Raw genomic sequence first — 71179 nt, forward strand, 5'->3', positions numbered from 1 at the left:
GAAGGAGATCTAGTTTGTTCTGAAGCTCAATGCAGAAAGAAAAATTGAAACTACCAAAAACTTTATGGTGACAAATTCTAAAACCGACTAAAAGTCCCTTTTTTCAACTGGGTATGTTGAGGAAAAAGAGACTTAAATAAAAGAGGAATGGAGCTCACAATATTCTAATATATCAAACTATCACGAAAGTATAGTGTATGGTTTATAGATACCTAAAGTGCAACTCCCGCACTTCATTGTAAACTGGATGCATGCATAGCACGGGCATGAACCCTAGCATCTTGGATAAACTTGGAGAAATTTCCGAGCCCTGGTGCGGAGAAGTGGTTAAAGGCCGTAAAACTTGGCGAAGTCTACCACACCACAAATTCTTCCGCAGAAAGCAGTATGCCAGTATTTAGTCAATCCCAACAAATAATATAGGGCCTCTAAAGACTGCATGAATCCTGCTGGCAATTCAAGAAATGGCATGTCCGGATACATTAATTTCCATAACGATAAGGCAAGTGACAGCTAATATAAATCGATATAGACGTTTGCGATTCATCAGAAGATATTCTACTTTAGTCATCTGTCATGGCACGTCAGCTATCCAAGCAAGTTAACTTCCAAAGCCTCTGTACATGCGCACCAGTGATGAATCTTGTATTGAAGATGATGACCTGGAGTCGTCGATGATGATATCAAACGTACTTTAAGAGAAGGTTTTCAACTGGACGCAGCAGTTCCACTCTAGAAATGAACAAATTGCCAGGGCATTAACTCAACTTCTAACCATTGCTTGAACTATATCTAGTTGAAATAAAATACAATAGAAAGTCCATAAAGGAAAATCTCCTTCTTGAAAGAAAAAATACTGTTAAAGGACGGGAATAGATGTCCACAGGGCATGGAAGATCAACTTCCTTTTACCTTCTCAACCTCAACATGACAGTAGAAGCATATGCAGCACTATCGCCAGAAAGTGATCTCGTCATACAAGAATTGCTGCATAGGTTCTTCATAATTCTGTATGACGTGCATTCCATGTAACTCCGATATCATTTGGAGTGACTTGCATCCAGAAATATCCACTTGCCAGAGTGAGTTTGGGAGGTCTCCAAGCCCAGCTAGTTTCTCGCAGTCTCTCACGACCAAACATTTCAAATTCTTGCACAATGACAAATCTGGTAGATACTCGATGGACTTGCATCTGGACGCATCTATAAATGCTAAACAGCTCATTTCTTTGAGCTCTGGAATCTCCAGAAGTACGTGACAATCTTTCACGACCAACTCTACCAAACCTTCAAATTTGGAAAGGTTTGGCAGTTTCACTATGGACTTGCATCCATCAATGTATAGCCATCGGCAGGATGGGAATTTCTCCAGGGTCTGAACATCACGTAGTTTCTCACAGTGGTTGATTTTCAGTGATATCAGGGTCTTGAAGCATGAAAGGTCAGGTAACATTTCAATGGATGTGCACCCAGAGATGTCCAACCCTTCCAAGTACTCCAAGAAATCAAGGCCTTGGACTTCAGATAAATTCTTGCATTTGGAAATGCATAAATATCGCAGATACTTCAATTTTGCAAGATCCAGTCCCTTAATGGACGTGCACTCAGAGATATCCAACCTTCCCAAGTATTCCAAGTTTTCAAGGCCACTAATTTTGACTAGATTCTTGCATTTCCTGACATTTGCTTTCCTTAAAAGCTTCAAAGTTGAAAGGTTCAGTCTTTCCATAGACATGCAATCAGTGAGATCCAAAACTTCCAAGAACATGAAGCTATTAAGAACTTGAATTTCAAATTGATTCTCGCAACTTGGAAGCACATTTAAATTACTCAGCTCCAAACGATCCACCAACCTCACCACCGTTCTGGACAAGGCTCCCATGATCCTTTGCGAGGAGGAGAGGAGTTCAAATCCATCAGCGCGACGTCGGGGTGGTGAGTCCTCCGCTAATGCCCCAGAGTTTGCCCGCCGGTTGTCGGCTTACGGGGTTCCTGGGTCATCAAAAAAAAAAAACGATCCACCCACCTCTCTAATGCTTCTGACGGACCTATGCGTAAGTACCTCAGAGAAACCAAACATTCGGCCTTATCAAGCCTAGGAAATTTTGGGCACTCCTGTACATCCAACATTGTTAGCAGTGCTAGTCCTTCCAGACCTTTGACTTCTCTCAATTCAGAGCAAGTCGCTAGCATCAATTTTGATAGATGCTTCAAGTTTGACAAATCTGGCAACTTTCTCAACATTTGGCATCGTGTAATGGAAAGCTTCAAAATTTCAGAGGGAAGCTGTGGGAGGCACTCAAGTGTTCTGCATTCTGAAATGGAAAGCATCAACAGTTCAGAGGGAAGCTCTGGGAGGCACTCAAGTGCACTGCATCCCGTGACACTGAGTTCCTTTAGGTTTATCAGGTTGGAAAGGATTGGCAATGTAGGACTCTGACAACTGAGACCTAGAGTTCTCAAGCCAGAGGGAAGGTTTGGCAGCAATTGAAGCTGGTCACACCCCAGTAAATCAAGGACTTGGAGACAAGAAAGCTCACCAATGCTTTCTGGCAAGCCATAAATACCAGTCACTGACAATTGGAGGGCCTTCAATGAGGACAATTCCCCAATATCGCTACAAACTTCTTTCAGGAATTTGCAACCTGTGGCAACTAATCTGGTGAGTTTCCCCAACATCCCAATAGCCCCAGGTAACCTTGTTACAGCTGACCTTGCCATTAGCAGAACTTCTAAATTATGCATGTCTCCAATGGAGTCAGGTAACTCTTTAAAACTGGTGTATGATATATCCAGCTCAGTTAACGATTCCAACTTGCCAATTGAGTCGGGGACCCCTCTCAATGATTGACACCGCCTTAATGATAAGCACCGCTGTTTCTGGAGGTACCCTATGGAGTCTGGAAGTTCAGCAAGCTTTACACATCCGGAAAAATCAAGGGTGGACAGAGACGCTAGATGGCCTAATGACCTGGGTATTCGAACCAATGATTCACAATCAGTGGCACTAAGAGTCCTGAGTTTCTTCATTGAACCCTAGATATGGGAATTTCTTCCATCCGAGTTCTATCTATAAAAAGCTCCTCCAATTCTTGTAGCTGATTCACTTCTATTGGTAGTTTTTTGAGTCTCCAACAGTCTCTCACATCCAAGGAAATTAGGGTGTGGATGTTTCCGATAGAAGGGTGCACTTCTGTCTGATTTTCACATCTTTGAAGAATTAAAATCTCTAGATGCTGAAAATCTGTTAGATCAGGAGATGTTTTCAAGTCCTGGCAATTAGAAATGTTGAGAACTTTCAGATTACTTGCCGTCTGTAACAAAGAAAATAGGGAGACATGAGGCCACTGAGAGTAGGCAATCAAAATAAGTAACAAAGAACGAACTTCTTCATCTTACACTGATTTGATTCCATCCTGCCCAATGCTCTGTGACTTTGCTCCTTGATAAGTCAAATATGACTAATTTCTCCACATGAAAATTGGTTGCCATAAAATTTGATGGCCAATTTTTCCAACAAAGCCATCGTAATTCAGAAAGAAGACACTTGAAATCTCCAGAGAGGATGAAATTATTCATCTCAAGGAACCTTAAACTTGGTAGCTTTTCAAATGGTTCCTTGCTGCACACCCAGCCTAAGCCACTTTCGTTAAGACGGAGGGCTTTTATTTTTGCAGTTCCCTGAAAGTAAGAATGCCAAGGATAAGAAACATAGCATCATGACAACTAAATTAAGGATAAGCGGTTTCGATTTAATTCCTACTCTGTCGCTTTGAACTAAAAACGTTTAAAACATGGTTGCTGCTACTACTACAATTAAGTTCATCATTCCTTATCTTGCCGCCTTTTCAATTTTTCAGGAATTGAACCCCATAAGTTAGCTGAGAACCTCTAATATCAAAAGAAGAGCACCCTTTAGGGATACTGCTAGGAATTCCCCACTTAAAGTAGGCTTCTTTCAACTGGGGCCGGACTAATCTAATGCACTAACTCCTTTTTCCTCATTTTGATAAATAAGAAAACATCAACCATGAGCACAACAGAAAATCAACGAAAACCCTCACCTTATTCTTCTCCAGGGCATGTAAGGATTCCTTGTGAATCCATAATCTACTGCGTTTCCAGGGCTCCTCGTAGCCTTCCTGCCGAACAATTTCCCTACCAAGATCTCTCAATTGGTCATGCATTAACAACCTATGGTCATTTCCCACTTTTATCAAGGACATCGAACGCAATTCGTCAATTCCCATCTGTGGGTAATATTCACAGTCATGCCGCATATAGGATGCGATTCTTTCATCAGTTCCAACAAAAAAACAGGCAATATCCAAAAATATTTGCTGTTGCTCATAATCTAGTGCATCATAACTTATTTTTAACTTCGCTTGCACTTCCTTCCTTGGTGTTTTTCTTAACTTCTTCAATGTTTCTTCCCATACTGCTATGCTTTTTCTGCACAAGAATGAACCTATGACTTCGAGTGTTAAAGGTAGCCCTCCTGTAGTGGAAACGATATTATGTGAGAGATCCACAAATTCAGGCAAAGGGAAGTCCCTTCTGAATGCATTCCTACTAAAAAGAAGCAACGAGTTGTCAGCATCCAATCCATTGAGTTCATATGAGTTGTCCACCCTAGCCTCATCAAGAACAGTCACTTTTCTTGTCGTTATAATGATCTTACTTCCTAAACCAAACCAGTCACGATTTCCGGCCAAGCAGTTCAACTGAGAAACATCGTCCACATCGTCAAGAAGAATGAGAACTTTCGCATGCCTAAATCTCTTTCTAATGATTCTAAGTCCTTCATCAACATTGAAGACATGCTTGTGTTTTTGTTTTAGAAAGTCAGAGATTAGCTGGTTCTGCAAATGGTGGGCACCCCACTTTTCTGATGTTTCTCGCACATCTGCCAAGAAGCTACAATGATTGAACTGATGGCAGAGTTTATTGAAGATGACCTTGGCTAAAGTTGTCTTTCCAACACCGCCCATTCCATGGATACCGACAAATCGAGTTTCACTGTCATTATTACTTAACATTCTCATAATCTCCTCTATATGATCACTAATCCCGACCAAGTTCTCTGTGACGTCCAACTGTAAATCTTCCTTTAACTCGGCCAAAACCTTCTTGACAATTATCTTAACCAACTCACCTTCATGTCTGAAATTACAGCAAAGTTCAATACGAGAAAAGAATCGTCAATATCTCCACGGAAGCACATCCACAAATAAACAGGAAGTGAAAATCAACCCAATTGATGAAAAGGCCGTCATTTTTTCTGCCGTAAAAACGAACATGGCATAAAAATCTCAAATTTTGATCTAACTAAGCAAGATCATGAGTGAAAAAGAAGTACCCGTTAGCAATTTTCTCTGATTCCCATCCCTTTAAGCTTCCTACTTCTTTGAGTGCTCGCACCCATTGTTGGACCTGCTCTACCTCATAGTGCTTCTTAATTGAATGGAAGGCATCCCCGAATCTCCCCGTCTGGTGTCGCACGTCCCCGGGCCCAACTTTGTAGAATATGGGCAAGACCATGTGCCCTTCATTTCTCTTGCACTCGATCATTTGGGCGAGCTCACGAAGACACCATTTGCTAGAAGCATAATCTGAAGAGAGAATCGGGATCGAGATCTTACTGTTCCTAATGGCTTGGAGAAGATCCGGACCGATCTCCTCGCCAATGGGGAGCTCGTCATCGTCCCTGAACACGGAGATCCCATCTCTTTTGAGGCTGGTGTAGAGGTAGTCGGTGAAGCTGGTGCGAGTGTCCCTGCCCCTGAAGCTCAAGAACACTTCATATTCGTTCTCAAAGGTCGATGAAGCAGATTCCTCGATGCTCGCATTTGCTATCTTCCTCTCCTTCTTCTTCAGGAAACGTGATGCAAGCACAGAGAGAAGAATTACTGCGATAGCGACCGCCAAAGGAATGCACAAGGCCTTATCAATTTCCATTCTGGCTAGGGTTCCTTCGACTCTAGGTTCTACAAAGCAATTGATGAGAGTCGGTTGGACAGTTTATACCTTTCGTGGGCGCCAATTCCTCCGTTCTTTTGATCTTTTGTGCCCCAGGAAAAAAAAATATCCGTTTAATAATGTAAATTAATTATTCTATTTTTATAATAGAAAAATAATCTTTGGATAAAAAGAGTGCGTTTGATAATATTTTCTGTTTAAAAATTATTTTATTAAAATAGAAATAAAAAACTATTTCTATTCGGAAAATAATTTTTTAACATAAGAATACGTTTGATAAACTTGTATAATTTTTTTGTTTTTTTTTTTTTTTTTTTTTAATTTTTTAATATTTTCTTTGGGTGAGGCTCGGCCTCGCCTCACCGGCTAACGTGAGGTCGGCCTCGCCTTAGCTAGGCGAGGTTGAGCTCACCTAGCCTCGCCTCGCCGGGCCACCACTAGGTCAACGTCCCGGCGATGGCTCGGTGAGGCCGACCTTGCGCTGGCTTGGCCTCGCCAGATCTGGGCCACGCTCTGGCAAGGTCGTCGGCCATGGCCAAGGCCAGTGACTAGCCAAAGAAAAAAGAAGAAGAAAAGAATAAGAAGGAAAAAATAGGAGAGAGAAAATTTGTTTCTCGGAAATGTTTTGGAAATAAAAACAAGTTTTTCTTGTTTCTTATTTATGTTCCAAATTTGTTCCTTGGAACAAAAACAAGTCCTAGGAACAAAAATATAAACAAACGTGTTTCTTTTTTTTTGTTCTGGAACAAAGAAACAAAAATTGTGTTCATAACAAGAAAAAAATAACACAAACAAACGCATTCTAAATTTGAAAAAAAAAAAAGTAAAAAAAGTAACTTTTTCTTCTCATGAACAATTTTTATAAATAAATCATTTCTTTCATTTATTTTTTTCTTTTCTCCTTCTTCCTCGCCACTACGTGTCGTTTGTTGTACTGGTCGCTGATGGCCAATCGTTGCCATTGCCGCCACCACTAGCTAGAGGAGCAACAAGAAGAAAAAGAGAAAAAAAAAAAAAAAAAAAAAAAAAAAATTAAAAGAAATCCTATATTATAAAAAAATTTGTAACCATACCGGATGCATTCTTGTTCTTTTCTATTTCAAGAATATAAATTTTGTATAGTTACTAAATACGTTCTTTTACTTATAAATTATTTTAGAGAATAGAAATAGAAAAAAGTTATTTTTGAAAAAAAAATATTTTCTAGAATAAAAATGTTATCAAACATATCCTTATTTACTTATTTGGACCTTCAACTTTGATCATTGGCGCTGGCCCAAATTGATGAATCATCCTTTTATGTGTTGGAATCTCGTGGAAAGTGATTGGCATTTGGTAACGTTTTTGTTAAAAAATTGTTCAGGAAATGTAAATAGAAAAACTATTTATATCTCGGGAACAATTTTTAAACGGAAGACCATGTTTGGTAAACTTGTATAATTTATGTTCTTAGAATAGAAAAAAAAAAAACAGAAACATGTTTGGTAAATTTGTATAATTTTTTTTTTTTTTTTAATTTTTAAATATTTTTATTTTATTTTTCATTTTTTCATTTTTCATTTTTTTTTCTTTTTTTCGAGCTCACCCAGCCATGGTGAGGCTCGGCCTCGCTAGGGACCAGTTGCCCTCGACGGCCGGTCGCCGACCATGGCCGAGGCCGAGGACCGGCCAAAGAAAAAAGAAGAATAAAAGAAAGAAAATAAAGAGAAAAAAATATGAGAGGGAAAAATTGTTTCTCGCAAGTGTTCCCAAGAATAATAAACAAGTTTTTTTTTGTTTTTATTTCTATTTCAAATCTATGCCCTAACGGAAAAAAAAATAAATTTTTTGTTTCGAGAAAAAAAGTATAAATAAAAGCGTTTCTATTCTTTTTTTGTTCTCACAAACAAACAAGCCCTTAGTCAAGGGTTTTCCACCAGTTCGTTTTAGTTGAGGGACCTCTGTCAAGAAACCCCTAGGCGGCATGAAAAGGATTTCTCCCCGTGTTAATGATATTTTTGTGCAGTATATGCATTTATCGACTCTCTGGGACATACCGACATTCAATGCGAGCATCAACTGTCATGAATCAAGATCGAATGAACCCAAATCGGAATTTGATGAAGGCAAAACGAAGAACCCGAGCAAGACATTCTGACAGGTGGTGAGGTCAGACATGCATGAAGCAGCAACAATAGTCTTTGCCTCGATTGCGAATCATCGCGTTTTTGTTACCTTCACTCGATTTCCATGTTTGGTTTGGTCGGGTATTGTTTCGAGATCCCGAATCCATTCATCTGATTTGTCATGATCGATCAATGAAGGCTTTCATGAGCGCATATCTGGAAAAGGTTTGACCCCATTGAAAATCTGGGTGCATCATAGGAGCATAACAGAAGTTGGAACACATTGCTCCCTTCTAAACTTTGCCCCAACCTCATTTCTGGTTTAGGCTTTGCAGAGTGTAATTGCTTCTACGGATGCCCCGATCCGAAGGCTGGATCTGCTCACGGAATTCGAAACCCGAAAGAGGAAACGATCAAAGCTGGGAGTCGAGATGCTCCTTATTCGGTGTGGAGGTGAAACTCTTCGTTATTGGGTGACTTTTGCAGATCCTGCAAGGAGAGAAAATAGCTCCCGCCCTGTGCAAACCAATGTCCCACCCATTTGCACTCGAAGCTAGCTCTCTCCTTGTCCTCCCTCCGTTGTTTTCATTCCTCAACTCAAATTTTTCTGTCACAAAACACTCTTTTTCGCGTGGTCCTTTTTCTTGTGCGTGTACAAAGGGCCAACCGCATGAGTCAAATCCCGAAATTCTGCCTATTTAATTTGAAATAGAAAAGCATGCTTAGAAATGTAGTGCGTTAGTCGAAAACATGCCATAACAAGACACTTGTCCCACAAGGCCCATTGACGGAATGTCAAACAAGTTTAGTGAACATTTAAGGTATAATAATACTTTTGATGGACAAGGCACATTAATAAAATGTCGAATAAAACTCATCCATCATGAATTTTCAATGGGCAGGATTCAAGTGAAGCATATGAAATGTGCATGATGATTGACGAAGCATGTATAAAAATTGAAGACTGGGTCAAGGATGATCCATTAACTATGAGATAACCATCGCCGAGTTCAACTCCAGAGACTTCAAGGGATACTAGAATCCATTTACTTTAATTCGAAATCGAATTTAACAATTTAATTTGCTACTGATAATCTCCTATTGGACTTTAATTAATAATCGAAATCATTGAGTTTGGATGACCACAATCTTATAAAAATTAACGTATCATAGGGCTACACTAATATTGCGAAACTTGTCATATCTTTTCCACATGCAATTCTTTTGCCTTGCTTGACCAACATTACTTTCCTATATTGGGGTTCGTACGAGAGGTGCATTTGATTCTATCTCGAAAAATAAATTTGGTACGGCATTTTGACTAACAAGAAAGATAGCGATTAGAATTAGCCCGGACCTTTCTATGGCACCTTAAGAAATCAACCCTCGTCATCCTACGTCATAATCAAAGCCGTAATTCTTCAAGAAGATACTATACTATACTATACTCTACTCTATGAGCGCTTCGTATAGAAATTACAACAAAAATTAACTTAGAGTCCGTTTATTTATTGAAAAAAAATTTTCTCATTTTTTAGTGTTTGGTTCGCTTAAGAAAATGAGTCAACAAAAATGTTTTTCTATTAAAGCTTAAATTTAGGAAAACGATTTCCCCTTTAAAAGAATTGAAAAATGTTTTCTAAAATTTTCTCCTTGTCTTGAGATCCTTGAATAATAAAATGTTTATTCTATAAAAATATTTTTTTCTCTTTTCTTTATTTTCTTTCTCCATCTTCCTTTGTTGGCTGCATACCTCCATGACGATTGGCAGCCGACCTTGGCCATGACACAAGTTGATGAGCTTGAGGCTCAGCTGATCTAGGCAAGCCTAAATTGATTGAGGCTGTCGAGCTCGAGGCTCGCCAGATCTAGGTGAGCTTGCATTTCGGCTAATCTCAGCAAACTCGAGGCTCGCTAGATCCTGGTGAGTTCGAGCTCTCCTATAGTCGTTGCCGGCTGGTTACAAGGAAGTAAGGGGGAATTTATTAATTTAGGAATTTATGTTAAAATCTTACTAAGTGCTTGCAAACTGCTCTAGGTCAAGGGTCTGGACTAACGGGGTACTTCATGGGCCTTCAAGTAGCTTAATCTCCATGTCCGTGCCCTTAGATTACAAAAAGTTAAGTGAAACATGAAATCATAGTTGTCAATTTGGAATTCAAATCATGAATAAAACCTCATAGATTCATAAATTGTGAATTAGAATCGAATCGAATCCAATTGTTACTTATGGTAAAACAACTTACATTCACTTTTTTTTTCTTGAGCAAGCAGATAATCCAAAATAACAAGTTTTGAGTTACAAACCCAAACTTGTGATAACTTAATTTCAAGCACATATTAAGCATAGCATAAGTTATTGTAGAATACTATTTGAAACTTAATAGAAAGTGTATGTGTCATATCTTTAATCGTCCGTTTACAGTTTGCTTAGTTTTTAATAACGTTACGTGGGAACAAAAATAAATATCGTATAGCCCATGAAATTGGATAAAAGCTACATTTGTTAGGTAAAAACAATAAACTATGAATAGATAAAATCTATGAAACCATTGAATAAATTCGGCGATGAATCAATATACTCACTTGCTCAGGCTAGGTGCGACAAGGGTCAACCTCACCAAATTTGGCAAGGTCCTCTCCTTGATGGTCGGTGTTTGCCCTCGCCCAGGCGTAGCCCGGCGAGGCCAACCATTGCCTGTTGCTGGCAAGGTTGACTTGGGTGAGGCCGACCCTTGCTGACCATGGCCACTGACAAAAGAAAAAGCAAAGAAAAGGGAGATGGGAAAAAAATAAAATTCATTTTAATAATTCAAAAAAATTAATATATTATTAAAAATGTCTATATTAACATTGGCTATATCACGTAGGATAGTTGGTGTCCAAGTTAGCAATTTATAATCTAAATTGACCAGATGAATTGAATTGATGCAAATGTGAAAAATGTTTAAGATTAAATTGATCCAACTTTAGAACTGAATGTATTTTTCCCAACATGGAGGGACGAAGGTTGTTCGATAAGAGAGGAAAAGAAAGAGTAGAGATAATAAGTTATATTTATCTTTTATAGGCATTTTAGAGAATTCAATTTAAAGGGGTGCGGCATAAGCCACTTGAAGGGTGAAATTAGGGAAAATTCCAAATAAGAGCTCGAAATGTTTTCATTTTTTCAAATAAGGATTTGAAGTGTCCATATCGGTCTCAAAGAAAAGCTTGAAGTGATTATGGTCATTTCAAATAAGAGTTTAGTCTTGTTGATCGGCAAAAAATTTCGGCCAATTAGGGACATTTTTATCCAAATACAATTTACATTAAATTAAATTATATCATAAATTTAAAAAAAAAAAGAAGAAAAAAGAGAAAACACAAGCAAAAGGGTCCTATGGCCGTTGCCCCACCACTAGTGGGGTGGTGTTGAAGGCCGACAGGGTCGTTGGTGCTTGGGGGAGAGCGACCTGGTCAACCAAAGGCGAGGGTTGGCAAGGCCTTGCTAGAGGTGGGAGAGGGCAGCGACTCTCCTAAATCTACGCGAGGGTCGCTTGCCCTTACCCAATCTAGGTGAAGGTCGCCGCCCTTTCGTGCCTTTAGAAAGGCTTGCTAAGGTCATCGACCCTCCCTCAAGCATAGGTGATCCCATCAACCTTCATCGCTGCCCCACTAGTGATGGGGCGGTGGCCATAGGCGCTCCCTCCCGCCTGTGTTTTTTTTTAAAGCATTTTTTAAAAGGAAAAAATGGAAAAAAAATTAAAATTTACAAAGATGAAATTGCCCTTAATATTTAGTGAATTCTAGCTCTTCTTTGAGATTGATATATGCACTTTAGACATTTTTTCGAAATAATATTCATTTTAGATCACCATTTGATAAAATAAGGGCATTTCGGGGCTTTATTTAAAATAATGCCCACCTTATATTTTTATTTGAAAAGATGAGGGCATTTTAGACTCTTATTTTGAATTTTTTTGTGAGATTATTATCACAAAAAAAAAAAAAAAAAACATCAAATAACTACCGTATGCTTTTAGGTTTTGGTCTTTCTTTCTTGCATCGGATGAAAAAGAAGCAGAATTGTTGGTGTGCCGAGTACCAAATGTTCACGATGGCCTCAAAATCCACACCCAAGTTCCACATTTTCCCTCTCTCGATCCCGCCCGATCAAGCAATTGACGAAATAGTTTTCACGATTGAAATGGAAGCACCCGAGTTTTTTTTTTTTTTTTTTACTTTAATTAATATCATGCCCGTTTTTTCCTTCGGTATCGAAATTTATAATATTCCTCAAATTAAAAAAAAAAAAGCCTATGAAAAGAATCGTAAGTGAATATATATGCACATGCGTTTCGACTTAAAAAGAATTCTGATCATACGAATTCGCAAAATTCAGAAAAGTAGAGAGGGGAGAAAAAAGAAAAGAAAAACAAAAAAAGAAAAGCCCGATAAGAAAAAAGAAGAAGAAGAAGAATGAGAAAATGTCACAAATGATCCCTGAACTTTCATCTAATATTCAATTTTATCCATGAGCTTTTGATTTGCTCAATTTGGTTTATGAACTACCACTTAATGTGTAATCTCATCCCTAAATTTTTAATTTATTCAATTTGGTCCCTGAATTATCAATAAATGTCCGATCTAGTCCATAATTATTTGAAAATTGATCAATTTCGTTATTCCGTTAGTTAAAATTAACGAAATTGGCTTCCATGGCTTTTAGTCTCTTAAATATAAAATACAGAAAGACATGTGGAATGTCCACATGGAAATTATCAATTGTTTTTTTTTTTAAGACTTAGTATTGAATTATCATTCTCATGAAATGTCAAATTGTGACTACCATATTTGCTTTGAACGAATAAATATTTTAAGTTCGTACCAAAATTTTCCAGTTTGTTTTTTTTTAAAATAAAGTGTAAACAAAAAAATACAGTGCATACTCTAAAGAACCACTTTTAGGGTAAGAGTAAAGGAAGATGTACCACCATGAGCATATTAGCAAAGATATAATTGTCGTTACCAACATTGAATGCAAAATTAGCCAGCTACCGGTGATCGCTAACATTCTGTCAATGTTATTGTCCAAGGTCGACACCGTCAATGCAACAATTGGATGCACAAACTTGATTAGAAAACTACTAATAAAAGGAAGGATTCTGTTTGAACTTTTGACAAAACAATCCGGGAGCCAAAATGGAAAAAAATAAAATTACAAATACCCATTAAAGTTGAGCAAACCAATGCCCGACTCAAGAGATATGAGCTATAATTATTACCAGTAACATCCATCTCTCTTGCCGTAGTTCACTTTCCTTGATATGGGTGAGACCTTGTACACAAGTTATGTTATCATCAACAGGACACATGCCGATTTATGTATTATATAGCATGGGATCTCAATCATGGTATTGGAGTCCTCACAATATAAACATGGTCGATCACTCTGGTCATCAACTTTATTAAACTCTCTGTGAAGAAGACTTATTGGAATTTCATGATGGAGGACGAAGTGTATATTTTCCATTAGTATCTTTGGAATGAAATCGGATGCATGATGTGAGATCGTGTGCCTAAGCATCATGAAATAAGCCACATCATTTCCTATTTTAAGCAATCTATAAGCAGCCTAGCTATCCATATGGTAAAGGAGAATGCAATTTCTAAAATGTGAAGAACCAAAAGCCACATTTAATCCCTATATCCATATGTTAAGTTTACAAAGAACCTCTAAGCTCCGATATCAAGATTTTAGACAACCCTAACATCTTAATGGCACTTCTCTCCCAAATTTCAAGTTTATCGACAACATCCAGATGGTGTATATGAATATTAGCCGAACACATCTTACAAGGGAAGTTCACGGGTATCAAACGAGTTGCTCGAAGGGAGAACGCATAGCCGAAACATCTCGAGAGTCTCGCAAAGCGAGTCTTTCAAAGGATTCTGAACAATTCTCTACTTTTGTAATCAATGCTCTCATCTTTAGTAGACCCCTAATTATTTATTGATTCATAATTTTAATAATCCAACTTAGTTCTACGTCATCAATTAATGTTCCACGTCATCACTTAACGGTTTGAACAAATTGAAGGAATAAGGAACATTTGTTAATAATTCTGGGACTAAATTGAGCAAATCAAAAGTTCAGAGACAAAATTAATAGTTAGGGACTAGATTGGACATTTATCGATAATTCAGAGATCAAATTGAACAAATTAAAAATCTAAGATTGGAGTGCACTTTAAAAGTGTAAGTTTGGGTACTATTTGTGACATTTTTCCAAGAAAAATAAGAGCAATCAGCGAAATTACGAGAACCTTCCACCAAACTCAAAATAAAATAAAAAATAAAAATTACGAGAACCGAGAAGCAACCGCCTCAATTCGAAATTCAAACTCTCTCTCCCTCTCTCTCAAACCACCATTTCTTTTTCACTCGCCGCCCCATTCCATCGCCGCTCCCACCATGGCGCAGACGCTCCCCCTCCAGACCAGCAACATCGCCAACACCGCCGCCGCCGCTCCGCCGGCTCCGGCGGCGGCGGCGCCCCGCAAGGGCAAGACCGTGGAGGAGACCTACCAGAAGAAGTCCCAGCTGGAGCACATCCTCCTCCGCCCCGACACCTACATCGGCTCCGTCGAGAAGCACACCCAGTCGCTCTGGGTCTACGAGGGCGACGGCGAGATGGTCCACCGCCTCGTCACCTACGTCCCGGGCCTCTACAAGATCTTCGACGAGATCCTCGTCAACGCCGCCGACAACAAGCAGCGCGACCCCAGGATGGACTCCCTCAAAGTCACCATCGACGCCGACCGGAACCTCATCAGCGTCTACAACAACGGGGACGGCGTCCCCGTGGAGATGCACCGGGAGGAGAAGGTCTACGTGCCGGAGCTCATCTTCGGCCACCTCCTCACCAGCAGCAACTACAACGACAACGAGAAGAAGACGACGGGAGGGAGAAACGGGTACGGCGCTAAGCTCACGAACATATTCTCCACCGAGTTTGTCATCGAGACGGCCGATGGCAAGAACGGCCTCAAGTACAAGCAGGTATAGACGGCTGATGTCTTCGATGCGCCTGCGTTACCATTTTTCTCTAGCTTTCATGATTTGGGATTTCTTCAAGTTTGTTTCTTGATGTTAGTCTTGTACATTGCTCTGATTCGAAGGTTACTGTCTCTGTTTTAAGCTGGCTTTTCTGTATTGGATTTCAGATGTTAGACTGGTTGGGCTTCTGTTTATTTATGTCTTGGATACGCTTACGTTACCATTTCCTCTAGATTTCATGATTTGGAATTCCTTCAGATTTTTTTCTTGATGTTAGTTATGTACATTGCTCTGATAATAAGGTTACTGTCTATCTTAAGCTGCCTTTGTTTGGTCAGAGTGGTGCTGTTATTTTATCTGTTTTCCCTTTTCCAGGACGTCATGTAGTAGTTCTGCTCAAGGTTGTTGCTACTTTTTTTTAGGATAGTAAACACACTCATTTTGTTCTTCTGTGGAATGTTCTTGCCGTTTTCATTGGGTTAGTGGAATCAATTTGGTTGAACTGCTATGATGATCTGTTCCAATGATTTGAAGGTTTTCTCAAAGAACATGGGAGTGAAAGGAGCACCTGAAATCAAGGCCTGCAAGGCCGGCGAAAACTGGACCAAGGTCTCATTCAAACCAGACTTGGCAAAGTTTAACATGACCCACCTTGAAGATGATGTGGTTGCTTTGATGAAAAAGCGTGTCATTGACATGGCTGGGTGTCTTGGAAAGACAGTGAAGGTCGAGCTGAACGGCAAAAGGGTTCCTGTCAAAACATTTGCTGAATATGTCGGCCTCTACTTAAAATCCGCCTCTAAAAATAGACCAGAAGCCTCCCTCCCAAGGTCCTCTCCTCTCCTTTTCTTTTTGTTTGATTATAATCTTTTTTGTAGTTTGAGATGGTATCTGAAAGCCAAATTTACTTGATTGGCTCAGGATTGAGGAGACTGTGAATGAGAGGTGGGAAGTCTGTGTAAGCCTAAGTGAAGGACAGTTTCAACAGGTACTTTAAATACATTTTTTTTTCCAGTAACAGGCAAATATAGAGCTAGTACTACTGCACGAATTTAACGTGGTGAATTCTGCAACAGGTCAGCTTTGTGAACGGGATAGCTACTATTAAGGGAGGGACACATGTTGATTATGTGACTAATCAGATTGCCAACCATGTTATGAGTGTTGTGAACAAGAAGAATAAGAATGCCAACCTCAAAGCCCATCACGTGAAGAGTCATTTATGGGTTTTTGTCAATGCCCTCATTGACAATCCTGCTTTTGACTCTCAGACTAAGGAAACTTTGACACTTCGTCAGAGCAGCTTCGGATCCAAGTGTGAACTATCAGACAAGTTCCTACAAAAAGGTTGGGCACTCTTTAGTGAATGTAATGAAATTGATCGATTGACTTTTAGATAACTTTTGCTTATGCTTGCTATAATGCAGTGGCAAAGTCTGGAATTGTTGAGTCTCTACTCTCATGGGCAAATTTCAAGCAGAGCAAAGACCTAAAGAAAACTGATGGGTCGAAGAGAGAGAACCTCCGTGGGATTCCCAAGCTTGAGGATGCTAATGACGCTGGAGGTAGAAACTCTGATAAGTGCACCCTGATTTTGACAGAAGGAGATTCCGCAAAGGCCCTTGCAGTAAGTGCTGGTACCTTTTGGATGCATGAGATGGAAAACTTCTTAATTTTGTGGCTGAACATTCTCAAAGAGTTGGCTAACCAAACTGAGGATTGATGCAGATGGCCGGGCTTTCTGTTGTCGGTCGAGATCGTTATGGCGTGTTTCCTTTGAGAGGCAAACTACTCAACGTGAGGGAAGCCAGCCATAGTCAAATAATGGAAAACAAAGAGATACAATACATGAAGCAGATTCTTGGGTTGCAGCAAAATAAGGATTATGACAGTGTCAAATCTTTAAGATATGGTCATTTGATGATAATGACGGACCAGGTTTGACTCTTCTATAGATTTTGTTTTGTATGATATTTTCATCAAGCATGTGCCACTATTGTCAATGCTTCTCATAGTATAGTCTCTGAATATACATTGCTTGCTGGATGTGCATTTGCAGGATCATGATGGCTCCCACATTAAAGGCCTTCTAATTAACTTCATTCATTCATTCTGGCCATCCTTGCTCAAAGTTCCATCTTTCCTAGTCGAATTCATCACTCCAATTGTCAAGGTAGGGATGAATAAACTAACTCGATCATCTGAACATTTTTTGGTAGATGGACAAAAAAGCTTTAAGCCTTCTCTAATTGTGATTGCAGGCGACCCATAAAAATGGAAGAGAATTAAGTTTTTATACTATGCCAGAGTACGAGTCCTGGAAGGAAAGTTTGGGGGGCAATGCAAGTGGGTGGTCAATCAAGTACTATAAGGTTTGTCTACATTGTTGAAGAATAACTCAGTTACTGTCTGTAATGGGTAACATAGTTGAATGATCCTTGCAGGGGTTGGGAACAAGCACCTCGAAAGAAGGGAAGCAATATTTCCAGAATCTTCAATTGCACAAGAAGGATTTTGTATGGGTTGATGACCAGGACGGAGATGCAATTGAGTTGGCTTTTAGCAAGAAGAAGATTGAAGCAAGGAAGACTTGGCTTCGTCAGTACGAGGTTGGAAGTTCTGTCTGAATTATAAAAACACGAAGTACTTGTTGCAATTTTAGATGTGACTTAATGGAATTACGAATTTGTTTCCTGCAGCCTGGTACTTATCTTGATCAGAAGGAGAAGCTCATCAAGTACAGTGACTTTGTTAATAAGGAGCTGATATTGTTTTCTATGGCTGATCTTCAAAGATCAATTCCTTCCATGGTCGATGGCCTCAAGCCAGGTCAAAGGAAAATTCTTTTCTGCTCATTCAAAAGGAATTTCATCAAAGAAGCAAAGGTTGCCCAGTTTTCTGGTTATGTATCTGAGCATTCAGCATACCATCATGGTGAGCAAAGTCTTGCTAGTACCATAATCGGAATGGCACAGGATTTTGTAGGCAGCAACAATATTAACCTTCTCATGCCGAATGGCCAATTTGGGACCCGCAACTTGGTGAGAGTATTTCACAGAAGATAACCGGTTTGTTTACAATTTTTTTTTTCACTTACATGGAACATGTCACTTTGGCAGGGAGGAAAAGATCACGCTAGCTCTCGGTACATTTACACGAAGCTTTCGCCGATTACACGGTTCCTCTTCCCAAAGGATGATGACAACCTCCTGAACTACTTAAATGAAGATGGTCAATCTATTGAACCAACTTGGTAATTACTCATTATAGGACCCTTATTATTCATTTTACCCAATATGAAATTGTTAACTAATACTGGTCATGTAATGCAGGTACATGCCTATCTTACCTACGGTTCTTGTCAATGGTAGTGAAGGAATTGGAACTGGTTGGAGTTCTTACATCCCCAACTACAATCCTAGAGATATTATTGCCAACTTGAGACGTTTGTTGAATGGTGAAATGATGGAACCCATGGATCCTTGGTATCGTGGATTTAGAGGGACCATCGAGAAAACAGCCACTAAGGAAGCTGGCGTCAGCTACACCGTTTGCGGGATAGTCGAGGAAGTTGATGATACCACACTGAGGATCACAGAGCTTCCAATTCGTCGATGGACACAGGATTACAGGGAGTTTTTGGAATCATTATCAACCGGAGAGAGAGATAAAACAAAGGATCCTTTTGTTAAGGTACTGAGCTTTAAAACCTTGTGCATCACAGCTTGTCTTTGAAGATTGTCGCTAAAATAAAATTGCCAATTGCAGGAATTTAGGCAGTACAGTGATGATGTAACTGTACATTTTGAAGTTATGTTGACAGAGGAGAACATGATGATAGCAAAGCAAGAGGGTTTACTGAAGAAATTTAAGCTGACCTCAACAATCAGCACGAGTAACATGCACCTGTTTGACTCAAACGGAGTGATCAAGAAATATGACAGCCCTGAACAAAGTATGCTAATTTTGCTGCTTACCTCAGGATGAGCCATATTTTAGTAGCATTATAACTTATATATGGTATTCTAATCCATGTCTCATTTTAAATTTTATCATCTTTCTTTCTACAGTTCTAGAGGAGTTTTTCCACCTAAGGCTTGAGTGTTATGAGAAAAGAAAGGTAACCTAAGTGAAAGCGAGGAAATGGTTTCAGTTATTCACTTATGCTCTGAGGCTTTTCATAAGTGACTTGGTTGCAAATAGCATATTATGAGTACTTTTCTATTTCTCGCTTGCAGAAAATTTTGCTGGAAAATTTGGAGTTAAAGTTAGTGATGTTGGACAATAAGGTTAGGTTTATTCTCGGTGTTGTCCATGGAGAGATCATCGTGAGCAATAGAAAGAGAGCAGATTTGTTCCAAGAGCTGCAAGCAAAAGGCTTTGCTCCCTTTAGGAAGGAGACTAAAACAATTGAAACAGGAGTAGCTGGGTCAACAGATGATTCAGAAGAAATAGAAGAGAACTCGGGGGCCACCAAAGGAGTGAGAGCCAGTGATTATGAGTATCTGCTCTCCATGGCAATTGGCACACTGACCCTTGAGAAAGTTCAGGAATTATGTGCTGATAAGGATAAGCTTGTTAATGAGGTTGATGACTTGAGAAAAGCGACTCCAGAGAATTTGTGGTTAAAAGATCTTGCTGCTCTAGAGGAAAAACTCGATGTATGATTTTCAATGCCCTCTTGACATTACTCCATTAACTTCTGTTTTGATTAATGCTTTCTGCTGTGTTATGCAGGAGCAAGAAAAAATTGATGCCCAAGCAGAGGAAACGAGAAAGGCAAGAAGCAAAACAAATGGAGTTGGCACAAAAGTCTCTAGACAAGCACCGAAAAAGCCTCGCCAGAATAACAGTAAAGCTAAGAATTCAGAAGCTCAAGCAGAAGTCACTCGAGGATCAACCATTGCATTGGAAGCAGGTTAGTATGGAAATTGTGCTGTAACTTAACTGCTTGTACTATTATTATTTATGGGGAGTCACTGACAGTAGATGTGTTTCTCTTTCAGAAAATGTTGCTGATGTTGTGAAACCAAAACGGGGTGCCGGTGCTAAGAAAGCTCCAGCTCCAAAGGTGTGTTTGGTTTCTTCCTTCTAATTAAAAACAAGGCAACTGTCTTTGACAAAAATCAAATTTCTATTTTCATTTATACAGCCTAGAAAGAGTGCTTCAGTTTCAGATGATGAGGACTTCGAGTTGCTCGACTTAAGAGAACGACTTGCTGCATATAACCTCGAATCTTCACCGGATAATTCATCAGGTGAGAGCTTTTGCCAGAGTAACTTTGATTTGTTTGACTTAAAAATCAATTCCATCTGTAAAGCCATCATGGCTACACGAGATAGTGAATAAGGAACACCTGATGTGTTGAGGAAGAGGTGCCACATTTGCCCAAAGTTTACTTGAGACATGTATTATTTGTTCTGTAGCCCGTAGTCACTTGGTGATAATGATTCTAGCATAATACATTTTCCATGCAACGCAGCTCTAGAGGATAAAGTGCCTGAAATACCAGTCAAGGCGAAAGAACCTAGCAAAAGGGCTGCCTCGAAGAAGAAGGCCTCGGTCATTCTCTCAGACACTTCAGAGGAAGAAAATAGCAACGACAGTGGAGACGATGACGACGAGATAGTGGACTCTGAAGCAGAGGTGGCAAAGAAGAAAGGTGGCAGAAAACCAGCTGCTGCTGCAAAGATATCAAAACCACCTGCAGCAGCAAAGAAAGGTCAAGCCAACAAGCAGCAGGCTCAGGGAACGACCCAACGCAAGGCAGATAGTTCCACCAGTGATGATACTGAAGAGGTGGTTGAAGTGGCTCCTCCGAAAGGAAGGCCTCCGAGGGCGAAACGCCAACAGACAAGATACGTGGTGAGCGATTCCGAGAGCGAGAAGCCGACCGATGATTCTGACTTTGATGAAGATGACGTTTAGTCGATGGAAATGTCGTTTTTCCAACGATGAAGGACGCTGTATTATTTTGAAACTCGGAACATTGGATGCTAAGTCATTCATTAGTTTCCAGTAGTTTATGTTCATCTCTCTTTCTCAGAGGAGATGTTCCATTTAGACCCGTAGGTTCGTGTCAAAATCAACAAATTTTAGTTTGTTGGTTGCACAGCTCGTGTGGTTACTTTGCTCTGAACAAAATCCTTAAAAAGGAATCATTTCGTTGTCCTAGTTTTTTCGGCCAATTAGTTCGCTTCGTTGGCCAGCTCATCATTTCGTTGTCTATACACGGATTAGGCTCCCCAATTCAACTAGCTTTAGGCTTTGTGACGAAAAATACTATACATATAAATAGGTTTCCATCGTCACCCTTAATCATTAACAACAAATTAAATTTATATACAATAACACCAAGGGAATCTTTCGATATTTTAACTTAAACCTAAGAAGTTGCTTTTTTCTTTTTTAGTACCGAGTTTCTGTTTATAGAAATTTGGAATGAAATCATAAAACCCATCTATTCTTAGAGTTGGGGATTGAACCCATCATCTTTCCACTCCAAAAAAGAATGGTGGCCACTAAGGCATCGCCTTAAGTAATCATGGTCGAGATTATAGATGAATCATCGACATTTTTTCTTGTTAAAAAGGATTTTTCTACCTCTAATTTATTCTATACGCATGCCAACAATGTTTGCACAACATTCGTCCCAGTGGAGCCAAGAAGTGGTCGTATAGATGTAATTATAAGCATTGGTGATAGGGACGCGCCTCTCCTGTACGTTTCCCCTATTTTTAGTTAAAGTGACGAAGGACACGAAATTGCCCAAGAGGAATATATTCTCCCTACCTTTAAAGACTACACAATCAATACATAACTCAGGAGATATTATTCTTTGAATTGCAATTATAGAATCGGTGGAGCCCATGAAGGGGATCCTTTCACCAGCCCTCCCGGATTCATCATCACGGGGGGCATTTGAATTGACCCCTAAGAACTGCCATGCATTCAAGGAATTTGAATCAATCATGGCTTTTTGGCAGGGCCATGCACTATACCTTTCTGCTCATTAAACCACGAGTAGACAAGCATATACGATTACTTTATGTCAATTGAAGATATATTGTACGGTCGAATGAGACCTCGAGTCAATTTTCGTAAACATGACAAAACTCCTCTATCCAATTTAATCGAAGATAGACTGTCCTTGTCCGGATAATTCACTATTTTATGGCTTGGCCTCAAGATGTTGTGTTTAGTCAAATTTAAAGTTGTTACAAGTTAAGTTTTGTACTGGCCTTTAGTTAGATGCGTCAAATGGGTGAGTCGAGTCAAATTCGAGTCAGATCTGGATTAAAAAGAGAGTGAAGGTAAGTGAGATTAAAAAGAGAGTGATATAAATGGGTTGGGTCTAAGTAAGTTTTAAACCCAATTATAACCCATTTTAACACTCATGTTATGTTTAAATTGATTTATAACCAATTTACTCAGTACAACTAACCAATTCTGACTTATTTAATACCTATATAGATTTTTTTTTTTTTGAACAGGAAAATAAAATATTATTACTAGGTACCAGTTTTAGCAAATACAGCAGAAGCATCAACACATAATAAATCCAAAAGGGCAGATGGGGGTTGATAAACCCAATTTGAAGGGAGGCACCCCAGTCGATGTGCTCTTGCTAGCCAGTCGGCCACCTTGTTAGTGCTTCGGCTACAGTGGGATAAAAAGAGGCTCGAATTCTCTTTTAGCTTGCATTTTGCCCGGTCCACTAGTGGCTGCAATTCCCAATTGAAGGTATCAGAATTGAGGACCCCATGCACCAGTGTACTACAATCGGAGTGAATATGAATTTCTTTATCAGTTCTATTTGGGGCGAGCTTCGAGGAAATAAACTCTAGGGTTTCAACCAAAGCTTGTGCCTCCGCTTGTTCAGCCGAACTCACTTCTACAGATTTAGTAAACCCATCAACAATTCTACCCAGAGCATCCCTGCATATACACGCTATGGCTCCTTGCGGACAGGTGGGTCGCTGTTCAAAACTGAGAGAACATACGGCTTCCTCTCTGAGCAGATCTGGTGTTGCTCGTTGGTGTTGGTCCCCAGCCGCTTGACTTTGTAGCAGAATTGATTTTCCCCTGTTATCTACTTAAGAAATTGATTTATAACCTATTTTGATGGGTTTACTTTTAGTATGTGAATGGGTTGGTGAAGGTGGGTCTACTTGAGACACGTAGCACTTCTACAGATAATAGGCCTCTCGTGAAGTCCATTAATTGAGCCCCTGTATCGTTCTACATATAAAGTTAGGAGTCATAGTTGAGTATATTCGATGCACCCTATGAAGTGCAAAATCTCTGATTAGGTTTTTCGCCACGAGCAATGGCTAGTTCTAGGTATTGGATGTATTGGAGTCTTAGGCAAAAGCTTCAGGGACTTTTTGTTCCTCCGTGATGTGCAGAATACCGCTCGTGAGCCCTAGGCAAGCGAAATCTGTGTGTTGCCAAAACCGAAAACCTCTCATTTCTTGGTGCACATTGTACTAATAAATCAACCCATAGAAAACAAAAATTCATGCCCCAAGTGGAAGAATTCCCAGCCATGGGCAATGAACGGCTTTCGTTCTTTGTCTTCATCCGCCTTTGCCGGAAGCTTACAAATGAAGAAGCTGGGTCGTTTCAAAAGCATGTGTTCCTTGCTTCTCTACCCTACGTTGCTCGAAAGGTTTCCTTTTACTTTCCCTATTAATGGATTCACCTTTTTCCGAGCACATCGGCTAAGGCCCTACTCATAACCTAGACCTAGAATGTTACATTAAAGGGGGGGAGATAGGGATTCCAAATCTGTCGCATCCGAGTTGAACTCGCAGTCACTCTGTGAAGCCTTCACGGAGCTTAAAGAAATGACTCATTTCAAAGCCCCTACGTGTGTTCCCACTCGGTTCGTGGATTTGGCGAGCCACGGGGCTTGAAGACCAGTTAGGGAGGACTTGTACAAGGGCGTTTAGTTACAAAGCCCGCGCTACCCGACCCGAAGAAATACTAATTATATATTATTCATCAATGGGAGATAGAGCAAATAACACAGTAGCCCTACCCAATGATCACCGCTCAGCCCCACCGTATTGCCAAATACCTGCAACCCTGTTGGGAAGAAGTTTCAAATCATTGGCTGTATCTGTTTGTGATTATTCCAATTGGAAAATGGAGTCCTCTCCCATCAAGCCAAAACACAAACAATTCAGGTGGGCTCACTCAAGAGTACGGCAGTCTTCCATATCATTGCATGCATAAATCATCTATGCGCTCGAAATGTGAACTCATTTCATCTCAAATATAAAATAATATGAATCCCGTGTAAAATCTAGATGATTTGATAAATAAAATTGAGCGGGCTATGTTGTAACCGGTGTGTGTTTAGGGTTTCTCCGGCCGCACACCGCCAATCATTGTTCGGCCGATGGATCTGGATGGTGGTGATCTTGATCCTCTTTCCGTGTTCACAATGCCATCCACTCACTCCCACTGGCCCATCCCTCCCACAGCAAGAGAACCTTTGCATCGCACGCCGGCTTTTAGGCAGCTACGAAGGATTTGTTATAGCTTTACACAACCTCCTTTGATCGACTTTTCTATATAAGCTTTGGAATATATTCCACTAGAGGAAGCTACTTTAATTTGTTTAGAGATGACAAGATTATTTTATACACAAAATGAACGATTAAAGAATTTATAGGCATTGATGCTCAAACTCATATGATTAATTATCACACGGAGTGAAGGCGTTAGGTATGATTATGATGAGGTCAAGAGAGAGAGACCTCAAGCTGGCTACAAGCTTGCTTCACCAATCTCGATTGCCATGTTAAATGAGTATGTAGTATGCTTAAAAAGGTAGTTTAGGACACTTACTAAAATATAATTTTCATAATCATAAAATGATAAATAATATCACATATTTTAGTATGCTTAACAAGTGTATTGAAATCCTTAACATTTCTTTATCAACCATGCCACTTTCCCATCTTAAAAGTGCAGTTGTTGGCGCCGAGTCCTTCAATTCCTTTATATTTCTACCATGGATTTTAGAAATTGGTCTGTCGTTGTGTGGATGGGGTTGGTGCCGGTCTCGAGCATCAATTTTGCATCCGACTGTAGCCCACCTAAACAATAAAAAAAGAAAAAGAAAACAGGGCCAACAACAGAACTCTCTTTTATGCTCATAAAAGACATCCAAACCTTTGTCTTTTTACTTTTTTTTTCCTTGATGATGGGAAAGACTATCTTAGATATATTAAACTAAAATATGATAATGTAGCTCGTTAATTTCTTAAATTTTGTTGAAATATTTTTTCATATTGCTTGATAATTAATATATATCCTCTTCATTTAATGTGATTTTCTTTCACTTATCGATTTAAAATTTTGAATTGAATATTCTAATATGGTATTGCAGTCTCATACGTGCATCCATCTCGATTTGCATCTGAGAGAGGTGTAAAATAATAGGTTTTGCATCTTCTATAACTTAGTTTTTTTCGTTTGACTTTCTGATAAAAATCATAAAATAACATCCATTATCTCGACCATCTTTAAGTTAACTGTAGTTCCTGTCCAAGTCATCTCAGTGGATAACAGTGGTGGAGGGTCGGTCTAAAGTTTCGATCACTAAATTCGATGGTCGGAATTCTCACTTAAATAAAAAGAACCTTTTTTTTTTCTTTTGGGGGATGGCATAATGACCGGGGAGAGAGAGAGAGAGACTGATGGTGATAATCGAGAAAATAGCTCATTTCTCGAGTGCGTCACGGGTTTCTTCTGTTCCTTCTGTTGTCGCGTAGCTTTGATTATGATCTGCTTTGGCCTTTGACGTGCATATATTTCAACACGAAATTGGTCAAGGACGCCACTGCTCTTCAACACGAAATCGCGTAGCATGTTTGATGGAGATTATTTAGTTGTGGTTATACCTGATACGAAGAAAACATTGTGGGTAAAACTACAGCGATCAAGCGGTATTTTCAGTCAATATATTCCGAGTGAGATTTGAAGGTATTGCTTTCATGTTTATAGTTACTTCCCATCCATTTTATTTGTGTTTTTATATTCTCCTTTTGTTTCATAAAAACAAGTACTTTAAAAAATATATTCCTAAAATTGTCTTATCTATCGCTTAAAATAACTAGTTAATAGAAAGTGTTTTTGTTATTGATAACAAATTTTATGTAAATATTATCGTGGATGATGGAAATATATTTTATTTATTTGTTTTTGTACGTAATACAAATGATTATTTTTAATAATGTAATTTTCAAATTATTCATTTATCGTGAAACAAATGTAGTCTTAATTGAAAAATAACAAATTTCTTTTGTTAATTTTATTTGTAATGTCATTGCAATCTAAGCGAGGGTTATCACGATAGTTAGATATTCTCTTCATTGGCCCCCATTTTCCTGTACTCTCTCTCAACCACCCTTTTGTCCATCTCTCTCTCTCTCTCTCTCTCTCTCTCTCGATCTCGACCCTGATTCTTTTCTTTTCAAACAGTCACTTGTCTCATACTGATTTTTGTTTAGAGGACGAAGGCAAAAGAGACTCTTTACTAATTTGAAACCAATTTTTTCCCCACTACATATCGTTTCAAAAGAATATATGATATGCTTGATCCATTTCGTCACACCAAATATATTTTATTAGCATGCCGAGATAGTGGACAATAGGATGTTGTTGGGATGAACGTGTGAATTCTATTACAGAAGTCTCATATCGAAGATTTGTTATGACGTGGAATAATTAGTACATCATAATTGACTCATAAATCATTTGACTTTAATTTTTAATTAGAGATGAGAGTCCAATTAAACATATAAATGGGCATGAAACCTAAGCTTTCTCGTGGTGGTTTTCCTATTGAATTTTTGGTGCGTTTCCCAAATTACCAAAAATATCTCGATCATTCTTAGATTTCATGCTTGTTTTTTTGAAATGTAGAGAGCAAGAATGCAAACCCTGTCACAATCCAAAGGCAAATAATATAGCAAGGGGACAAAACACACGAGATCCAGGCAACAGTAGAGTTCATTGACATTTCGATGGAGAGCAGCAGCAATTACTTTTAATGGAGGTCATCCTCCAGACAAGACGTCGCGTCTGTTGCGATAAGTTTCTCAATGCAACCAAGGGCTAAAGGAAGTGGATAGGAAGGGGGCAATCCCCGTCTGCTCAACGACAAAAGGCATCATCATGGACTCTTCGGGCCTCTCTCTCGTGACTCCTGTTAATGGGGGCACCCTGTTTGGCATCTCTCTAATTCTCCTCCAATTGCTCACAAGCATTGTGTGAAATCTCTGTTGAGTGAGGCAATCATCTTGCTTCCATGTTGAGCCGACTAAGTTATTGTCTTCTCTCTTTTACGGGGTGGAAAACTCAACGCGCATCTGTGTGGGTGGTATCCAGTGAAATCACAAGAAAGAAGCGTGACGACCGGTGGTCTAAGGTTCCCTTGATTAACACTTCTGCAACCTCGGAAAGCCCTAACGTAATATTCACACGGCATTAGTGATTTTCGAAGAAGAAACACAGCCAGAAATTTTGATGTTAGGGTTTCAAGCCGTCTCCATGGAGGTGAGCCTAGGCAGTATCGTTTCTTGGAGAGTGACTTGGATATTATCACCGCCGTGTGGCGTGCCTTGATTGGCCAAGACCACATATGATTGGTGGTCCAATGCAACATGAGAAATTGGAACTTTCTGTACATATGTTTCATCCATACCTTACCCGGTTGTCATCCACCTCTTATTTTTTGAATCAGGGAAAGGGGGGCCCTTCATTGGAACAAAATCATGGGACAACAGGTTTCTATTTAAACCCAGGAATAGAACCCACCAAAACCAAAGGTTCCATCAAATAATGCACCCTCCATAGATCATCTCAAAAGACTATACTCAATTATTTGCAGCAATGATTACTCCAAATTAAGTTAAAATCCACTGGAATAATGTGAATTGCCTCCGACCTTTACTAATGTGGGATCCTATTAGGAGAGGGATTTTTCTTATAGTTGATATAATATGATCTCAAAGCGATGAGAGGAACAAATGGTAAGAGGATAAAGAAATCGAATATCTTATTGAAATCTACGACTCTTTCTTGAGGTTGGTCATTCAAGTCTTTTAGTGCGTTGGCGACTTGTATCGTGTCGTATTCCATCCCGTTATCACATTCTTGTTGATTAGGCGAATGATGCGTTATTACACGAAAATTATTTGTTAATTCTTATCACTTTCAAGTTAGCATATGTTCAATCCAAAAAAAAAAAATCAGCATATGATATTGAGTTCCTCTCGATAAACCCGTGTCGTGCTCAAAATCATGTTTACATATCACACATCGAGCATTATCAGACCTATATCTTATCGAATGCAACTGATTTCTCAAGCCACGATAGTGCTCTCCCTTTGCGTCGCTCAAAAGAGCAAAAACTTGCTTTCATCGGGATTCGAATCTATGCCCTGCGTTTGTTGAGGCGCAATTTAACGTTGATGCTTAACCAACTAGGTTTCCCTTTTCACGTTCGATTTTACCACATGCACAGCTTGTGAGCATTCAAATGAACAGCTTGTGTTTTCCCTTTTGCTTTTCCTAGGAATCAAGAGCCAGGACGGGGAAATCATGAGGAAGGAAAGACCATCCAAAACCCAACGCCACCCCAAAACAAAAGTTTCCAGCTTTGATGGTATTGGCTCAGCGGCAGCTGGCACCAGCCTATTGTTTTTCAAATTTGGCTCTCCAACTTAATGCCTCACGCGTCTCTTTTGATCTCTCTCTCTCTCTCTCTCACTCTCAAGCATCATTCCCATTCCTTTCCTTTTGCTTTATTATATTTCCCATCAACACCCCCCCTCATTCCTTGCATTTATATACCCCCATAAACCCTACGAAAGACCTCACAACATCACCCATCTCTCTCTCTCTCTCCCCCACTCTCTCTCAAGCCAAAATATAAGCCAAAGTATAAGCCAAAGTATAGAGCAATCATGGCCCATGAAGGTGGAGGTCCTAGTGCTTCCTCCATGGTGGTGCTCGTGAGCTTGCTGCTGATGGCTGCCGCTTCGCCCGCAGCTGGGAACTTCTACCAGGACTTCGACCTGACGTGGGGTGGCAGCGACCGCGCCAAGATCTTCAGCGGGGGTCAGCTCCTGTCGCTGTCCCTCGACAGAGTGTCGGGGTCGGGCTTCCGGTCCAAGAAGGAGTACCTGTTCGGCCGGATCGACATGCAGCTCAAGCTCGTCGCCGGGAACTCCGCCGGCACCGTGACCGCTTACTACGTACGTATCTCTATCGTTTTGCATCGTATCATGCAAACTTTATGCAGGGAACGAAGTCCATGTACGTACGAGCCCGTTTTGGCTGAAAAAACGATAAGTTCTTTTCTTGCGATTTCGGTTTGTGATTGTTTTAGATTACCTTGTTCTAGACTGCTCCTCTCAAACCAGCGTATGATGATCACCCCCGACTTCTTTTTCTCCTTTGCTTGCGCATCTTTATGAGTGGACGAAACAGTTTTCTTGACTTCGTGTTATTGGCGTTTTGACATCATTATGGTCGGCTCACATGAGAAGTCTTTAGAAGGCAAAAAGCAGCTGGTGATAGAGAAAGCTTGGGGAACATCATCGAGTAGAATTACCACTCGCATTAGAAAGTGGAACCAATTTGAAACGTACAGCTCTGGCGTTTTGGTGATGAAAATTTTATCAGATGAAATACATCGGACCATGTCTATCAAATGAATACCGTGTCTCCATTTATTACAGTGAAAAAAACAAAGGAAAATCTCTTAAACATTCCTAAACAATTCCTTTTTTCAGTCCATGCAATTCAATGAGGAGGTGAAATATATTTTAAAGCGAATCATCTCTTACTGCGACTTGTCGATAGCTTCCGGCTCTTCTTGCTCTCCGACCATGGTGTGCGAATTGACACGGGCTAACTCCGATCGCTGTGACTTTTGCAGTTGTCTTCGCAAGGGCCAACTCACGATGAGATTGACTTCGAGTTCCTGGGGAACCTGAGCGGCGACCCTTACATCCTCCACACCAACGTCTTCACTCAAGGGAAGGGCAACAGGGAGCAGCAGTTCTACCTGTGGTTTGACCCCACCAGAAATTTCCACACATACTCCGTCATCTGGAAGCCCCAGCACATCATGTGAGTGCCGAGAAAGTGAACATCGATTGGTGTCTCGATACGAGTTTAAAAGCATTGTTGGATCATTAGGCCAAATTGATCCGATCGCTATCAATATTTGACAAACTCAATGTTTTTGACATGCCCTTTTCTCTGGTTTTCAGCTTCTTGGTAGACAACATTCCTATTAGAGTTTTCAAGAATGGAGAGTCAATTGGCGTGCCCTTCCCCAAGAACCAGCCCATGAAAATATACTCGAGCCTCTGGAATGCCGATGATTGGGCCACGAGAGGCGGACTGATCAAGACAGACTGGTCGAAATCGCCCTTCACGGCATACTACAGGAAGTTCCAGGCCACTGCCTGCACCTGGTCCACGGGCTCGTCCTCCTGTGAGATCGGACGGCCCGCTTCCTACTCTGGATCCACATGGAAAATCAATGAGCTCGATGCCTATGGCCGGAGGCGGCTCAGGTGGGTCCAGAAGTACTTCATGATCTACGACTACTGCGCGGACGGCAAGAGGTTCCCTCAAGGCATCCCAGCCGAATGCAAGCGCTCGCGATTCTAGAGAAGAAAAAGAGGGAAATCAACGTGTTCGAATGGAAGGTCGCTCGGCAGTATATAGTTAATGCATTCTTTCGTTTCGTTTCGCATGTTCAAGTCATGAATTTCTCGTGATGTCTTGATTCCAGGGGGAAAATAAAAAAAAAATGGCCTTTGTACAATGTTTCTTGTTGAAAGTTGTTGGGGTGGGGCGCTGAATATTGCTCTGTAAAGCCACGGTTGTGACATAAAGATATGTTTGTAGCAGTTTGTTCTACCTTGTGTAATAAAACTTTGCATTATCTTTCCTTGTTCAGTGTTTCATATAATGCATGACACAGAGATCAAGAAGTTAGCAAAATCATTGGTCTCCAAAACATTTTTATGCATTTCATGGCAGCATTGAGATGAATCAAGTAGGCATCCATTGTGAACATGCATTCCTCAAAATCAATTAGCTCTCGGCTCTGGCAAATAATCCATGTGAACGCGATATTCCGAGCAAATATTGGAAGACAGACAGACAATCCCCGATGCAAAGCAGCTCCGGGCGCAATCCGACACTTGATGCATGAAAAGACTAGGAACCAGAATATCATTTCTGTTTCCCTTTTCATTTAAAGCCGTTTGGTGGGCAAGAAAGATTGTCGAGAACAGTTCGTGACATCTCTTATAAAGATGCTTTCTATTGAGTGTTCGCATTAAAAGATTCAGATTAAAGTAGACAGGATTCATCACGGCAGGCTAAAAAGTTCTGCCCTTGTTCGAGCATCGTTTCTTATTTAGCAGAGTAGAAAAAGAACTCGATATAAAGAGGTCCCCAGAAAAGATGGATGAAGGTAATTGATTCTTTTTAACTTGTAGTCGGATGAAGCTTGAGCAGCAAGGATGACAGTAAATCTAGCAGTAGCAGAAAATTTGGGAAATATTGTGACGCAAGTGGATGCAAATGGGATCCATGATTTGAATTAAAAACAGAGAACATCAAGTTAAATATAAGATACAGCTAGACAAAAATTTGAATGAGAGAAAGATCTGAACTCCATACGATCCTAGCCAATGGGCTTGTAAAAAGGTGGTCCTAGAACAACACCTCTTCCAAGTTGATTGCAGCTGTGCCTCGCTCATGAAAACTAATGGTACTTTTCTTTTTGTCCATCCTATTTTAACTCTCAAGTCACTCTCATGCTTTTGTCTCATCTCTTTACAAAGTATGAAAGACAAACCTCACATCTGAAATTACCTTATTTTAAGGTGGGAAATTGAACTCCCCACCTTCCCCTTTCTGTGGGAAGGATGGCCCTTTCTATGTGGGAAGGACGGCCCATGGGACAACCCTTAATGGTTCAAAAAAATTTGATGCTACTTGAATTGGTTAAAGAATTGTGTAAATTGGTACCCTGGGAAGAAGTGTACAGTGTTACTGGGTAAAGAGGGAACAGGGCAGAAAAACAAGAATGGCAATCTGTGAACTCAAAGGCAACAATCTTACAATTATATTTTATAAGTTAAATTCGTGAAGGCATGGCGACAAAATATACACGGAAGTGGACATCTCTCTCTACTTACAGGACACTCATCATTTTAGAAATTCTGCTTAATAGCAGAATCCCAGTAAGTTCCTGACTTTATAATCTAAGACTCATTCACCTGAACCGTGTATCGTGCTTTGGCCAAAATAAGACTGCATAATGTGCACCTCAATGCTCCAGCCATATTCTATGGGACAAATTTTCATCCGACCACATCAAAGACAGTATCATCCCTCGCCTCCAGGTTCCATAAAGTGTGCCCAACTCATGTTGAACCAATCAAATCTGACCATGCTACTTGAAATAATTCCTAACATCTTCAACTGATACTAGTGGTGCACACATAGAACAGAATCAACAAGGACATTACTCAAGACTCTTTGCTTTGCTGTTCTTCATGTATAGTGCCATTTTCTGTGCAGTCATTGAACGTTACCCTTGGGCGATGCAAGCACTGTCACCATTGAGATCAACAATACTTGGTCAGTTTCATAGATAGTCAGAACTAGGCAGTTCGAAGAATCATGCAGCAATAAGAGTATGGTTTAGCCTACTTACAACAACTCTACAGTGGATATTGAGTTCATCATTCATTTCAGAAAGGCGGCATTTTGCTAGTTCTTCAGCTTCTGATGCTCTTCTGCAAGCTTCTCTTACCTGAGACTCCTAGAATGATCTTAATACATTAGAGGGAAATTCAACTTAGAAACCAGAAGCTTCCTGTCATAATGATGCCTCTCCCATCTTAAAAACAAGCAGAAAATACTCTGGCATTGTCAATGTGCATTTCAGATGCAACTGGTGTCACCAAAATCCTCTTTATCAATACTTCTAAAATGTTAAAAGGCTTCCTCGACAACTCATTCAGCAAAATATACTATAGGGATCACTTTAATGAGGTCCCATACACAAAAAACCATAAATACTCATATTGCATTCAAGGATCTACACAGAAACAAGCAAATACAACCAACTTCAGACTTTCTGTTCAAGCCAACCACCTGAGATGACTGAGAAGGGATCTTCATTCACATGATTCAAGACATCCCGGTACTTGTGAGATACTAAAGATCATATCTTGTTTAATGATTGTTCTTCCAACAAGCACTTTAGCCAAAGAAAAAAGATGTAATGAAAGAACTAAATTGATTGCGCCCACAACAGAATTATATAAAAAACTGGAAAAAACTACTCCACAAACGTTTTGCCATGAAACCATGCATAGTTACATGGTTGGAGGGAACACACATGAGGGTGCGCATGCAGGAATCGTGGAGTGGATCAAAATCAAACATCAAGCAACACCAGATAATCCATCTTAAATGTGGCTTTAAGATATAATAGAATGAAAATAGACTTGGCATATGAGTTAGGTGATATACCTGCGGCACAGCAAGATTGATAACACCACAGTTGATTTTTCCACTATGCTCCTTAGTTGAGATAGTTGATTTATCAAATTAAAGGTCATTTCTTCTGCATCCTTCATCTGGTTCCTTGAGAACTCAAATGCCCTTTCTGCATTGAGACGGAAGGAAGCACAGGTCAAACAACTACACAGCCCACGGCATCCTCGCGGATTTCTTTTCAAAATTCCCCTTCTTGGAGCTTCATCAGGAAACCCAAACAGATCTGAAGCCCAATTTGAGAAAGATTTTGCATTGGTCCCTCTGCTCCTATTTCTTTTGCATCAGAAGAAAGTTCTGGTGCTGAATTTGCATGTAACTCCCCACCATGTTCTGGTGATTGACATAAAATGGTGTGGGAATCCTCTTTTGATTGATGAACAGCAATAGAAAATGATGATGCCGCCTGCAGATGTCCTTCATCTCTCGCATTCACAATACCATAAGAAGATTCGTGTGTGCTATCTGTACTTTGTGTGACATTTTTGGCGAGAATATCTTCATCCTTTGCAAACAGGTACCATGGGCCACTGATTCTGGAGAGCTTATGTTAAGATCTGCTGAACCCTGATCACCATTGCACTTATCAGTTGGAAAGTTTTGGAAGTCAGAGAGCACGGGTGGTGAAGAAAACTCCTCTTTAGACCTAGTCAGAAGTTTCAAGCATTGACCATTTCCTGGGGTACCTACAGAACATTTAAAGGAAATTATATTTAATTGTAAATGAACTAATACAAAAGAAAAACACTAGCAGAGGTCGTGTAATTACAAGAGTCATCTTTTGCAATTTCCATTAGATAGGGCAGCATCCTCTTGTAACTTAATGAATTTGGGTTTTTGAATACCTTCAGTCTCGAGCATGGATTTAGCACCTGTCCCAACATCACAATAACCAATATTAGCCTGGAAGCAAGAGATAAAATAAAATTTGCAAAGAATATCATGTCTCCTTTCAACTTTTAGTTTAATGCCCATTTTCTTCTCCCGTGAAGTAAGAAAAAGATGGTCCCTCACCATTTTGTTCTTTGTAGAATTTCCACTATTTTTGTCAGGAATGGAGTAGCCCGCCTTGCTGATCTTGCTAGGAGAATTCTGTGGCATCTCATTTGCACTAGATGTAACAAATTTAATTTTGTTACATTCAATTTCATTTACCCCTGATTCTCCAAAAATCCCTGAATCTGATGAAGGGATTAATGATCTTGCTTCGTTTGTATCAATCATCTGATTTGAAATCTCACCACGATCACTACCTCTGGTTTCAGTGAACAATGAATAGCCATTTTCTCTGCTGCTGGAATTGTGCGGAGCAATTGGCTGAAATCTTGTCATTCCTCCATCCATCGGATGCTTTTGTTCATGGAAGCAGTGATCAACTACATTCTCCTCCTTAGACAAAGATGAGACTGATTTTACACTGTCCAAATCATCAGCCATGCCAGAAGGTCTACCATCAACTACCTCAGCCTCTCCTTTTTCTATTGTCTTTACATCATCAGTATGAGTTCTGACTGTACTATCGCCACAGAGAGTAGAGCCTTGCACGATCGATTCAGGCCTTCCACTATCTATCTGGCCATCAATATCTCGATGACCCAAGTCTTTGTTCACCATAGCAGGAGTGTCAGGACAGTTTCTATCCTTATCAACAGTCGGAATAACCAGGGGAACGGCTATGGTTGCAGTTACATCAGATCCATGCTCACTAGATTCATCCATGGGAATATCTTTATAGCTAGAGCTGATAGAGGAGAGTGGTGGCTTTTCTTCCATAACCTTTTCATGCTTTTCACTTCCAGAAACTCTAGCAGTGCCTACCCATTCAAATACAATGAAGAGACTTAGAGTCGCTGCCTGGAGAAATTAAATGAAAGAGCAAATCAGAGGAGAGGTGAGAGAGATTACCGGAATCTTCCATTGCCATGTCTGTCAAGTAAGGAAGCAGTCGCCGGTAGCTGATCGAGCCGGGCCTCTGGTATATTCTTCTTCTTAATTTCAAACGCGGATTAAGACCCTGCGAAAGACAGCCATTCACTTAAATCTCCATAATCAATGATATGCAAGAAGAATCAACTAAAAATCTCAGGTTCTCTGCATGGTCAACATCGTCGCGTCGGCTGATTAAGCTTTGGAATGAACAGAGCAAACCCAGTGGACAGCCTAAACTGAACGATTAAAAAGAGTCGGAAAATGTTAGAACCTCACCGGTTCGACCTTCGAAGCGGGGTCGTCTCTTTTCCTAATTTCAGCTCCAGAACCTTCATCCTGGGAGGACCCCTGCAGCGGCTCAACCAAAAGCCGGTCCGCCCTCCGGAGATCGCAAGTGCCTCCATTTTCTCCTGCATCGGGGCTCAGAATTACATCCGTTGCTTCGGGTGGAGTGGTCCGAACGCAATCGTCGCCGGAATCGTCCGATCCCTTCACCGTCTCAGTCGCAGCGACATCCTCCTCGGGCGAATCAGGAGGCATCCGACTGCTTTCCTCGTCGTTCCCTGCGTCGCGCTCGGCCTGAAGATCCGCCTTCTCGAGCCCTTCGTCGTCCTCCTCCTCCGACGTCTCGTCGTCGTCGTCATCCTTGTACAAGTCCCTCCCGCCGTCCTCCTCGGAGCAGTACTCCCTAACGATCGAAGACAGAGTAGCGCTGACGTCATCCTTACCGGCCCCGCCTTCTTCTCCGCACGGCGAATCGAGCTCCTCGAGCTTTCCCTCCCCGCGATCCGGACCGAACCCGGTGGACCTCGGCTTCGGGCCGAGCGAGAAGACGCGCCGGCTGCGGAGATCCTTGGTGGAGACGCGAGCCGAGCCGGAGCAGCCGCCGCCGCCGCCGTCGGCGTCGGGGAGGAGGCTCCGCCTGGGGAGCTTCCGGCGGGGACCGGCGGGGGCTTCGGAGCGGGTGAAGAGGCTGAAGAGGGGGGCGAACAGCGACGAGGACGGTCGCTTCCGCTTCGGCGAGTCGCGAGGCGTCTCCATGTCTGCAGGTAGAGAGAGAAAGAGAGAGAGAAGGAGGGAGGGAGAGGAGGAGAGGATAGAGAGAGAGAGAGAGATGGAGGAGGGGAGATTTGGCGGGAAAGAGGGAGGGGGATTTGGCGGGAACCGGTGGGGCCCGCCGGGGCATTTTTCGTTTTTGGCGGGGGGGCGAGGCCCTGGATTTCTTTATTGTGTTGGCAGTTTCGTAATTTGATCGAAGGTCAGTGGCAATTAGTTTGTTCTTCGAACGCCCCGTTTTCTCCGGAGATTTCCATTGACCGAATGGTGTTTTGTATTGATTGAGTGATTGATCTCGCTAGTTTAAGTATTTACCGAAGATATTCGCGCGATATTTGGTGAAAAAAATAATTAATTTCCCCGATCATTATAAATAATTAAAATTTAAACTTCTTGAAAATGACTCGAGAAACCTCTCATGAAATTGGGAGAATTTTTTCAATTAACTACATCAACGACTTCTATTATGTCCTACTAATGTTATCGCGTATTTTGATATGATGTGCATGAAATTTTGTTTTGTGAATCGTTTATAACAAATGCTCGTCTTGTGTTGCCCTAGGCAAGTTGAGATCCGGTTTGGTGTTTCGAATGGTTCCATTATAAATCACGCAACATGTAAAATTGCGAAAATGAAGAGAGAAATTATTGATTGTAACATTAAGTAATTAAAGCCAAAAAGGGGTAGAAAAGTGATGAACGAAATTCTTAATCAAGTTTTCCAAGAGGTACGTATTCATCCTCTTGAATGCACTATGTCCGACAAGCACATGCACGCAAGAATCTCGTGAAAATTGAACGACGACATTTGAATTTTTATGTCTAGAAGAGGATTGAGTGAAACGAGAACATACCAAAATTACTGTACTTTTCCTTTGTCGAAATTTAAACTTATTCATACAACGCCTTCAATTTGTAAAAACAAGGAAAGTTAGATTCGAAACACAACAAATCTTGTTGGGGACTTAGCCAATTAGGAGGCAGATTTCTTCTATGATAGGTTTTTGTGATCCAATTTATCATTTGATTAGTGTCATGTGGACAACAAACTACTGAGACTCATTTTGTTTGGACCATTAAACTATTGCATTAGGGGTGTGCAAAGGTATCGGGAACCGCCCGAATCACCTAGAACTGGACCAGACTAGTTCGGAACTAGCGATTTTCATAGGGATTGGTGCGGTTCCCAATTCCAATTTGTTATAGTTTGTGAGTATTAATCTGATTCTCAGTTTCGGACATGGAACTGCTCACTTGGACCGGTATATGTCAATATAAATATATAAATTTCAACTCAATTACTCGATTATTTTGTAATTTTTCAACTAATATACATGTACACATATATTTGTAGCATTGGACATTATTGACTCATTTTATCTTGCACATGTGTAATAGGATTAGTCCCTACTTTTTGTTCCTTCTAGTAATCCATTTACTTTTTTCTTAGTAAAAATGAAAAAAAAAATAAAGAAATGAAAAGGATGGAGGAGATTGCTTGGAGATGTTCAACCCAAGTTTAAGACTAAACAAATTTTAATGTTTTACATAGAAATTGTATTCATTATGATATTAATTGATGGATGAACTTTTGAGGAATTAGGGATCGGTTCCATAAACCCACCCAGGAATTGAACCAGACTAGCGGTCTAGTTCTCGGGTGGCTCTATGAAATTAATAGGTAGTTTTTGGGTCCAATTTTTGGAATCTATCCTTAGTTAGCAGTTCTCAATTATAAGGTGAGAACCGTCCACCTGGATCATGATCACCTTATATTGCACTCTTCAAATGGGCATTCGAGGGCCCATGGGCTTGAGATGGGCCTCTGACAAGCACTGAATAACCGATAAGCCATCGGTTGATAATCCACATCTGCAGATCATTTACAGCCTTCAACAGATCACTTGAAGACTTTCATGTCTGCTTCTCTTCCTTCTCCATGATCAAGTGCAGCAAGGCTTCTCTTATGGCAAGGGTTTCTGATTGCAATGGGGAGGAAGCTGCAACTGACTTCGTGAACCCAACAATCAATATTCCTCGGTCGTCTCGAACAACTCTGGCAATCGACCGCTCCGACGAACCGGCAAGCTGGGTCAACTCACTCTCAAGCAGGCCTCGCCGGTCGACAAATCAGGTAAGGCTCCATCTACTTCGCTCTGTAGCTTCTCTTTTAGGGGTGGTCGGCTGATATGATTGCCCAAAATTACAGCATTCTCCACGATCGAAGTCGGATTTGGTCTACGATTTTGAAATACCCACTTGTTGCGTTCCTTCCAAATCAGCCTCAAAACACCCACAATTTGCTCACTTGGTGCTGAGGTATGACCTGCTCCCACTAGTTCATGCGACCATTTATCTATTCTGGTTAGAGTCGTTGTTGGGGATACTGTGATGTTAATTCTCGGACTCAACCATAGACTTTGGTCCGGTTGCACAGAAGGAAGAGATGTTCCAACGTCTCTTGTGCGTGTCGGCACATTGGGCATAACAGGTTAGGTAATAATCTCCTCTTGTTCAAATTTTCCTTTGTGGGTAGCGTATTTTACGGTCTTGTACTTGAAATGTTAAAAGAGTGAATAAATGTTTTGCTATTATCGAAAATATACGGTACCATCCAAGCACAAGCATCTATAGCGAGCAATTAGGAAAGATAATGGGGAATAGAACCAGCCAATAACTTTCTACGGTCCTGAATTTTACAACAATAAATAAGCCATATGTGAATTGATAAATTGATGGTAATTGGTGCAAACACGAAAGGATCCTATGGCACAGGAAAAAGTTTCCCTTAGATAATTGACCCGCTTTGACAGTAGTCTGGCATCGTCCTTCGCCCACTCAATTATGGTAAAAGCATTTTGATCTTCTCTAGGCCCTTTTTCTTATATATTCCAACACTCAAAATCAACTTTAATATGACATTTCATGGGATCACTGTTAATTGAAAATTTAAATTGTTAGATAGATGTATGATTTGATATTTAAATATTTTAACATTTGAAGTACCAATACCAATTAAAATAAAATTGACAAAGAGATTGAGTCTTCCTTCCAAGACATGGATGCTCATAGTAGAACCTCCGCTTGATCCGTAGACATTAGCAAGAAAAAATTATGTCGCACAGTACCCCTCGACCTTTAATGATAACGCGCTCTCTCGACTATTCACCTTCTATGTGTTCATCATAACTCCTATGCTGTTCACCTTTTGTTTTTTTGTTTTTTTTTGTTTTTTTTTCCGATAACTTCTACAACACCAAGCTTGTTCTCCTTCTACAAAGTCTTTACAATTCTTAGAGACACTTCTCATTTAATGGGTTATTCACCTTCTCAAGCAACACGGCTGTTCTACACTAGTAGAAGTTTTGTTTTTTACATCATATCCTTATACGGACCCTTTATTTATTTAGAGCCAAACTTCCTAGTGCACTCTTAGTTCATATATTAGCATATGTAGAATATTTTTCGTGTCTTCAAATCATCATAATTTTTTTTTGCTCGAGTTATTTCCACCCCTTTATTAGCTATTAACACATTTTTATCACATTAAATTGACTACATTATCCTTCATGGACCTTGCTCTTGATTTAAGTTTTTCTTATTTTATTTCTTCTTCTTTTTTCCAATTTTACCAAAAGAAGAACTTAGTCACATCCATTCCAAATAACTTGTTTCACCCTAGTCGCTTCTTCCACACACATTACATTTCAACGTCTCTTTCATTTTTGTCATTTTCTGAATTTATTCTCCATTAAATCTAATCAAGCACTGATCATACAATGGAGTAAAGAAACATTAGTTTTATTTGCAAATTGTTTACTTTAATTCCTAGATTATCTTCATGATCATGAGTTTTTCAGAGGTTTTTGATATAAATTTACGAGAACTTACTCAAAGATCAAATATTGTGTTTGATGTATGCATTGTACATAATTTACTCAAAGATTATCCTATTACTTGTGCTTAACTTATTTTTTAAATGATAGTTTCCTAGAAAATAAAATATACAACTCATTAACAAAATAATTAGTCTTTTTTTTTTGTAAAAATGCAATAATTAATTAGCTATTTACCAAATAAACTATTTTTTTGGGGAAAAGAGGCAAAATAATTTTGTTCCAAATGAAGAAAGAAAAGGGAAAAACCAAAAAAGAAGAAAAAATGCAAATAATAGTGTTGAATCAAGAATGGGCCCCACAATTAACCTTGTTAAATGTTGCTTGAGAGGTGCATGGTTAATTTTGTCTGTAGAAAAATTGAAACAAAAGAAAGGGCAAAAGATGTAAAAAATAATTTTAAATCGAGAGGGAATTTTTAAGGAATAATAATGTGATCAATTCAATGTAATATTGGGTGTTTTGACCCATTGAGGCGTGGAAATAACACAAACCTTCCCTTTTCTTTTTTTCAAACACCAACTGATTCCCACAATCTCATTAGCCCAGCTCAATTGCCGGGTCAACCTATCGTCCACCCATCTTGTCGGCCTATCTTCCATTGACTTCATTATCTATGCTCATCGGACAAGAAATAATTCAAGGAGTCGAGTACGAATACTAAAATTAATTTAAATTGTCAAATTTGATGTCATTCGTGTGGGAACTTGCTACATTAGATGCACCATTTTGGGTAGTCTAGATTTTATTTAGTACATATACTACACTCATTTAATAATTTCTAGGATGAAACATTTTGTGAATGGAAAATAACATTAATGGTCCTTAAACTCTTGTTTAATATGCAATACCATCCTTGAACTTTGGCTTTATATATAATGTAGTCTCTAAACTTTTAATTTATCTAATATGGTCTTTGGACTTTTAGTATATGTTCAATTTAATTCTTGAATTATATGACAATGTTCAATGCTAGGGATAACTTGAGCATTTTCATATAATTTAAGGATTACATTGAATATATAACAAATGAATCACATTACGTATTGAGTTAAAATTCAAGGAACATGTCCGACAAATTAAAAGTGCATGGATGTTGACACCTAAATTTTGGCGATCTATTTAGTCATTTATTAAAAAATTAGGGGTTAATTTTTATCCCTGAAAAAAAAAAAATTAATTGCATAGCATTTAGTTGTAGGTGCATTTATTTTTTATTTATTTGCATTTTACTGGACCGGTGGTGGATGTGTTGAATTAGTGGTTTTGGGTTTTAAATTAACAGGCTGGACTAAGCCCATGAAGAAAATTAACCCAAGCCTGTCGTGTTTAATTAATTATCTTGTGAAAATTTAAGATTTGATGCGATATTATGATGAGTTTTGGAAATTAAAAAATCGCGCTGTAATCTTAAAGTTGGAAATATTAAGGAGGATAAGGAATATTCTAAAATATTTTGTTGTGGATAGAGATTTCGAAAGATTTTAAAGTTGGTTAATGGAGCTTTATCTTGAGTGAATTATCTAGAAAATCTTCACAAAAAAATTTCGGATTAGCTTCAATTGCTGAGTGAATATATGAAATCTTCATTGATTTGTTCTTACTCTATAAAAGGAGAGGCTTTTCTAGGGTTTTGGAGGGGGGAGGCTTCTTTGAAAAAAAATTCAGAAAAAAGTGGAGAGAAGTTTTGTTTCTGCAGTAAAAAAGAGAGAAAGAGTACGAAGGAAGAGGGAGAGTGACGTGAGAGAGAGAGAGAGAGAGAGAGAGAGAGAGGAGGAGAAAAGTAAAGAGGTGATTTAACCCCTACGGTTCATCATCTTCCCCAAATCACTGCCCCTCCTCTGCAACTTCCATCCGCGAGGCTTCCGCCACCGTGTGTTCGCCACAGCCGCTTCGGCGGTCTCCCCACGAAGCTCGCCGCGACGACGCCGCGCCGCCGAGGTCCCTGACGCTTGAGTCCTCCTCCGCCCGAGCCCACCGTGCCGCGCCGAGCCTTGCCCCTGCTCCGCTCCCTGATGAACCGCCTCACCGCTCACGCCGACGCCGCCTGGAGCTCGAAGCCAGTCCCGTCCGACGCTTGGATCTTCCTCCACACGAGCCCTGACGACCCCCGCCGTTCGCCTCTGCCGTCTCCCCTGCAGCGCCTCCACCCGCGACGCGTCTGTTCCGACGCCGCGCCCACACCACGACAACGCTGCTGCAACCACCGACCGCTGCACCCGCACCGCCATCTCGCCTGTCGCCGGAGCTCTCCATCGCCCACGAGCTCGCTGCTCCGCCAGCAAGTCCCGAACAGAACGCTAGCCCCTTGCGGAGACGCTGTCCGACTTGTCCGCCGCGCCTCCTCCTCAGCCGCGACGCAGCCCCTATCGGATTGACGCCTGCACGCCGGTGCTCTGTCCCTGCCACCGCCTCGCCCCACCGGACGCCGAGTCGACGCCCTTGCAGCGCCCCCGTTCGCGAAGCTACCACCGATTCACCTCCTCGCCGATCGCTTGCTGCTATTTTCCTCTCGTCGGAGCTCTGACGATCATCCCCTCACGCCGGCGACTCCTCACCGGACCGGCCACCACGTGCTGCCTTGCTCAGAAGAAAAGGAAAAACAACAGAAAAAGCAAAATCAATTAGGTTGTTTTTATCTTTTCATTTATTTTACTTTATTTTGTTTATATTCTTTAGTTATTTACTTAATTGGATCCCAATGTTCACTTTATGAATCTTGTAGGCATTATCCGCAAGAGTTATCCCTAAACTTATTGTAATTATTAATTTGACCTGTAAGATGTCGGGTTATTTTTTTAATTACATTAATTTTTGGGGTTTGTTGATAGTTTTTAAGTACTAAATCAATATAATTATTAATTTGATCCGTAAGAATTCGGATCAGATTTTTAGTTATTTTGAACTCTTTGTCGTGATAATTAGGGTTAGGATAATCGTTAATTTGACATGTGAGACAACATGTTATTTTTTCGATTATTTTGATCCTTTATTTGATTGCATATCTTGATTTTTTAGATTTAATGTTTAGTTGATAATTGCTTGTTTTTTTGAAAACCACTAAAAAATCTAAAAAATATTTGAATTAGGATTCAATTTGTTTTTTTTTTTTTGAAATATTCCTTATTATCTTGTATATCTAGAATATGGATTTTATTCCGAATTTAGGAAAAAATGTAAGAAAAACAACAAAAAATGCATTCATTTAGGTTGTTAGTTTTATTTGAATTGCATATGAAATTTTAATTTCGAAATTAATATAAAAACTAAAAAATCATCATCCATATATCATGTTGAATTAAGGCATTCTTTGCACGTCATTGCATGTTAGGATTGCATGTTTATCAATTATAGGTAGATAATCTCTCCTAGATAAATTGCATGTTTTGTTAAGAAAATAAAATGTCCATGTCATATGGAATTAAGTCCATGAAATGCACGTCATTTTAGTGATTATTGTTAGGTTCATTTCTAATTAGAAATTGCCCGTCATTAGATTAGGCCATTTAATAAATGTCGCATGACATATAACTCGCATACTAAATTATATGCTGCATGTCATTTTAGTTTAAATAATTTTGTATGTCATTGCATCGCATTGCATGTCATTAAATTAGGTCATTTAGATTGCATTTAATTATTGCATTTCTTCATGTCATATAGTTTAGGTCATGCTGCCATGTCATATTAGATTATTAGCATGCATCGCATAATTTTCATTAAATAAAGTGAAAAAAAAATTGAAATTGCGTGTTAATTAGAAATCATATCTAGGGTCATTGATGTTCGATTTAACAATGCTGAGATGCTTTTGTTGCTTCTAGGTATGTTTTGCAATATTAAATTGCTTTCTTGAGTGTTAAATTGGTGGTATGCGCACATGTATAATCACCTCATATGTTAGGAAGTTAGATTAAAATCAATTCAATTGCCAAACATTTTTTTAAAATGAAATAAAAAGGTACCGAAAGGGCACTAGGATAGTCTAGTGTAACCAAGTCCCCGAACTCATAAATCTCGGTTCGTAGGAGTAAAGTAAATCTCCCGTTACTTTACTTGGATTTCTAATCGACCCACCAAAAATAGATTAGTGGCGACTCCTAAATAAAATCAATTTGCATGTTAAGAATTCAAACCTAAGTCGCGAATTGGTATGGGCTTGGGAGAGCCCGAGTTAAGTTTAGGCTTAACAATCCATTAGCCAAAACCTAGGTGGTCTAAACCGCGAAAATTAGGTCGTGACAATGGACCACATTATACATTAAACCAAGGCTCATATATTATTTATATCATTTGTATCATTATCTCTTTCATGAAAATCCATGATCCACTTGCCTAAAGTCCTGGGACAGGCTGCGATTCAGCTTGCTCCGACAGAACTCAAGTTGAACGGAGAGCCACCTGATTAAGGAGATCGATCCAAACATACTTCCAGAGAAGACGACAGCATAGACAACTAGTGAAGGGCGAAAATGATCGTGGGAGAATATGTGTCCTTAAAATGCAAAAGTTCCATGGTGGTCTTCGCTCGAAAAGCCAGGGATTTTCCTGTCGCTGGTCACTACAAAGCATACTTCCCACCACATATACAAATGAGGATCTGAGTTTTTTCCACCACAATCATTTACGTAAATAGGTAGACCTAACGAACATGACATGTTTGGTTGTAGTAATAATATAAGACGGTAACATTAATTTTTTTATTTTATTTTATGATATTACGGGTGATTGTGAAAAACTGATAAACTGACTTTTATAGAATTAAATAGTAAATTCTACGGAAACCATAGGATAAAAGCACACCTGAAATTTGTGAGGCATGGCGGTGCTGTAACTGTTGCGGACTAAGCCTTGATTGTTGGGGAAATTTGTTCTTTGACGAAGATATGAGCAGTAGTTTATAATTCTTTGATACTATGATGTATGATGACGATTACTGTCTCTAAGGTATTATTTTGTCCCAATTATTATTGCTTCTAAAATCAATACCTCCATGACATATACCAAAGTTACAGAGAAACGAGTTTAGCAATTATTCAATTTCCCTCTTGAAATTTCACCTTGAGAGTCACGAAGAAGAGAAAGTTGTTGTTATGAACAATGTGTGATTTAGTCATTTTCATAGACAACTGAATAACATATTTCTTGGAAATAGGCACCTTAAAGGAACCATCACTTCTTTTTATGTCAACAATTACTTCTTTTTGTATCCAAGGATTACTTTTTTCATGATAACAAACTATTACAACAACCCCCACTCAATTTGTATTCTATACTAATTTACATAAATTCATACATACAAAAAGGTATCTATTGCAATTTGAACCTTCCATTAGTGTAAACAATTATATTAATGAAATTAATGATAGATAAACCTTTGAACCACAATTTCATGGGCTAAAGTTGATCAATGGATAGGCGGGCGGCCCATTTGGCTCATCCAAGCCCCTTAGGCTCAAGAAGTAAATGGACTAACTTGAGTAATGCTCTTACTAGACCTCACAATTTTGGCCTGTGTTGGCCCGAAAATTACTATATAAACTAGGAAGATGTCTTTGCATTGCATAGGTTTAAGACTATATATGTTAGATTATTCTAAATGCTGGTGTAGATGTGAATATTGGCAAAAGAAATATAATAATATGCATAAAATTACAAGACAATCAATATGGCACCTGTGACATTCTTTGACTCGCCTATAAGCTCGAAATTTATATCTTTTGTGCATTTAAGTATTCAAAATTCTTAACTCAGAAAATAATTTATTCTTTCAAATCCCACACTGGGATTTTTGACTTTCGATAATTTTAACACTACCAATCTCAATAGAAATGCGAACACTTCTTCAAAATAATCCATAATCGACATACAAACTAGGCAATGTCTTTCCTCCATTCTTGATTAAATAAAACTTCCTCTATGTATACTTGACTGAAATGGGCTACAAGCATAAACATCACTCACATTTATTTTACGAGGCTTGTGTGTGCGCCATGCCCATAACCTTTAACTAGATGCAGCAAATTATGTCATGGATCCACATATTAACTCATATTAATTGGTCTGGGTTGTGTATGGATTTCCTAAGATTTAAGACATAGGTCAATAGGGTAGAGTCCAACTGGAGATGTTTTTAGGCTCCGTTTGGTTCGGCTTTGGGAATGGGCTTTGGGACTCAAAAGTCCATTGGCCAAATGCAAACGCGTTTGGTTCGATTTTTTGGGCGATTTTGGCAAGATGCAATTGCATCTCTAGGTCCTGAAACAAACAGAGGCCACCGAAAATCTCGATAGAGAATTATTCGCACGGTATGAACAGTGACAGTGAACAGTGATTTCTCTAGTCTACTGCTACAGTAAAAGTGAACAGTACTTGCTACAGTGAAATTGTACGGACATTGGTCTTGTTCAGCGGTCTTATTTGTCACGAGCATTGTAGTCATAGTCCGAGTCATCTGAGTTGTGCACTGTTGCTAGAAGATGTTCATCATATTTTTGTTCAAGTGCTTCAAGGTCTTCTAGTGAGAGGATCTGGTTCGGCTAATATAATGTGGATGCGGATGCTTCCTCTTGTGCCCAGTCTATATTGTCGGCGTCTGTAGCGTTGGTAGGAATACTTGGCTGAGGCCAATTGGATGGTTGTGTATAGAATGATGTGTCCATGCCTTGAGATAGGGACAAAGGTCCTTGGTTATAGGAGTCATGGGAAAGAGGACCTCCCCATTTAGCATAGGGGTCTTGAGAGGACTGTATAATGTCATTTGTGTCTGCCATTTCATGCTCCTGTGATGATGCAGCTTGTCTGAATTCCTCAAGTGCTTCCTTGGCTTTTGGTGCTAGGCTATAATGATCCCATATAGTGGGTACATTATAATTCCATACATCTTCAGGAATAGTTTTATTTTCTTGGCATAAGATTCTCTGGAGTTCTCGGTATTGGTGTTCACAGCAACCAACAGGTCCTGGATAGGACTTGTGAACTCGAGCTTCTGCACTGAATGGAACAGGTTTATAGGATAATGTACCTATACTCAGGGGGGCATTGAGGATGTTGCCATTGTTTGTAAAAAAAGCCCATGGTCGTCGGAAGAACAAAATAGTATGGACCTCAGGGTCTAGTTGTGTGGTTCTCAGTTCTTTATGCAAAAGCCATTTCCAGTGAGTTGAAGGATAAACCAATTAAGGAAATCTAAGAGGTTTCTGTCACTCTCATTCTCAATTTTTCCTTTGCCGAGTCCAAATATCCTAGTGAGGTTGGCAATGAACCTTTTAGTTGGAATTTCAATAGCTATTAAGTACTTATTGGTTAAGTACCATCATAATCATCAAAGTTGATCAGGGAAATCATTTTCCTTCCAGATAAGGGAATGTATGAACGGATAGTCTGCATTTTATCCAAAATGATAAAGAATCGAGCCTCCATTAAGTTTGAACAGATCTGTGTGGCATTGCCACATGAGTTTATCCAGATTTTCAGTGAGACTATCATTCTGGATTTGTTCAATAATCTCTGGGGGTACCGCCAACTTGGCCAGTCTTTGATATTCTCAATCTTATACTTTTCATTGTGATTGAGCATATGAAAAGCATGCCTCATGATGTACATGTTGATTTCTATTGGTGCTTTTGGTCTCGACAAGAAGTCAGCAAGCACATTCTTTTTCCCGGTAATATGTGGCACCCGAGAATTTCGCAAACCGTGATGTGCGACGGCAGTGACTGATCAATAAAAGTATCGCCGAATGGCATCATTAGTATTTAGCATGAGCATTGTTTGATTCCATCGACGGACCAATATCTCATTTTTATTAAGGGTCCGATCATTGAATAGACTATCGACATATATTTCTTTTTATGACTCGACACAATTATACCACTTGAGTGCACATGAGATAAGAAAAGAAATTGAAACACCGTGCAATCTCGTTTTTCTTCTATACAAGGATTTGAGTCATGAATAAGTACACTTGATAAATTATTGAACCACCAAGACCATGGGACCGAGGATGCTCCATATTTGTGCAAGTTTAAGGATCGGTTTTTATTTATTTATTTGGGCTTTGTTATTGAGGGACTGGACGTCCACTAACTTACTAACCCAATACAACCCGAAGAACCCTAATAGTTGACATTTAAGTCAACTAGTTGGAAGAGATGTTGACTGAAGTTTGGCTGGATGATGCCACGTTGCTGGCGTATGGATAGCCAGCGAAATGCACCGGGAGGCATGTTGATGACACGTCCATTCCAGCTGTCCGTTCCCCTTGCAACCACCGAAACATGCATCTCTTTTGTTTAACTGGTTTTAGCAAAACCAGTGGTCTTGTGCTCGTGAAAGTGGGTAATCGAGAGAGTGAACGAGAAAGGTTGCGAGTGAGCAGCGAGAGAGTGAGTCGGCAAGGGAAGGAAGGAAATTAGCCCCTGCCGTGCGTGCACGTTGCCGCCACCATCGAGCCGCGCACTCCTCACCGTCTCACCACACGCCGTGGAATCGTAGGACATCGAGGCAAGTGAAAGTCCATGAATCTATATAATGTGATGCTGTTATTGTCTAGTATGGTGCAATATACTTGGAAACAATTGAGTTCTGAAAGTAGAATGTTAAATTGTGGGTGATCGAAGTAGAGTGGGACCATGAGATTGAGGAATTACATTGGTTTTGTGTACATTTTGATCCTGTTGATTTATTGATGAAAGACCGACTTTTAGTAGACTTGTGGAAGTAAGATAGTTACGGTGGAAGTGGGATTTTATGGGATTCGCTTATCCAGTGCAATTTTATGTGTAACCCTGTAACTTTGTGGAATTTTATGAAGAGTTCTAATATGAATTTGATCCCGATTTCTTCACGGAAGTTGTGAGGAATTGCATGAGCTAGAGTATATATTTTTATCAGAACTTCTCGGAATCAATACAATGGCTTAAACCTCTTTTAATATGCAATGCTTTCTGTTGAATTTTATTCTGTGATAAAAGAATCCTGAATTGAGTTGTGTGAACTACTACTCATTATACATAATGAATCTGGCTTAGTGTCCTTAATGAAACATTTTCCTCTAGATCTCAATTATAACGTGTTAAAATTTCAGAATTTTTCATGGTCATTTGCTGGTTATTTCTGAAATCTCTACTGAAAGCGTGCATTCTGGCCTTTACACTGTTTTGCTATGAAACTGTTCATTTTGTTCTACGAGTCATTGTATCTTGAGTTGTTATTCACTTGATAGATGCATTGACATTCAGCATATCACCTGATAGTGGAGAATTTGATAAAGTCTTATAGATCCATGGAATCCTTGACGTCATTGCATCAAAATGTATTTTTGTAATGAGATGTATATTATGATGTGGATGTTACCGTTGGAGGTGTGAGCCGACGATGCCCCGGGAGTGTCGGGATGCCCAAGGGTCGAGTGAGTCGACGCCGTTGGATGCCCGAAGGTTTGTGCCGGAGGGTCCTTGGGAGTTTCGAGATGCCCAGTTGTAGGGATTGTACGTAAATCCGGAGGGAAGGGGCAACCATTTTCATGGCGAGCCCTGGATATACCTCGTGATGCCAGGTGGGGTGCGAGATGCCCAGGGGTGTGACGGAATACGCTCTGGATGCCCGGAGGTTTGTGCCGGAGGGTCTCGCGATGCCAAGTTGGGTGCGAAAGCCCGGAGGGATGCAAACACTAGTCCCCGGGGAATGAAACCTTTCTTTAAATGCTAAAATCTGGTACATTAAAGGAGTGAATGTGTGTGCATGTGGCATGATATGAGAATTTGTTTATGAAATTGAGTGGGCTTCATCTGGTATTGAAAATGCGTTTGTTATGGCATTGAATTGTTTTTTATGAATGTGGTGCAAGTAACTAAACCCTTGATGGCATGTATATATATAAAAATGACATATGTGTTTTGCATGCATCTGGATGGTTAGAGTTTCTACATAATATAGTTTAATGGATCTTTTATTGTTGAGTGGTTGTACTCATCCCTCTTGGGGACTAACATTTCAGACTAAAAGAAAAATGCCGCTGCTGCTTGCGACTCCTGGTATGTTTTATGGACTCTTGATTGACCTACAGTGGGAGTGGTCAGAGCACCGTCATCATGGGGTGCACGGGTTGGTATTCGAGCGCGTAAGGATTTTGCTGACTTTTGAGGTAGGCCTCTGCCGGGCCTATTCACCAGAGTACATATTAGTTCTCGTCCGTATGGATGGCCGCCTTTGAGGGTGCTACCACCACCACCGGCTAACGGACCGACGGATATGACCTAGAGTCGAGGGTAGCAGGAGATGCATTTTTGGGACGCCGACACATGGGTGATGGATGGATGCGGATGATATCCAAGGATAGAAGTTGGTTTTCTTTTGGGAAATCGCAAGGCACAAAAAGACCTCGGCATTTTGTTGTACCAACTATCATAGTCCATCCCTTATATAAATAAAAGTGTTCGGCCTAAATTATGAAAGTTTTAGTATGGTGTGCATCACTTTATATTTTGATGAAGGGTAGTTGAATTATGCTTCCGCCATATTATTTGCGCAAGGACCGGTAAAGAAAACAAATGAAAACCCTGTGTATTATAAGTTATGTTAAAATTTCTTGGGTCTCGAGTAGAATGCTATAAGAGAAGGAAACTGTGGCGACCCTAATGGATCGGGGGCCATTTCGGGGGTGCCACATAATATGTTTGATTTCAAAAGAGTATTTTGAAAACCATTTAGCCCATAGAAGCAACTGAGAATTTGGAACCTGCTTCCGTTTAAACCTTGTTATCTGGGAAAAAGATGCCATGTCTAATTCTACTAGGAAGTGATGGCCAATGAGATGGAATTCAAACTTCTTTATTCCATTTTTCACCACCAAGATTTCTTTGAAAGTGGAATGATAATGTATTTTTCGCTTGGGAAAATTTACCACTTTTGTAGGTGGACAAATGTCTCTTTCCTTCAATTTCTTCGATCAGAATTGCAACCTAATATTCATCACTGGCGTCGGTCTGGTGAATTCTCTTCCTTGTTGATGGAATTTGTAATGGAGGAAGAGCTTGCATAATCTCCTTTAGTTCATCGACTACTTTAGTCTGAGATTTTCTCTAGGGTGGGGAATTCTTCTTCAGCATTGTTTGCGGTGGAATTAGCAGTTTTGCAATATTTGGAACAAAATATATGAGATAATTAATTATCCCAAGAAATTGATGAACTTGCTTTGTTGTAAAATTTTCTTCAGGAAATTTCAACAATTCCTAAGCAATATGTGGCCATGGATAGTATGTCCATTTGTTAAGGTGCATACCAAGAAATTCAATTTTTGTCTGAGCGATGTTCATCTTTCTTTGAGAAAGCATGATCCCATGCTTTTTCACAATCTCTACAAACTATTCAAGAAGTTGGCAATGTGACTGCTCATCGGGACTGTAGAGTAGGATATCGTCGATGTATACTGCTGCACTTGATAGGATTGGTTGGAAAATTCGACACATGGCCTTTTGAAAGAGAGATGGTGCAACCTTTAGGCCAAAATAAAGAACTTTCCATTGGAAATGCTGGTTTGGGATACGGAACCTTTGGGTCTGTCTTCAAGATGGCCAAAATCAAAGAACTTTCTTTAAAAAAGCAAAAGAGAGTTTTTGAAGGGTAAAGGGAATTTATCATCTTGGAGGAAAATATTAAGAGGTTGGTAATTAATTACCAATCTCATCTTTCCTCTGTTCTACTCTGCACGCTTGTTGACATAGAAAGCTTCATGAGCCCATTGAGAATTAGAAGTCTCAATAAGGCCTTGCTGCAACAACTTTGAGCATTCCCTTTGGGCTAAGACCAAATGTTCTAGATTCATTCCCATATGGCTTGCCTTGGTTGGATTGATATCTTCATTCTTTTTAAAAGGAAGGCAAACGAAGAATTTTGGATTCTTTCATAAAGGATGGGAACATTTCTGAGCAAATTCAAAATGAGATTCCAAACAGGATTCCAACAATTTTTGCATGATCGTATCTAACAGACTTATTTGAATGGAAAAATGTCTCTAAATATTGACAAATTCAAAAACTGATATTTAAACTTGAGACATTTTCAGGAATGATGCGAAGTTGAGAAATTTGAGTCATGATGTCCCAACCAATGATCAAATCTTTGTTGGGAAGATTAGAGCCAAAGATTTTTGTGGTGATGGAACATTGTGGGAAAAACTGGACAGTTATCGGAGTGGTTATCACATTTGTAGAAAAAGTATCTCCCAAAGCAAAGTTGAAATACTAAACACAAGAAGTCCAGTATTATTCAAGAAGAACTTTAGTGTCTAAGATTGAAGAAGTTGCTCCAGCGTCTATGAGAGCAATGACAGTGATTGGCTTGGCAAACTTTGAAGTGAATATTTTTATAGGGAAATGAGGACAATAGGTTTGGCTTGAAAGTATGTCAGTGCTTTCTTTTAAAGGGGTAAGAGATATGTGAAAGATATCTTTAGGATTTGAATCCGAATCAGTTTCATTGGGAGTTTGGTAACAAGGGATGACACAAAGGGTTTCTTCACATGGTTCTTCATCTGCAAAAAATAGAGATTCAATATCATCATTTTCAAGAGAAATACCAGTCTCATTATCTATATGATGTATCAAATGGTTTTGACCTTTTTTTACTTGAGGACAATTTTTGGCAAAATGTGATTTTTTGTTGCAGATGAAACATCGATTTGACTTTTTGTGATCTGAGCGATCTTTCCTTTTGTGTAGGTATCGCAATTTCTTCTTTCTTCGGAAGTGCTTAGAGCCATGCCTAGATTTGTTTATCAAGAGCTTTTTGAAGTGTTTCTTTTTTCTAGAGGATTTTCCATAGGAACCATCACAATCTTTCTTGGAGCATTTGATCTTTAAGTTATGGTGGGAACATGCTCTATCAAGCTCTTGTTGTCATTGACATAAGTCTGAATCATTTGACGCTTTATACACAATTCTTCCAAGCACAAATGGATTTCTTGTTGGAGTTCTCCCAATGAAACATCATGAATCCTCTTTTGTCTGGAGAGAAAGGTTCTTTTTACTGTTTGAGATAATTCTTTGGGAATTGAGGTGAGGAAGACATGCTTCAAATTTGCATCAGCTCCAATTTGATAAAAGAGTTTAAGCATTTCATGATAATGCTTATCAAGATATTTTTTCTGAAGAGAACAACATTTTCTTTCAAAAAATTCTATTCTTTTGAGCTCTATGAGGTCAACGGGTTTTCCCACAAAGAAGTGATATAGAAGAGTAATGGCATGCTGAAAGTTTAGTGAGAGTAAAAAGTGAAGTTGGTCTTGTTTTCCTATAGATTGCCACCAAAGTTTAAGGCTGCTTGTAAATCTTGTGAAAAATATTGAAAAGAACATCATACTTGTTCTGGTTGGTAATGGTTTGGGTATTTAGCTAAGTATGAAATTCTTCAAGTCTTTCTGGCCATTTGTGATAAGGGATGTCATCAATAGTGAAAAACTGTTTTGATGAAGTGAACATATTCTAGGAGAAATTATTTGGCTGAACAACCTCTAGTTCAGAAGGGTTTGATTCCATATCTTGGTCTGGTGGATCGGCCATGAATATTGATGAAGTTACTAGTGCTATGGGAAAGGAATCAATGGAAGAGAGTGAGAAAGATGATGAAGATGAGAGGGATACTGAGTTTGATTCAATATCAAAGATGTTGGGAAAGGATGATTTTGTTGGAAATAGAATTTGATTTGTCAGAATGACAAGATCAATCTGTAGTGGAGGTTGCTGAGTAACCGGATTAGACTGTAGTTCCTGAATCCCCAAATCTCTTAAGAAAGATTCTAATAGATTTGACAGCATCAATTCGTTTGGTCTTTCTCTTATGACAAGTGAAGATTCTTTAGACCTTTTCTCATTTCCTTTTTCTTTCCTTATTCGATTCAGTTCCTTGAGACGATTTCGCATCTCAGCCACATCTGTCTTATCTTGTTTAACAGGAATATCTGTAATAGTAGCAAAGATAGACGTCTAAGGTGGTGGAGGAAGGAGAGGCTCTGCTCGCAAAGTGGTTGTAAATGGATTGAGTCTTCCTTCTTCAAGGATTTGGATTTGCCTTTTGAGCTTTTCTATTTCCGCCTTAGGACTTTTGAGATGATGATACCCTAAATGTTGTCCAGATTCCAAGGCATGAAGCCTTTTTTGAAAATCTGAAAGCATCTTCTTGGTGGTTTCATCATAACTTCGCAAGTCTTGTTGCACATTTTCAATCTTGGAATCAATTGCTTTGAATGCATTGTTATGTGCTAGAAGAGACTTCAATTGCCAATTTAGGACAGCTTCAGCAATATGAGTTCTTTTCTGTCTTCCATGCTCATCCACATCAGTGGGGGCAGGTATCTTAGGGACATGCTTATATCTGCCTTGTGGATCAATAAACTCTTATGGAGCGGGAAACGAGAGTTTGGAACTTTCCCTAACTAGAGGAGGAAAGTCTGTTTTGTGAAACATGGCGATGGAAGAGCTAGGTGGTGTTTCTACTGGAACCTCAAGTGGGTAGGAGTGTTTCTTCGCCCGCTTTACAATTGGCTTATAAAACGGAGAAATAGCTGGTTTTTTCTGAGGAGGAGATGGAGGAGGTGATGATGATGGATCTGGTGATACAGAGGGAGGAACATTGAACTCTGGTGGTGGAGTTGGTGCATAGGAAACCATAAATTGGAATTTATCATACTCACCAAGAGTATCAATGGAGGGATCTCCGTTCAAGTATCTTTGGTACATAGGATCCTTTGGCTTTTTGTGCCTCCTTTAGGGTGGAGGTTTTGCAAATGGGTCTACCTCGTCGGGAGAATTTATACAATAAGAAAATTGACAAAAAGGATCCCAAAAACAGTGACCATACCGGTCTTTGTAGTAATGGACATGATGTTCATCACTTTTGAAGTATTTAACAAGCTTTTTCGGATGTGGCTTGGAAATTGACTCAGGAACACATGGTTCAATCATGAAGAGGGTTTGGAAGATGGAAGGACTCTCTTCTTTTTCCTTGCCGAATCTGATGGAAACAGTTCTATCTTTTTTCCTGACGAACTCAGAGTCCGATGATTGAAAATACTTGTTGTTCTGATGCAACTTTCATAGTTAGTAATCCAAGTTTCTAGAATAAGCTTGGCTAACTTTTCCTTCAGAATCTGTCTAGGAACATAAATACATGATGCTTGATCATTTGGGATGTAAATAAATAGAGCATCTTCATTTCCATTGTGGAAATTAGATTAAGAGTATGGTTCTGTACTCGATAAACCATCTGGTAGTGCAGTGTTGCTGCTACAGAATCAGTAGTTTGGGGAGCTCCAGTGAGTTGAACTTGGACTTTTAAAAAAGAGAGCAAGTGTGGGTCCGAAAGGGCAATATTGAAGTTTGGATATAGAGTCACAAAGACTGTTTCAGCATTCAAAGTGGTTTGAACAGTACCAATGCAAGCATGCTGATATTCCAGGAATTTGGTATCCAATAGAGCAATTCTTACCACAATTGGCAAGCCTTTACGACCATGAAAAGTAAGAGCAAGATGAACAGCTCCATAATGCACATGAGAATATTCTTGCTGAATCCACTGTTTGGGAAATTTTGGAGGAATCTGAAGAGTAACAAAGTACTCCTTTTTAGTGGCAGGAATATGATGTTCATCAAACTTGGAGGATTGAACATACTCCTTTACTTCATTTGAAGTTTGACGAATGAGTTGATGAATGGAGCGGATGAGAGAAAATGATGAAGTGGGTTTAGCAAAAGCAGAATAGGGGTTCATCAGTGGAAGTTGAGTTTCAGAGATCTTGGTTTCATCACTAAGAGAGACTTCATAGAGATAGTCTATCTTAGAAGCATTTGAAATACGAAAATCAGAAGGGGTTGAAGAAGATGGAGTTGTAATGAGAGAAACATGTGCTTTTAGTATTTTTGGTTGATTTAACATGATGTGAAGAGATCTTCTCAGCACTGGATTTACCTACTGAGCGCATGAACGGATATAGTTACAAATGAAACCATGACTCAGTAGGTGAACTTGCATTTTTTGAATTTTTGAATGCAAGTTCCGGTTACTGTTCATCTTCTCTGGAGAAGTCGATCGGAGGCTGTCGGCCAAGGGGTCGTGTGTGCCGGTGACTGCTACCTGAGGGTCACCTGACCCCAACGACCGTTGTCGGACCTCAAGCGACGCTTGGGTCGTGCAACCCAGGCGACTGATAGCCTAAATCGCGTGACCTCGACGACCGTCCGGGGGCCAGATCTGGCCATTCAACGGTCTGGTGGTCGGACTTAAAAATAAAATACAAATATTTTTTTTTTTTTGCTTTTTAATTGGGATAAATGCACCAGAAGTCCTAAAACTTGTCATGAAAGTGCAATTGAGTCCTAAAACTTGTTAGAAAAGTGCAATTAAGTCTCTCCGTTAGTTCCGTCCAATTACACAAACGGTAAAAGCTGAGCTGGCTTATTTTAACAATTTTTCTCTTTTAAGGTAAATAACTTAAAGCCCAAATTCCACGTGCGCAAAACGAGAACGTTTTGGACATTTACTAATCATCATCATTCTTCTCTTGCACGAAGCCCTCATTCTCTCTTCGTCCTCTCACCTCTTTGTTTTCCCAAATCCAAGTTCTGAGCCCTAAGTCCCAAGCGAGTTCGTGTGAGCCCCAGATCGAAGCTACGGGTTACCTTCTTTGTCGATCGCGAGTTCACACAAGCCCTAAATCAATGGTCTGAGATATCTTCATCATCGATCACCGGTCCTTGCGAGTCGTCCCTCCTCGTGGTGTCGCGATGGCAAATCGAAGGCTCGCATCAAACCTCTTCTTGTTGCGTGCGAGTCATCTTGCGGAAGCGAGTCCGTGCAAATCGTGAGTCGTGCAAACCCTAAATTGTCATTTCGTTGTGTGGTGGTGCCAAATCGAAGGTCCGCGTTCAATCTCATGCATCCATGCCATTTTCCAGAATGACTCTACGTTATTCCCACTTACATGCATCCACTAAACAAACATGAGCCCATTAATATTGTGCTCGAGTTTCTCATTCTGTTGTTGATTAAGTTTACATATAATTTTTCTATGACTGGCTTTATTCACGAAAGAAATTCCGTCATAAAGCCAAGTTTCACTTGTAAAAGGCCCTAAAAATGTTTGAGTAGAGTCGACTAGAGAAAGAAAAATGGGAGAGCTAGAGCTTGAGCATGACGATGTGTAGACGAGGAGAGATGGAGAGGGCAGCATGATTAGAGCAAGTCGTATTGCTAGAGCGAATTTGTGCGAGTTGTTCATTCTCATTTTGTGGTGTCAAATCTCTTCTGATTGTTGCTTCTCTATTTTTCGGAAATTGTAGGTAAGGAAATTGGCAAATATCTTTGTCAAACATTGGCTTCATAGAGGATTGAAATCGACCAGTCACCAAATACTTCGAGATGGCATTGGTTGTGTGAAAGAACCAGCATTCTTGTAAGAATCTATCGTGGATATATAATTCGACATTGTTGCTGGATGGAATTGCAACTTTTTCCATGTAGTGTTTTGTAAAGTGGCAAATCAACGGTGACTCTCTCCTTTGCGTAGGTATCACACTTAGCCCTTTTAATCAAAATCAGTTGGTACTGCTTTATTAAGATTAGAAATAATTATGGTCATCATAATAAATTCATTGCAAAGCCAATTTCAAAACTAAAGTACTATTTATTTTTATCCCTTGCAGGTTCGATGGCCAACAATAAAGCCCCTGTTACTGTTTTCTTTGGAGGTAAATTTCAAGTAGGACCGCCATTGGAATACATAGGTGGAAGGGTCAATGTTGTCGAAATTGACTTAAGTGATGGTTCATTGTCTAATGTAACTAGAGTTATTGAGGCTTTGGGTGGGTGCAAATAGAGAAACTCTATTACGAGTTCCCAGAAGTAGTATTGTTGAAAATTGTCTTAGATATTTATGGGATGATTCTGTTGTGATAGATCTCTTCTATCATCATCTATATTCTGAAATTATTGAACTATATGTGGAGTATGTTGATGATAAAGAGACAAATGCCGAGATAGAAAATGAAGGTCGTATGATGTGGATGTGGAAAGAGTTCATAAGGTGACTAGTAAAGTGTTCGAAAATGTGATTGGTAATCCTAATGATGACATGAATTGGGTTGAAGTTGGTGATGGGGAACTAGATGATAATGAGAATGCTGGTAATGTCTTCGAAAATGTGAGTGGGAATGCTAATGATGGCAAGAATTAGGCTGAGGTTGCTAATGAAGATCAAAATGAGGATGATGATGATACATTTAATTTGGTGGATACGGAACACTCAAGTGATGATGATCATCTTGAACTGATTGAAGCAAGGACAAAGTTAAAGGAATATTCAACTGTACATAAGCTCATGACCGGGGTTAACATTGAACCAGTTGGTACTTCCCAATCAAATGTTAACTTACCAATAGTAACTTGTCCTCAGTCTGTGGATGAATCTGGGTATGAAATGAGAATACTATAATTCAGATGATGAAGAAAGTTTTCATTTGAGTTCCAATGATGAGGGTGAAGAGGAGGAAGATGTTGTTCTTTCAAGGAAGGGAAGTAGGTTCCCATCATATATTCGAAATGATACTAATCCAGTATTCGTTGTTGGCATGACGTTCGAGGATGCAATTGAGTTCAAAGATGCAATTTTGAGATATTCAGTGGCTGAGCAAAGGGCAATTAAGTACACAAAGAATACTAGCAGATTTGTGAGAGCGAGGTGTGCGCAAACCAATTGTAAGTGGATGATTTATGGTGCTCTTGATAACAACACCGGATCATTTCATTTGAAAAAATATGTGGATGAGCATATATGTAGTATCACTTTTGAGAACAAGAGAGTAACTAGTGCTTACTTAGCCAAACATTTCATGACTCTAATTTCTGCAATGCCTAAAATTAAGGCACCGGAATTGAAGAAACTAGTTAGGGAACAACTAGGGGTGAATGTTACTGTGAGTCAATGTAGGAGAACAAAACTAAAAGTGTTGAAGGCATTGGAAGGCAATTATAGTAAGGAGTATGCACAAATGTGGGACTATTTGATGGAGCTTTACACTGCAAGCCCCGCAAGCATTTTTAAATTGAAAGTTGAAAGACCATTACCAGATTCCCTTCCATTATTTGATAGGGTTTATATTTGCTTCGACTCTTGCAAGAAAGGGTTTTTGACAGGATGTAGAAAGGTCATTGGACTAGATGGATGTTTCATGAGAGGCTTAATCAAGGGTGAGTTGTTGTGTGCTGTAGGGAGGGATGCCAATAACCAAATGTATCCAGTGGCATGGGCAGTGGTAAGAATTGAGAATAAGGACACATGGACATGGTTTATCGACTTGTTGAGGTCAAAGCTCGATATGGATAATGGTAGTGGTTGGGCTTTAATAAGTGACCAACAAAAGGTATGTAATACTTTGTTGTCACTCATCTTGAAATTGTTTGTGACACTTTACATAATGTTTATTAGTTTTAATATTTTTTTTTTCCGTTTTATGTATTTGTCAGGGTCTAATCCCTTCGGTTGCTGAACTTTTACCAAGGGCAGAACACAGGATGTGTGCAAGGCATATATATTCCAATTGGGGTAAAAAATATAAAGGAAAACAATTGGTGAAACAGTTTTGGAAATGTGCCAAGAGTACTAATATGGCAGATTTTGAGGTCCATAGACAGAGATTGAAGGAAATGACTCCACAAGGTCATGATGATCTATTCCAAACTAATCCGAAACACTGGTGCAAAGCCTTCTTTGACACCAACATAAAATGCAATGTCATTGATAATAATCTTTGTGAAGCTTTTAATGATAGATGTGTTGAAGCTAGGTGCAAAGCCATTGTGAGTATGATGGAAGATATTAGAATCATGGTCATGAATAGAATGCACAGTCAGAGAGATGCATGTGCTAGGTGGAAAAGAAATTATGGTCCAAGAATTATGCATAAGTTACATCAGCATACAACTTCTAGTAGGTATTGCCATTTGATATGGAATGGAGAACAAGGATATGAGATTATGGAAGGTGGTGACAAATATGTGGTTGACTTAAATTTGAAGACTTGTTCTTGCAGAAGTTGGGACGTAAGTGGAATTCCATGTTGTCATGCAATATGTGCAATACATCATAAGCAAAATGATCCAGGTGACTACCTAGCTGAGTGCTTTAGCAAGGATAAATACCTGAGTACTTATCAATTCATGATGCCTACTGTGAGGGGACAAAAGTTTTGGAAAAAAACCAACAAAGATGCTCTTCAACCCCCACTGGTCAAGAAGATGCCTGGAAGGCCAAAAAGGAGCAGAAAAAAGCAACCAATTGAGCTTGTAAAAGGTGACAGAATGACTAAAGAAGGTAGACAAATGACTTGTTCTACTTGCAATATCATTGGACATAACAGCAAGGGATGTCTATTGAAAAAGGTATATCTTCATGTCGATACTAAGTTTATTATCTTAATATGCCGTCAATTAATACTTGTCATGTGCTTCTTAGGCTAATGCTCAAGTCAATGTACGTACATCAAGTGCCGATGTCAATGCACCCGACTCTGCGAATAAAAGAGAACAAGTAAGTTATTCTAATCTTGATATGCAATATATGAATACGTCAATGGTACATTTAATGATAATGACCATAAAATTAGGCCAAAGCTAAAGCGATGCCAAGTACAAGTGAAGGAGGATCTAAAGGTCAAGATATTACTTTTGTGGAGGCAAGCGCAGAATGTGGTGGGCAAGCCAATGCTTCAGCTCAAGCTTGTAGCGAGGCCAATGCTTTTGCTGAAGTCACTATTGATCAAAGACAAGGAATTTATTCTGCTCAAGCAAGTGTAATAGCACATGATGGACCACAAAAAATTCCAGTGAGTAATACCTCAATCCCCATGTATTTATGTGTTGTCATTTATTCTCATGTCAAATGCTTTTTTCCAGTTTAAGAGACCTGCAATTGAAAAGGAAAAGATGCAAGGGCAATCACAATCAAAGAAGAAGAAAATGGTAGGATTTGGTTGTTACACAAACCCTAGGACAAACCTTCAAACTCTCAATGTGAGTAATGTTTTAACATTTTATAATGATAAGTCACTGTCTCATTGAGCTAAAATATGTCCATTATAATGCAGCCCGGTACTCCTGGTGCAAGATTATTGAGCCTACCAAACAAAGGAGTAATTACAAGAGCCTTCAATACAAAGGCACCATCACAATCCCAAGTCAACGCACAACCTCAATTTTTAACAAATTTTCCTCAAGAGCATGTTGCTACAAAGACGAAGGCGCCATCACAATCTCAAGCCACTTCCGAACCTCAATCATTAACAATTTTTCCTCGGGAGCATGTTGCTACAAAGGCGAAGGCGCCATCACAGTCTCAAGCCACTTCCCAACCTCAATCATTAACAAATTTTCCTCGAAAGCATGTTGCTACAAAGGCGAAGGTGCCATCACAGCCTCAATCATTAAGAAATTCTTCTCAAAAACATGTTGCTACAAAGGCAAAGGCGCCATCACAGCCTCAAGCTAGTTCCAAGCCTCAGTCATTAACAACTTTTCCTCATAAAAGTGTTGCTACAAAGGCAAAGGCACCATATACAAGGAAAAGCTCTAGACTTTTGAATCAAGTGAAGGCCAAACCTGCAGGACCATCAGAGTTCATAAACTTGGATTAATATATTTTCTGCATTTTTTTGTTGAGCAAGCTTGTTTTTGGTAAATTTTTGTTTCTATAGATTCCCCATTTATGATGATGTAAATATGGGATTTGGTGTCCCCGTAAGATGATGGAGGAATGATCATTTTGATATCTAAGCAATCGGTTTAGTTGCTTCATTGTAATGCCTCAATCCCCATGCATTTTGGTGGCTTTTAAGTCACAATACACTTAATACTTACTGGCTGTATTTGTTGGCTAAGTGATGCACCACATATTGATCACTAATATAAATATTATGCTAAATATTGATTACTTATGTCTCTTTAAGTTACTATGTATTTAAGGTGCTCATTTAAATGGGTTAGTTTCAGACCTTAAGCTTTATACAAAAACAATTGATATATAAACTTGTAGAATAAGTTCTTTTACGTAAAAACATATATGCAAATCTCAGTGGATTCTTTACGAAGTTGTGCAGAATGAGTTCTTCCAAACGTGAAGCAACTTAATGGGAACATGATAGGGAGCACCATAAATCTAAATAGCACACATTCATCTTATTAATCCAAAACCAGACTTACAAACTTAGAAGAAACAGGGTTCTATGGAAGACTAAGAAACTTCCCACCAAGTCTCATGTTACACATAACGAACACAAAGATACAGCACATGCACAAAACAAATGCCATTTGATATAGCATCTTTTCTTTCTTCACTTGTGTGAGTTCCTCCTTTAAACATCTATTCTTCGCCTTTTGAGTCTTAATTTAAGCTAACAATGAGCTCACTTCGACCTCATCACGCCTCGATTGACTTGATTCACATAATGCTTGATTCCTTTCGAGGAGGTTGACTATCATGTCCCTTACTTGATCTGGTATCTTCGGATCAACCCAAATGAAGAAGTTGCAGCAACTTGGACTATCGAACTTAGCACATCCACGGAACATTCTTCCTGCATTTTTCCTTGTCTTTGCTATGAGAATTGGTGATTTAAGACCACAATAGCAGGTTAGCTCCGACTCAACCTCCTTAGAATTTACCCCACTTGATTCAGATGTTGTCTGCCTCAATCTTCTAGTCGCCATTCTTTGATTTAGCAATTGAAGATTCTGACAAACTAACCACCATAAATCAGAAGAATAGACATAAGTTGACTGATTGAATAGTACCATAAAAAACAAATCTTGTGGAACAATAGAGACCTTGACTCATGCCTCGGCAATCTTTTCATTTGTGTATGCAACAAAGGGATTGCCCAAATTGGAGAAAGCAAATCAAGATTCTAAGAATATTAAAGACTATACTTGTACGGTTGGAACAAAGTCTTTAGATTAATATCAAGTAAAGAATACTTCAATCCCCAGCATGATGGTCAATTAAATAGTAAATTATATATAAAGGTAACCAACATTTCCTACCAATCCAGGCATTTTACACCATAACAATGTTCTCTGGCTGTGTGCATTCTATTAAATAAATACAGAGAAAGTGTCCAAATAGATTCTAAGTAGCTATCTCTTTTTGGCACCAATCTTTTGGTTTCGGATCGCGGACAACCCTAAAAAAAATGCTATATTGAAAAAGTTGCATTTCTATCGGTAACATTGTCGAATTATATATCCATAACAGATTCTTACAAGAATGCTGGTTCTTTCACACAACCATTTCCATCTCGAAGTATTCGGTGACTAGTTGATTTCAATCCTCTATGAAGCCAATGTTCGACAAAGATATTCACCAATTTCCTTACCTGCAATTTCCGAAAAACAGAGAAGCAGCAATGAGAAGGGATTTGACACCACAAAATAAGAATGAACAACTCGCACGGATTCGCTCTAGCGATACGACTTGCTCTGGTCACGTTACTCTCTCCATCTCTCCTCGTCTACACATCGTCATGCTCAAGCTCTAACTCTCCCACTTTTCTTTCTCTAGTCGACTCTACTCGAAACATTTTCAGGGCCTTTTACAAGTGAAACTTGGCTATATGACGCAATTTCTTTCGTGAATAAAGGCAGTCATAGAAAAAAAATAATATGCAAACTTAATCAACAACAGAAGGAGAAACTCGAGGACAATATTAATGGGCTTATGTTTGTTCAGTGGATGCATGTAAATGGGAATAGCGTAGTCATTCTGGAAAATGACATGAATACATGAGATTGAAGATGGACCTTCAATTTGGCACCACAAAATGAGAATGAACAACTCGCACAAATTCGCTCTAGCAATACGACTTGCTTTAATCATGCTGCTCGCTCCATCTCTCCTCGTCTACACATCGTCATGCTCAAGCTCTAACTCTCCCATTTTTCTTTCTCTAGTTGACTCTACTTGAAACATTTTTAGGGCCTTTTACAAGTGAAACTTGGTTTTATGACGGAATTTCTTTCGTGAATAAAGCCAGTCATAGAAAAATTATATGTAAACTTGATCAACAACAGAAGGAGAAACTCGAGCACAATATTAATGGGCTTATGTTTGTTCAGTGGATGCATGTAAGTGGGAATAGCGTAGAGTCATTCTGGAAAATGGCATGGATGCATGAGATTGAACGCGGACCTTCGATTTGGCACCACCACACAACGAAATGACAATTTAGGGTTTGCACAACTTACGATTTGCACGGACTCGCTTCCGCAGGATGACTCGCACGCAACAAGAAGAGGTTTGATGCGAGCCTTCGATTTGCCATCGCGACACCATGAGGAGGGACGACTCGCAAGGACCGGTGATCGATGATGAAGATATCTCAGACCATTGATTTAGGGCTTGTGTGAACTCGCGATCGACAAAGAAGGTAACCGTAGCTTCGATCCGGGGGCTCGCACGAACTCGCTTGGGATTTAGGGCTCGAACTTGGATTTGGGAAAACAAAGAGGGAGAGGACGAAGAGAGAATGAGGGCTCCGTGCAAGAGAAGAATGATGATGATTAGTAAATGTCCAAAACGCTCTCGTTTTGCGCACGTGGAATTTGGGCTTTAAGTTATTTACCTTAAGAGAGAAAAATTGTTAAAATAAGCCAGCTCAGCTTTTTCCATTTGTGTAATTGGACGGAACTAACAGAGAGACTTAATTGCACTTTTCTAACAAGTTTTAGGACTCAATTGCATTTTTTGCAAGTTTTAGGACTCAATTGCACTTTCGTGACAAGTTTTAAGACTTCGATGCATTTATCCCTTTTTAATTTAATAAAAGTCATTTACAAATGCAAATTTTACCAAACGGTATTTTGGCAAAAGTTGTTTCTCAATGTAAATTTTACCAAACGTTATTTGCAATTCGAAAAACCCTATTCATCCAAAGGTATTTAAATGCATTTTCTAAAAGCCAAACCAAACATGCCCTTAGTGGGTCTCCAAAAAAATTCACTTTCATCCTAGACAATAATTCTTGCCTCGGGTGATGCGCCAGAGTCTTTGGAAGAGTAAGTTGGGCGCGGGCTCGGGACCGCCCGGATGAAAAGGTGCCGATGCCTCGTGTGGGAGTTGACAGACACCGGACCGATTATAGGTCTACAAACTTTTGGTTTTAGGTCTCCGTGAATTTCTGCAAGAAAACTTCTGGCTGTAGGCAATCAATTCTTGCTTTTAAGTTTAGACGACTATGCTTGCATTGTCTTTTATTGAGATTCGATTTGGCGAGTTGTGGAGTGCATGCATTTAGAATACATGCCGTCGCATAAATATGCATACTTTTCTACTTCTTTGTAAGTTTTTGAACATTTATGTTCTCTTATGTTATATATTTTATTTACCAACATTTTTTTATTTTGTCAATTAACCGTTGTAATTTGATATAAAATTTTATTCAAGCAACATTTTCACTTGAAGAACTTCAAGTGAGTTATATGGACAAGTATGGGTTTTGATAGAGTGAGTTGATTGCGAAAGAGACCAAATCTCCAAATCCTCCTTCTCCTCCCTCCTGCAGAGGATACCAAAATCTCCAAGGCCTCCTCCATTGACGAAGGTCATGAAGCGCGGTGGTGACTGGAAGGAAGGCAGCAACCCGTGGTCGGGATAACTTATGGACACTGGTTTGGTCAAGAACATGACGAGACATTGGCGAGGTGAATTTCGTCCATGGTTAATGAATTTCAGCGATATTTACAATTAGGTCACTAAACTTTTGTACTTTCACTTAGTCCATTAAAATTTCAACTTTTTGCAATTTGTATACTTTGGCCCAAAAACACCCACTTTTCATACGAATTGTTGACATGGCGCCACAATGTTGATGACATGCCACCTAGCCATGTGTCCGCTCCATCAACATTTCATAAAAAAAAATTGATCGGATTCCAGTTTGCTTTCATATTTTTTTTTGGCCACATAAAATAGTAATTTGCTTCTTTAGATCTATAATTTTTTTTTTCAGATCCATCGTTTCTATCTTTTTTTCGCCTACGTCAAAGTGGATTCAATAGGTATAGAGGCCGGGTGGCAAGGCAACTCAAACAATGAACCCTCTGTTGTCCGACTAGATTTGGGTTGGGCTTGGATTGGACCAACTACAAATAAATTTCATTGTATCGCATGAATTAGACAAGTCATTATGCGTTAATTAAGCCGATCTAATCCAAAGATAAAGGTGACACAATTCTAATTTGACGTGGTCCTTTTGTGCGCCATCTTTGAGCTGAGATGAGCTGATCTTCTTATGATCGATTGTGCCAAGAAAACAACAAATAAGACGGAATTAGTGGTCCATATGACGCATCTATTTTGTGAAAAAATTTATATGGACCCAAATCCTGTGAACTAACTCCATCTCCACCATCGAGTACCGTGGCCACCATATAGCCCACGTGGATAATTGATATTAAGGTGCATATGGTAATTATTCCAATCTCCTAAAAAGAAACTCCAGGGTTTCTTTATGATTCAATGAGCTAGATTGCTTGCTACTTTCATCTAAAGGTCATGATTGTTTTATGATATAATTATGTTAAATTTCACTATGGCTATATATATGTTTAATCTTTGTATTAATTTAGTGATGCAGATTTCTCAAATTATAAAACCTACTGGCAATCTTTTAATGCCATAACATTTAGGCCCAAAAGTCATGGGCTCAACAAAGGTCTCCCAGCTTCTAAATTTTCTCAACATTAGTCAGCCCAATCGTGGTTTTCTTTTGTCTGTTCATCCTTCAAGATCGGTCTGCTGAGGAGAATATTTTTAGTTGCTTGGTCTTCTCGTCATCACTTCCCATTTCTATTTTTCCATGTACTGTTGGGAATGTAAAAAAGTTAATTTACGCAATCAAATCTCGAAGTTATTGCAAATAATATAAGATAGTTACATGAATAGTTTGTACTCAAATACGTTATAATAGTGTCTCATATCTCTCTCTCTCTATATTAAAATTTATGAATTGATTTATGTACCAAAATCTATCTTGAGACAGGGATCAATATATCCGACACGGTGACTCCTCACGATCGGAAAATCAATGTTGAGAGTTATGATATCTTGTGATCTACCTTTTTGATTTGGGTGTAATGGGTATCATTGAAAATCTCATAATGAGTATAACCTAGATTCACGTCCAACTTTGGTCAAACTTTGGATCGAAAAATTAGATGCCTACGCTCTTCTTTATCATTCTTGGAAAAATTTCCATTTGCTCCTCTACCTTGGTGGCAATCATAGCTAAGTTTCACAAGTCAAGAAATGTTTTAAAACTAAATCAATGAAAATTTGCTCATTGCTTTGAACTGGGCCCTATGTCCATTTCTTTCTGTAGCGCCACGAGCTTTGACCTTTCGCATGGAAAAATTGTCTAATCAATTTATGAGCCTGTCAATTGACACAATCATTATCAACCATTTGATGGACAATGATCGTGGTCCATTGGATTGTCTGAATTGATGTCAAACGTCTGATTGGGGCTGACAACTTTGTCACCGGTTAGCCCATGGCGGGGTATGGTGATGCTGATCTTCTTGTTTCCGTGAGAAAAGGATAACGGGTCAAACACTGCATATAAAAGATTCCAACTAAGGTATACAAAGTCCAAGAGTCCAACGTATTGAATTCACATTTTTCTTTGGGGGTCAAGTGTTATAAAATTCAATGGCGTTCTTTCCTACTGTAATTTAGGATAATAAGATTCAACTTAGGCTTCAAATGATTTGGAATTTTTTTTGCTAAAAATAATTATCTGTATCGTTTACAAAAATGAATAAATGAAAAATATTTTTATTGTTCATGAAAATATGTAGGTGTAAATTGTTCTTGATAATGAAATTTTTTTTCATTGATTAATTATTTCAAGCAATATAAGCGAACCATTTAATGGCTTGTTTAGTTTAGCTAGTCTCTACTAGTATTTGACTTTTAACATTTAGAAACTAGTTTTATTCTTCTAGAACTACCCTCACCAATCCTTTTGTTTTCTGGTTTTGTCCTTCATTATTGCTCATCTTTTTTTAGCAAGGGTAGCTGTGGCCAGTAAGGCTAGATCAAGCCAGCGAAGGGCCGATGAGGGGTTGGTGAAGTCATGTGATGGCTGCTTGGGCGAGCGACCTTAGGCGTCACAACCTAGGCGGCCATTGCTGGGGTCACGCCACCTCAGGCCTCGTTGCTTGGGGTTAAGTGACCTCGCCGAGGGTCATCCAACCTTAGGTGACGGCCCTCGGCGCTAGATTTGACTCGTTGGCGGCTTTAGCCATTTGTTGGAGGGTTTGATTTTTTTAATTAAAAATGAAAATTAGATCCAAAATCCCTTTGCAAAAAATATTTGCCAAACACTATTCAGGACAAAGTAGCTTTACAAAGGATTTTTCACCAAACGTAATTTGCATTTTCCCAAGAGGTTTTAGGTCAAAGGCATTTGCATTTTTCCAAGGCTCATTTGAAGCAATGCTTCGTTTAACCTTAAAGTAAGATAAATAGGAATTAAAACACCAAACAGAAATTGTATAATTACCAAATATAAAGAGTTACAAAATCCTGGGAATTCTTGAAAATTAACAAGGAAATCTGACGATAAAAAAAAAAAAACTGAACGAGCTAAAATGAACGCAGAAAATAGGCCAAAAAATATAAAATTTGACTGAAATTACGAAGACAAAGGATTTTGGGACCGTAAAATGGCAAAATAAAAATAAAAATGAATAACAACCTTGCACTCGAGATAGTTCTTCAAATTGGTAGGGATATATTCAAGTAGAAGTCCTAAAACTTGTCCGAAAGTGCAATTGAGTCCTAAAACTTACAAAAAGTTCAATCAAGTCCTAAAACTTGTCAAGTTGGTTCAATTGAGTCCTAAAATTAACACCATCAAAAAAGTTAATGGAAATTGCCGATGTGGTGCTCACATCATATTTTAAATGATTTTTATTTTATTTTTTAAATGGCTTTTTAAAATTATTTTTATTCCAAATCTTTAAAAAGTAGATTAAAAACTAAAAAGGAAATCTAAATTTATTTAAAAAAAAAAATAAAACTGTTCAAAAAAAAAAAAAAAAGGGCACCGGTGGACTTCCGCCGCCCATCGCCGGGAGGGGCCGGCGACGGTTGCCGGCCCGGGCGGGGTGGCCGGCTCACGGGGGGCCGGCGATCGTCGCCGCCCGGGCGAGGCCTTGTCGGCCCGCTGGGGCCGGCGAGGCTCGCCGGGGTGGGTGACGGCCGCCGTCCCTCGCCCGGGGCCGAGCAACCGTCGCCCGCCCCGGGCGAGGCCTTGTCGGCCCTCGCTGGGGCCGAGCGACCGTTGCCCGCCCGGGCGAGGCCTCGTCGGCCTCGCCCGGGGCCACCGAGGGCCGCCCACCCCGCCCGGGGCCGACGACCGTCGCTCGGCCCTCCGGCGATGGGCGGCGGCGGCGGCGGCGGCGGCGGGGAGAAGAGCCCCGATTTTTTAAAAACAATTTTAAAAATAAATTTTATAACTTTTCTTTTTAATTTTTGGTGAAAATAAGATAAAATGAATAAATCTAATTTTTAGTTTTTAATTTTTTTTTAAATGAATAAAAAAATCATTAAAAAAATCCACGTGGAAAATAAAAATAATTTAAAATGACACGTCAGCATTTTTAACGGAAAAAGCTAACGGTGTTAACTTTAGGACTCAATTGAACTAATTTGACAAGTTTTAGGACTTGATTGAACTTTTTGTAAGTTTTAGGACTCAATTGCACTTTCTGGACAAGTTTTAGGACTTCTACTGAACATATCCCAAATTGGTATTATGGATTCTCTAACTCCTCTCAGATCAAAATTTACAGTATTTGATTTGTGCAAACTCTTGTTCCGATTTCGCCTTGCAATTCTTCACTAATCTGGACGTTCTAGAAAATCTTTAGAAATAGTGTATGCATCAAATTGGACTTTGGTTGTCACGAATATTATTGTACAAAGTAAAACTTATTTTTATTCATGGGTCTTGAACAACAGTCCAGCCTTTTGGTGTACTAAATTGTGGTCTTTTGGATGCATCATATTTAAACGGTGAATCTAATGTTTGGTTGGAACTTAAGAAGACCATCATCTGGTCTTTCTGCTCTCTCTATCTTAATAGATCAAGTATGGAAGTAACCCTACCAAACTTGAGAATGAATTCAATCTTAGCTTTTGTCAGCCTCATTTTCTTCATTTATCGAACTCACTCCAACACTTCTATTGCCTATGCTTCCTATCCTGGAAATGAAATGGACAGGGCGGCATTGCTTGCCTTTAAAGACAAGATGATTGAAGATCCTCTAGGGATCATGAGTTCTTGGAAGGAGTCCGTTAGTCGTTAACCGGCCCGACCGAGCTTGGAAGCATCTCAAAATAAAAATCCTTACTTAACATTACAAAAATCTAATATTACGCATCCCCTCTTCTGCATACAATCTTAGATCACTTGTACCCTTGATGCAAGGGGTAACAGCCTACAT

General features: G+C 39.5%; 5 protein-coding genes across 6 annotated transcripts; 2 read left to right on the forward strand and 3 right to left on the reverse strand.

Annotated features, from left to right (window-relative positions):
* Positions 1-951: 951 nt before the first annotated feature.
* LOC120293471 (putative adenylate cyclase regulatory protein) lies at positions 952-2744 on the reverse strand. Its single transcript, XM_039312823.1, has 2 exons — positions 2062-2744; positions 952-1807 (listed from the first exon to the last, which is right to left on the reverse strand). The coding sequence occupies exons 1-2, from the start codon at positions 2742-2744 to the stop codon at positions 952-954; spliced, it is 1539 nt and encodes a 512-aa protein (XP_039168757.1).
* Positions 2745-2883: 139 nt separating this feature from the next.
* LOC104438894 (disease resistance protein RUN1-like) lies at positions 2884-5966 on the reverse strand. Its single transcript, XM_039312253.1, has 4 exons — positions 5359-5966; positions 4064-5162; positions 3399-3680; positions 2884-3313 (listed from the first exon to the last, which is right to left on the reverse strand). The coding sequence occupies exons 1-4, from the start codon at positions 5955-5957 to the stop codon at positions 3026-3028; spliced, it is 2268 nt and encodes a 755-aa protein (XP_039168187.1). The 5' UTR covers positions 5958-5966; the 3' UTR covers positions 2884-3025.
* Positions 5967-14489: 8523 nt separating this feature from the next.
* LOC104414246 (DNA topoisomerase 2) lies at positions 14490-21299 on the forward strand. Its single transcript, XM_010025295.3, has 19 exons — positions 14490-15127; positions 15659-15954; positions 16046-16112; positions 16201-16471; positions 16552-16751; positions 16853-17062; positions 17184-17297; positions 17386-17496; positions 17569-17733; positions 17824-18165; positions 18244-18377; positions 18457-18817; positions 18893-19079; positions 19195-19244; positions 19363-19785; positions 19862-20042; positions 20131-20195; positions 20277-20382; positions 20608-21299. The coding sequence occupies exons 1-19, from the start codon at positions 14540-14542 to the stop codon at positions 21051-21053; spliced, it is 4317 nt and encodes a 1438-aa protein (XP_010023597.2). The 5' UTR covers positions 14490-14539; the 3' UTR covers positions 21054-21299.
* A 7706-nt stretch (positions 21300-29005) lies between these two features.
* LOC104414247 (xyloglucan endotransglucosylase/hydrolase 2) lies at positions 29006-31113 on the forward strand. Its single transcript, XM_010025296.3, has 3 exons — positions 29006-29401; positions 30088-30281; positions 30425-31113. Exons 1-3 carry the CDS (start codon positions 29111-29113, stop codon positions 30828-30830), a joined length of 891 nt encoding a protein of 296 aa, XP_010023598.2. The 5' UTR covers positions 29006-29110; the 3' UTR covers positions 30831-31113.
* Positions 31114-32271: 1158 nt separating this feature from the next.
* LOC104414249 lies at positions 32272-36753 on the reverse strand. 2 transcript variants are annotated; one of them, XM_010025298.3, is made up of 7 exons: positions 35949-36753; positions 35649-35757; positions 34758-35557; positions 34513-34615; positions 33720-34429; positions 32896-32994; positions 32272-32791 (listed from the first exon to the last, which is right to left on the reverse strand). In XM_010025298.3, exons 1-5 carry the CDS (start codon positions 36711-36713, stop codon positions 34176-34178), a joined length of 2031 nt encoding a protein of 676 aa, XP_010023600.2. In that variant the 5' UTR covers positions 36714-36753; the 3' UTR covers positions 32272-32791; positions 32896-32994; positions 33720-34175. The 2 variants fall into 2 exon arrangements, with proteins under 2 accessions (XP_010023600.2, XP_010023599.2); XM_010025297.3 differs by having other exon boundaries at positions 32896-33003.
* Between the last annotated feature and the right edge of the window lie 34426 nt (positions 36754-71179).

This window comes from Eucalyptus grandis, chromosome 5 (assembly GCF_016545825.1).
Source record: "Eucalyptus grandis isolate ANBG69807.140 chromosome 5, ASM1654582v1, whole genome shotgun sequence".
Classification (NCBI taxonomy): domain Eukaryota; kingdom Viridiplantae; phylum Streptophyta; class Magnoliopsida; order Myrtales; family Myrtaceae; genus Eucalyptus; species Eucalyptus grandis.

Coding starts and splice junctions, on each gene's coding strand:
- LOC104414247 (XM_010025296.3), top strand. CDS start 29,111: ATGGCCCATGAAGGTGGAGGTCCTAGTGCTTCCTCCATGGTGGTGCTC. Junction 29,402..30,087: donor GCACCGTGACCGCTTACTAC/GTACGTATCTCT, acceptor TGACTTTTGCAG/TTGTCTTCGCAAGGGCCAAC. Junction 30,282..30,424: donor TGGAAGCCCCAGCACATCAT/GTGAGTGCCGAG, acceptor TCTGGTTTTCAG/CTTCTTGGTAGACAACATTC.
- LOC104414249 (XM_010025298.3), bottom strand. CDS start 36,713: ATGGAGACGCCTCGCGACTCGCCGAAGCGGAAGCGACCGTCCTCGTCG. Junction 35,558..35,648: donor CATGGCAATGGAAGATTCCG/GTAATCTCTCTC, acceptor TTGAATGGGTAG/GCACTGCTAGAGTTTCTGGA. Junction 34,430..34,512: donor AATTGCAAAAGATGACTCTT/GTAATTACACGA, acceptor AATGTTCTGTAG/GTACCCCAGGAAATGGTCAA.
- LOC104414246 (XM_010025295.3), top strand. CDS start 14,540: ATGGCGCAGACGCTCCCCCTCCAGACCAGCAACATCGCCAACACCGCC. Junction 16,752..16,852: donor ATTCCGCAAAGGCCCTTGCA/GTAAGTGCTGGT, acceptor GGATTGATGCAG/ATGGCCGGGCTTTCTGTTGT. Junction 18,818..18,892: donor CAAAGGATCCTTTTGTTAAG/GTACTGAGCTTT, acceptor TGCCAATTGCAG/GAATTTAGGCAGTACAGTGA.
- LOC104438894 (XM_039312253.1), bottom strand. CDS start 5,957: ATGGAAATTGATAAGGCCTTGTGCATTCCTTTGGCGGTCGCTATCGCA. Junction 3,681..4,063: donor ATGCCCTGGAGAAGAATAAG/GTGAGGGTTTTC, acceptor TCTTACTTTCAG/GGAACTGCAAAAATAAAAGC. Junction 3,314..3,398: donor CAGGATGGAATCAAATCAGT/GTAAGATGAAGA, acceptor TCTTTGTTACAG/ACGGCAAGTAATCTGAAAGT.
- LOC120293471 (XM_039312823.1), bottom strand. CDS start 2,744: ATGCATAATTTAGAAGTTCTGCTAATGGCAAGGTCAGCTGTAACAAGG. Junction 1,808..2,061: donor GAATGTTTGGTTTCTCTGAG/GTACTTACGCAT, acceptor TGTGCTTCCAAG/TTGCGAGAATCAATTTGAAA.